This window comes from Eptatretus burgeri, chromosome 18 (assembly GCF_056783735.1).
Source record: "Eptatretus burgeri isolate ZD-2024b chromosome 18, Ebu_testis_v1, whole genome shotgun sequence".
In the NCBI taxonomy this organism is placed as follows: Eukaryota; Metazoa; Chordata; class Myxini; order Myxiniformes; family Myxinidae; genus Eptatretus; species Eptatretus burgeri.
This window is the reverse complement of record NC_140978.1, coordinates 31,769,704-31,841,792: the sequence shown is the minus strand read 5'-3', so window position 1 is coordinate 31,841,792 and position 72,089 is coordinate 31,769,704. Positions and strand designations below refer to the sequence as shown.

The 72,089-nt window shown below is 43.4% G+C and overlaps 2 protein-coding genes across 4 annotated transcripts in view; one reads left to right on the top strand and one right to left on the bottom strand.

Moving 5' to 3' along the window:
* LOC147008827 (uncharacterized) overlaps positions 1-9,197 on the bottom strand; it is a 24,730-nt gene extending 15,533 nt beyond the window's left edge. The window contains exon 1 of the mRNA XM_085863812.1: positions 9,043-9,197. The gene's annotated coding sequence lies outside the window, so the exon portion shown is untranslated. The remainder of the gene's footprint in view (positions 1-9,042) is intronic.
* Positions 9,198-39,124: 29,927 nt separating this feature from the next.
* LOC147008826 (uncharacterized) lies at positions 39,125-69,091 on the top strand. 3 transcript variants are annotated; one of them, XM_085863874.1, is made up of 5 exons: positions 39,125-39,365; positions 39,841-39,901; positions 45,311-45,441; positions 53,363-53,860; positions 68,298-69,091. In XM_085863874.1, the coding sequence occupies exons 2-5, from the start codon at positions 39,891-39,893 to the stop codon at positions 68,330-68,332; spliced, it is 675 nt and encodes a 224-aa protein (XP_085720000.1). In that variant the 5' UTR covers positions 39,125-39,365; positions 39,841-39,890; the 3' UTR covers positions 68,333-69,091. The 3 variants fall into 3 exon arrangements, with proteins under 3 accessions (XP_085720000.1, XP_085719999.1, XP_085719998.1); XM_085863873.1 differs by having other exon boundaries at positions 39,321-39,473; XM_085863872.1 differs by having other exon boundaries at positions 39,321-39,478.
* Positions 69,092-72,089: the final 2,998 nt, after the last annotated feature.

Below are 72,089 nucleotides of genomic sequence, written 5' to 3'. Positions count from 1 at the left end.
TGACAGGTGGAGTCAACCCCACTAGGTGTTAATTCAGTGGAAAACTGGGCTCAAACTCAGGACCCTAAAATCCTAAGCCAGCCATCCTAACCACTTAGCCAACACCAAGCTTAATACAAAGCATTCAAACCCGAAGATGGAATCAGATCTCAGTCAACGTGCTAAGTATAGTACATTATGAGATGGATGATGAGCTGCGAGTCAAGCAAGGTGGAGGAAAACTGCGGCAAGATCTCAATACTTTTTGTCCAATTATCTTGAACATTTTCTGTTTGAAATGATAAAATGTTTGCTCACAAACTACATACTCATACCAAAATGGTGAGAGCATATGCTCTGAACCCAGGAGGTCAGCAGTTCGAACCACGACTGAGTCGTACCAGACTTTGGAAATGGAACGTCGAGCTTCCTTGTTTGCCACTCACTATTTATGAATAATTTCACACTGACCATGCTTTGGTGGACCGAATGGCGTCCTCCTGCATTGAAGTTCCTTGTAAGGGACTCGCAATAATCTATCTATAATTCCAGCAGTGTGTGTGTGTGTGTGTGTGTGTGTGTGTGTGTGTGTGTGTGTGTGTGTGTGTGTGTGTGTGTGTGTGTGTGTGTGTGTGTGTGTGTGTGTGTGTGTGTGTGTGTGTGTGACCGCCATTTCTCAACAACCACTGGTCCAATCTAATTGAAACTTGCCAGGTATATTGCTGGGGACCTGAGGATGTGCCTTTTCAAGGTTTGATATTAATCGGACAAGTGCTTCCCAAGTTATGGCCATTTATTTACCAACCAATGATAAGACACATTGCTGCGTAGGCATGGCCGATGGGGAAAGGGTGCCATTTATTTATCGTGGCGTAGGAGTGGCAATGGTCAATGGCAGCGAAAGTCATGGCAAGCAAAGACAGGGAGGTAAACTTGATTTTAATTTGGATTTTAATTAACTCTGTGTGTAAGTATCACGGCAGTTGTTATTTAATGCAAATCGATAATTCATGGAGATGCATGTGAACATTCCGTACGGGCACGCACCACTTCCAGATAGTGATGACTTACTGTATTCTAATAATTTCTCGATTTCTTATGCGCATTTATAGATAAACACAATGCCCCAATCCAGTCGTCGTTTACGAGAGCGAAGGAACGGCCTGTGTGGTTGTTTGAAAGTTTTTTTTTGTATTTTTTTTTACTTTGCACGTACGGGCACGCACGTATGGGCACGCGAGAGCAAAGTAATGGCCTATGTGGTTGTTTGAAAGTTTTTTTTGTATTTTTTTTTTTGCTTTGCACGTATGGGCACGCAAGAGCGAAGTAACGGCCTATGTGGTTGTTTGAAAGTTTTTTGTATTTTTTTTTTGCTTTGCACGTATGGGCACGCGAGAGCGAAGTAACGGCCTTTGTGGTTGTTTGAAAGTTTTTTGTATTTTTTTTTGCTTTGCACGTATGGGCACGCAAGAGCGAAGTAACGGCCGATGTGGTTGTTTCTGGCATGCGGTATGAAAGTTTTTTTTTTTTTTGCTCGTATGGCCACGCACGTATGGCCACGCATGTACGGGCATGCACGTACGGGCATGTACTAGTATTATTAAATCAGTGTGGCATAACATGGAAATGAAAATAAAATAATGTGATCCAGGTTTGGTCTAAAAAGTCAAAACATCAAAATTTGTTAATTCGACTTGTAGCTTAGGCCAGAGACAATGCAGGACTGGAATAGCTTCAAACCCACTCATTAGCCTAACCAATTGCAAACCAATATGGCATGCATCACCATGTTTGTTCATTGGACCTCGATTCGTTCAGAGCAACACAGAATACAGGATCCCACTAAAGCAAGTTGAAAATACAAAACGATTGTTGAGGATTTTTGTTACAATGTTACAATGAATACACAGGTCTGAGTCATACTAAGTCATGTGATGAAAAATGTGCATATTTACACCTTTGGGCATACCTTTCGTGACTTAGACTTATGTACAGTTGAACTTGAAGTGGTTTTATTGATATTTCAAAAAAAAAAAAATGACAAGATATTTTGAGTTGAAGTGGTAACAGGTCTGAGTCCAGGCATTGCTTGGTCGGATAATTCGAGAGCGGTTTTAATAGCATGCACATGGGCTGGCACTCACATCTGATCTGTCTAGCCTGGATTTGATTCCTGATCCAGTTATAAACTGCCATCCTGGTGTCTCGCAGTCAGGGCGAGACATCAATGAGTGTGCCCGTCCCTCTGAAAGACGTTAACGCATACAGAGCTGCGGCGTGGGTGTCAAGCTATCACCAGGAGTGATTTCTTTGGATGTTACAAAGACTGATGCTTTTTTTGTTTTGTTTTGATGCATCATATCCCTTGGCTTTTATCGGTTGAAGTTCCTGTGATACACGTCAGAGCCATGCAGAGGAAAGTGAGTGGAGATGTCCGCAAATGGAATACAAGATGCTGGTCGACAGAACAACATATGAAAGGAGGGTGTAAAGATGGGGAGGTAGTAGAATAAGAAGGGTTCATGGGAATGATCGATAATGGTTTGGGGTGTGTGCATGTGTGTGCATGTGTGTGCGTGCGCGTGTGTTAGTGTTTTGCAGGTGGGTCGTAGTGGGAGTGAGGTTCGTCATTCGTTATAATTGCAGATTTAATGAAATAGATTCTGTCTTAGCGGAACACATGCTACACGTGGATGTTATTGATGGGAAAGGCAGTTGTAATTGGTCTGTGTTCCACAGTGAATGAGTGTACGGGTGTGTTCGGACACGTGCAGATCTACATGAAAAATAGGTTATTCGTTCTCAGATCTAAGAAATGGCATGATCTCCATTTTCAAACGCTGTCTTGTTACCTCCGCCACCAAAGGTGAAGGAGGTTAGGTTTTCACCCCTTCCTGTCTGTTTGTTTGTTTGTTTGTTTGTCCATCTGTTTGTTTTTTTTTTGTCTGTGTACAGGATATCTTAAAAAGTTGTGGATTGATTCTGATAAAACTTGGTGAGCAGGATGGGTGTGTGACAAGGACGAAATGATTCGATTTTGTTGAAGATCTGAATCCGGATCTGGATCCTATGATTATTTAATTTTTGATCTGATTCTTCACCATTGAGAGATCGGGCCAAAACCGATATATATCACGATATCTAAAAAAGTTGTGAACGGATTCAGATGAAACTCGGTGGACAGGTTGGGTGTATGACAAGGACAAATCGATTCGATTTCGGTGAAGATCTGAATCTGGATACGAGAATTATTTAATCTTAAAAGTGATTCTACACCATTGAGAGATCGGGCCAAAAACGATATAACACTGTGTAGCATGATATTTAAAAAATGTAATGTGCCCGATATGTTCTCGTGGATCAGGCATTACGTTGTGGAGGTTTGCGCTCTACCGAGTGCCCTTCTAGTTTTATTACCTTCGCAAACTTCGTTTGACGAAGGTATTGTATTGACCCCTGTGTATTTATTTATTGGTAAATATGTGTGCGGACAACATTGCGCAAAAACTGCTGGACCGATTTGCATGAAATTTTCAGAGATGATGTGCAGTTACTCAAGGACGCCAGGCGAAGTTTTTGGGAGCGATCGGATCAAAGGTCAAGGTCAAGGTCACAAAAAGGTCAAAATCGTTTTTTTGCGATTAAAGTGTCAATTTTGTGCTGATTTACATCAAATTAAGTCCAAAATGTTCAGTATTCAAATCCCGATCCACTGATATAGCGTATGGTATAGTTTTTGCAACCCTAGTTAGTCTGTGGAAGTCAAAGGTCAAGGGGGTCACCAAAATGGAGTTTTTGATTGGGAAGCGTTGTGGACAACATTACACAAAAACCACTTCGCAGATTGTCATGAAATTTTGTGGATGTGTTTGACATCACGAGAGGACAAATCGATTAGATTTTGGGAGCGATCGGATCAAAGGTTAAGGTCAAGGTCACAAAAAGGTCAAAATCGTTTTTTTGCGATTAAATTGTCAATTTTGTTTTGATTTACAGCAAATTAACTCCAAAATGTTCAAAATTAAATTCCCCATCCTCTAATATGACATATGGTATAGTATTTTTGTCACCCAAGGCAGCGGTTTGGGGTCAAAGGTCAAGGGGGTCACACAAATTCACATTTATATCGGAAAGCTTTGTGGACAACTTAACGCAAAAAAACAAAACGCAGAGAGGCTTTAATTGTTTTAGATTTGTTTGGCATCATGAAAGGACAAATCCATTAGATTTTGGGAGTGATCGGATCAAAGGTCAAGGTCACAAAAAGGTCAACATCGTTTTTCATGATGAAAACGGTTAATATGTTTCCGATTTGCATCAAATTAACTCCAAATTGTTCAGTGTTCAATCCCCCATCTTCTGAAATGACACAAGGTATAGTACTATTGTCACCCTAGGTAGCAGTTGTGGGTCAAAGGTCATGGGGATCACGAAATGCATATTTGTATTGAGATGCGTTGTGGACAACTTAATACAAAGGTAACTAGTGGCTGCGGCGAAGGTATGCGCTCTACGAGTGCCCGTTCTAGTTTTTACTGTTATGCAAACATTTATGCCCAGGCAAGTCGATGCAACATAGAAAATGTATTCAACAGATGGTTGAACATGTGCCGAGCAGGTGTGGGTCGTGATAACACATTCGTAGTTTAGAAGGAGTACAGAATGAGGTTTGCTAAAACTTGTATCAACCCTTTCCCTTATTGATGAGGACATCAAGCCCAAAACATGTCGTGCAGAATTGATTGCTAATGTGAGCTTTTAGACTTTCATGTGACCATTAAAGTACATTGGGAAAATGTACCATCCCGAGACAGTGTTACTCAATGGATTTTGATCTGTTGTTTGTCAATGCATGATGGTCGGTTTGAGGTTTGATTTGGACTGAGGAGTTATTAAACGCCCGTTCGATGCTGAACCTTATGACGTCCATCAAGGAACTCAAACTGTCTTTATACCTAGCATGACTCATCTCCCATTCTTTATTTCTTGATTACCATTAACATTACAAGAAACCTTTTTAAATGGTTTCAACAAAGCTGTGCACCAAGAATGGCTGACAATAACAATGTATGGTCTTTCCTTGTGTCCGTTCTCAGGAGAGCCAGAACACAACATCTGCTCCACATCAAGATTGAAATTTCAAACTCGTCTCCATCCTTTAAAACCTGGTGGTGCCTTGTTGAGTCTTCTCTGGAGTATGCTACCACCTCATCCCTTCCCTCACTTCAAATGACACCACAGGGAACACTAACATCACAGGCGACTAGCACCACAGGTGAATTGCACCACAGGTGAATGCCTCAATTCTATGTTTGCTTTCAAATCTTGTGTCATCAACCCCTCGGACCTCGATACCCACCCTACTCAATCAACCCAACTGCTCCTGGACTCCACGTCATTTGCACCTGAGAATGTTGAGAAGTTTATGGCAACCCTAAACTCTGATTTGGGAACTGGACCGAACGACATCACCTCATGAGTCCTTAAGACCCACTCTGCTGCCTTGCAAATCTTATTTCTGCCCCTGTTCACCCTATCATTTGCCCCAGGTCTTCTTCCATCGACTTGTAAATCAGAAAACATCACTGAATTATATATTTTTTTAAGGTGCATAAACCGATCCTCTTCACTACAGACATATCAGCTTACTTCCAATCATTAGCAAGGTCAAGGAATCCATCATCGCAGTTGACATCAAATCATTCCTTTTTTCCAACAGCCTGATATCAGATCATCAAGTTAGATTCAGACCTGGTCACTCTACCTTGGACATGCTGCTTCTACTCTCCAAACAATGGATGGAGGACCTCAATGTTAGACATGAGATCAGAGCCGTCTCTCGAGACATCAATCGAGCATTTGGTACAGTCTGGCATCCTGCCTGACTCTCCAAGCTCACTGCCTTTGGCATCCAAGGCCAACTCCACACATGGATTCCTGACATCCTCCACTCTCATAGCCAATGTGTGACACTCAACAGAATCCTGAAGTCTCCTCTCCCTGCCAATGCTGGAGCGCCCCAAGGCTGTATTCTGGGTCCAGTCCTATTCCTGCTTTTCGTCAATGATCTCTGATGCTCTGGAAAATTCTCTTTATCTCTTGACTGATTACTCCACCCTCTGCCATATCATCCCCCATCCTTCAGATACGTAGGCTGCAGCTCTCCCCTCTTTGCAGACTTTCATAGAATCATGAGCTAGTAAAACATTTGGAATATGTTTTTTAATCCTTACAAATCTCACACTGTCACCATCTTTCCGAAAGAACCATCAAGCAAACCCTCTTATCTACTTTCTTAACAATCATCTTGAAGAAGTTCAATTCCTCAAACTTTTGGGTCTCACTCTCAGCCATGATCTTTCTTTGGCAAACCACATTTCAAAGTTGGCTTTCAAAGCCAGTCCCCAACTAGGCATCCTGCATCACACAAAGTCCTTCCTTGACACACCTGAACTCTTATCTACCGAGACAGACTTCATCTTCAGCTTGATGGAGTACTGCTCTCCCCTCTGGGCTGGTGCCCCTGCCTCAACGTGGTCTGCCATCAATCCCCTTCCGGTGAAACGCCCAACCTCCAGAAGCACTGCTCACCTCCACTCATTCATTCCTCTCTTTCCCCACCTGTGGAACAAACTTCCACATTCTCATCAATCTCAATCTGCCCTCCAGGTCTTCAAGAAAGCTGGTCACCACCATCTCAGATCTACCAAGTTTTGTCATAACCCATCCATCAAAAACTATGATTTTTCTGCCCCATAGATCCCCGCGTGTCCAAGTTTCCAGTTTTTCCTTTCTGAGAATTTGTGGCTGTATCCATCTTGTTCACCCCCCCCCCCCATGTCCTCCGCAAGCACTCATTCTTCCCCACATCCCTTATTTATCCAAATCTCCCTTTATTTTGTCCCTCATCCCTGTTGTTGTTGTTGTGTTTCCCACTCTCTTTTTACTGTTCCTTTTGATCTGTTACGTCCTGATCTATTCAATGTTTGAGCTCCTCCATGAGCTGCAACTTTGTATACAAAAGAGGAGATGAAAAAGATAATTTCCCATTCAGAAAAATCTCACTCTCATAACACTTTCCAACTTCCATCAACCTGAGACATCTTCCTCAAACTCTCAGAATGAAACAGTTTGATTTGCAAACTTTGACAACAGTGCACATTTGTATATTATCATTATTATTAACAGCATCATTATTATACTACGGATAGGATTTTGTTGACATTGTTGTTGCGTCGTATACAGCCTGTGGCTACTGGTTGCATCCTTTCTGGAAGCATGGCTTTGCCACTGATGCAGTGCCCCTGTTAGTCCTTTTTTAATTTTTTTTTAAAGTTGGGACTCATTTTGCCGACCTCAGGACGACAGGCTAAGTTAACCCACCTGGACTTATTCCACTAACATGACAGGGACTCGATCTCAAGACCCTAAGATCTTGAGGCAGCCATCTTAACCGTTAAGCCAACATCAGGCTTATATTTACCTCCACCACTGAAGGTGAAGGAGGTTATGTTTTTGCCCCTTTCTGTTTGTTTGTCTGTTTGTTTGTTTGTTTGTTTGTTTGTGTGCAGGATATCTCAAAAAAGTTGTGGACGGAACCGGATGAAATTTTGTGGACAGGTTCGGTGTGTGACCACGACGAATCTGGATCTGACTATTAGAATTTTTAAAGTGATTCTTCACCATTGAGATATAGGGCTCAAAAACGACATATAGCATGATATTTCAATATTGTGTTGGGCCAGATACGTTCTAGCAGAACAGGAATTACAGGGTGGAGGTATGTGCTCTACCCAATGCCCTTCTAGTTTGTTGATGTTGTGTCTGCAGTGGTGTGATGGTGCTGATGGTGAAAGTAGTGATGTTGTTGTTGTTGTTGTTGTCAACTAGCCTGGGTCAGTTCTGCTCGAACAGGCTGGTGGCACGGTGATGGCCGATCCATCTCCCGGGAGCGACCCAAAGATCCATCACATCTAAGATGTTGTGCTCTTGTTTTCATGAGCCAGGATCTTCCATAATGTGTTTTATCGTGTGTGAGCTGGCCTGGCAGAGTTTACAGGTGTTGTCAGTGGGTGGTGTCATGGAGTCTAAGTTTGTAAGATGTGAGTGTTGTTTCTCGCGGGCGAGTTTCTGTTGTCGTTGCTGTTGTTGTTGCTATTGTATAGCCCTGGACAGTTCTGTCGAACAAGCCCACAGCACGGAGACAGCCGATCAATCTCCCAAGAGCGACCCAGTGATCCCCCACATCCAGGATGGTGCACCCCAGCCTTCACAAGTGCAGGCCATGATAGAGTTAGAGAGTGATAGTGAGAGTGAAAGTGACAAGAGGGAAAGGGCCGGGCCATGGGGACGGATTGGCACTCTGACCGTGACCACGCTGCACTGACAAATCCGGGCAGCAGGGAAGAATGGGATGATTTGGCCCCCAACTTGCATTGGGGGGCCCAACCTCTGTGAATAGGCATTTGTGAGAGTTGGCATTGATGGTATTGCTGCTACTGATCATGTACTGTAAATACCGGCAGCAGTGTTGGTACTGATGGTGGAGTGTTGGTATTGATGGCAAAGTTACTGACAATTGTGTTGGTGCTGGCGGTAGCGCTGGTACTGATTGAGAAAAGATTGCTGGTAGTGTCCATAACTAACAGTAGGGTATTGGTATTGAAGGAGTGGTAAAGGTACTGACAGTATAGTACGTGAGTACTGGAGATTGGTGCTGATGGTCATATTGGTAATCACGGTGGACTGGAGGTCCTGATGACGGAAGTACTGACGGCAATGTTGGTATTGGCGTTCGTGTTGGTACTCATGATGAAAATACTGGCGGTAGAGTTTGTACTGACGGGTGGAGTGTTGGTACTGATGACAGAGTTGGTACCAATGGTGGAGGTACTGAAGGTAGTGCGTTTGAACTGGCAGCAGGGTGCATGATTGACGACACCAACAATTATGGTACATGCTGAAGACACGAGCGCAAAACTTATCCGCCTCGAACAAGGAAAAGAAACAAAGAAAGGGACACAAAGAGTGTAACAAAAGGTGAGTACGCACGGACGGACTCACCCCGATTTGTCCGAAGTTATTTCCTTGAGATCTGCGCGTACCTGCCCGAGCACCAACCGCAAGTCACACCTGGGCAAGGTGCTGCTCTCGGACGTACCGGCTGCGCCTCGACTCGAACCGAGCTCTGTCGTTGTGGGCTGGACTAACATCAGGGGAGGAGGGATGACAAGGGGACGATTGGTGTCGTTTGGTTGGCGCACGAGACCAATCATGTAAGAACCCACTTGACTTGTTGAACAGTGGGCGGGGCCATGGAGGGTTAATTCTCTTACCTGCGTTGTAAAACGATTCGAGTTATTCTACCCACGTCACCGAGAGGAAATTCCTGAACACCTGCATTCTGGGATATTTTCATAAACCTTCGATGAAAAAAAATTTTGAATCCACGTGACCATCGCACACTGACCCTTTTGGGTAGTGGTTCGTGGGAATGCCTCGTGGCCATTTCTCCATATGCTAACCCATCAGTACTCCATCAGAAATTATTGCGAATCGAGAAATGATCATAAACAGGGGGGTGCAGCTAAGGAGTCACATATGATCATAAACAGGGGGGTGCAGCTAAGGAGTCAAATAATCAGTTTTACAAAACTATATTTTTTTATCATTCAGTCTGTTAGATTTCTTTCCGAACATCATTGCAGACCATCCGTGTGGACCCAAGAATGGAAAAGCCCCAAATTAATTACTGATTACACGTTTTACTCTTAATTGCCGATTGTTACATCCATAGATGTCGTTGGTCTTTCTGACCATTTTGGAAAAATCCCGAGGAGGATGTACTGTGGTGGACCTCTTTTTGAGTCGCGATCCCAATATGGTGGAGGAGGTGGAGGTGGGCCAATGCACCTGGGGACAATTAGTGATCACAAGGTAGAAAGCGCTACTCTATTATTGAGATGTGAAATTCGGGGTAGTTGTGTAACAGTGTATGGTTGTGACATTTTAAAAGGGCAAACTTTGAGGGCATGAGAAGTGAATTGGGAGCTTCAGATTGGGTATAGTTAACGAGAGGGTGATCTACATTGGAGAAATGGTCATCATTTAAGGAACAAATGTGTCTGGTGGCGAGTAAATATATATACTACAGCGAAACATAGTCGAGGCTCATGGAAGAGCGAGTACACTGAATGGATCAGGACTGAACAGACAAAAACAGGACACAAACACACACATGCATGGGGTGGACAAGATGGACACAGAGGGAAACTCCAAGGAGGGAAAACTGGAAATTTGGAAGGAGGAGGGATTTGGGTGGGGTTAATGGGGTCAGAAAAGATCATGGTTTTGATTGGCAACGATCTGAGATGGTGGTGAACATCTGTCTTTAAGACTTGGAGGGAAGAATGAGATTGAAGAAAATGCAGAAATTGGTTCTATCCATCCATCCATCATCCATCCATTGGGACCATACTCTGCGCAGAGCATTGGTGCTGCCTAAACAGTCTCCTGAGCTATTGGGCATAATCCTGGCCAGGTCACCACTCCAACACAGGATACCAGCAAGTTGGTACTCATTTTGCCGACCTCAGAAGGATGACAGGCCGAGTCAACCCCACCTGGTATAAATTCAACAGCCAAGGGGGATTTGAGCTCAGGGCCCTGGGATCCCAAGCCCACCACTCTCGCCATTTAGCCAACACCAGGCATAAGTTGGTTCCACAGTTGGGGAAAAAAGAGGAACAAATGGGTGGATGTGAGCAGTGATCCTGGATTTCGGTAGTTTCACCAGAAGGTGGTTGATGGTGGACCAACGCATTGTCGTGTTTCGTGTGTTTACAGGTCAGTGATTTGTAAAGATAATTTCAAAGAAATATTCTATTAGTACCATATTTAAGCCAATGGCATTTTATCAACACATTGAGGTGATATCTATACCACAAGACATGCTGAGCACACCTTTTCAATTGCACACCACCAGCCACAAAGGGTTCTGATGATGGTTGAAACGATTTGTAGTTTTGCTCAAAACCAGGAAACTAAAGCAGTGAAGACATTTAATACTACACACAAGCCGGTCCCCACTACCTCTGATGTTGTGTTGAAATCAAATATATATATATATATATTTTTTTTTTTGCAGAGAGAATGCTTCAGCATGGTGTTTTCGCAGTACTCTGTGAACCTTTCAATGAATAATAAATAGCACAGGTTATTAAGATAGATCTATAAGAAGGTGGTACATTACAGACAGGTGGTCAAGTAGTCAGCGGTGGTCGAGCAGTAGGACTTGCACCAGGGTTTTCTGGGAGGAGAAGGCCTCGGCCATTTCTTGTTGACCAGATGACATTGGCGACCTGAGAATAGAAGAAAGAGTGTGACAGCTTACCTTTACTAAAACGTGATCAGAATCCTTGGTTGATGAGGCATTGTATCTTGCACCAGAGAATATGTCAATGCAGAAAGATGTTCCTCAATCCCGCATCGTGGGAAATCTCTGCAGGCCAATGAGTTTCAAATGAGAGGGTGTGTAGAGTGTTGGTGGTGCAAGATGGATTGAGGACTTGAGGTGTGGAGTTGACATCCAAGGTCCTTAGCTCCAGCTATGCCCACAAAGACGTCATGCATGAGGACAGAGATGGGAGGAAAACATTCAAATAACTCAGTTTCATTTCAGGCAGTCCCCTTGTAAAGCCTTTTCAAGCTGGTAATTTGGGACATATTTCAAATTTCTACCTCTGGGCGACTCTGGAGAAAACAAGAGGACTGTGACTAATGAACAAACTCGAAAAATAAATAGAGTATACAAAACATGATATCCCACACATGATACCCCACACAATGTGAGGTTAGAGGAAGGGAAGGCAGACGTGCAGTGGAGCATTATTTTAAAATGCCTGTTTTTGACCAGATTTGTTTTGATTTACTCCAGGGCACATCGTGAAACCTCTGGAAATATAGACACAGATCTGGCAGATGCTATAGATTGGCAGGGACTCGGGGGACAGAGCGCGAGGTCCAGCAGTGAATGCATCAAATCACGTCGCTCAATGAAGCTCGTTAATTTTGGCACATTAAATTTTTTGTTCACTCTATATAATTCTCCAAACAGTAAAAAAAGATAAGTTTAATGATTTGGAAATCTCACATTTTCTTGTGTATGTATGGAGAAGGAGGGAACATAGCCTTGCTTGTTTAAAGTAAATAGGTGATCGCATTTCCTTGGAATTTTTGCACTTTTGCACTTCCTTAGAATTGTTGCACTTTTGCACTTCCTTGGAATTCCGTCAGTATGCATGCTAAGTTTCACACTGCTAGGTTTTATGGTTTTGGAGTTATTGAGGATGCACACACACGCACACACATACACACACACACACACACACACACACACACACACACACACACACACACACACACACACACACACACACACACTAGATTTGTGTTTGTTGTTTGTGTCCTTTATGATGTCCTTATCGGCTTAGTTATCTGACTCAATCTTTTTTGAATTATCAGATGTCGCTCCAGATTTTGACACTTATTTAGTCCGGACGATATCCGATCCTCAAAACTGAAATAATATTTTGATGATATCGAAAATTAGTCCGTGAGAGTAAATCATGGAAAATTGCATCATATAATGCATGAAATTGCTCCAAGCTCCGAATGTGAAAACTACATCACTTACAAAAGTGGTGTACACAATGATTTATAGCAATTAAGAACAGGCATTTGATAATATAAGTGAGGAAAGGGGAAAACAAACTTTATCATTCAGAAATTGTTGCGGCCTGTTCCATGTCAAGTCAAGGTTGAGCAGGCCACAAAACCTGGCGGCATCAGATCCCATTGAGGTAACCCAGGAGATGCCTTCAGACCCAAAAGAGAGAAGTGGCCGAGGATGCGCCTGAAAAAGGATATAATTAAATAATGCCGTTATTATCATCAAAAGGGGTGTTTTAATTAAACCAAACCCCTAATTTTCACTTTTGCACTTCCTTGGAAATTCCGTTAGTATTCATGCTAAGTTTCACATTACTAGGTTTTATGGTTTTGGACTTATTGAGGATGTGCGCGTGCGCACACACACACACACACACACACACACACACACACACACACACATACACACACACACACACACACACACTCTCACACACACACACACACACACACACACACACACACACACACACACACACACACACACACACACACACACACACACACACAAACATAGAAGACAGATTTGTGTTTGTTGTTTGTGTCCTTTATGACGTCCTTAAAAACTGTATGTTTTCTGTTTCAAATTGTTTTCAATTTTGTTTGAATGCCACACAGGCAGACAGAGTAAAAATATTATCTTACTACTCTCTGCGCACGCACGATTGGGACAAATTCAGAGCCAAACTACTGTAAAACAGGAAAATTTTCTTCCTATTCATGTTCAAAATATAACATTCAATCGAATTAAGTTGTTCCTCGATTATATACTGACCATCATAAACTGATAAGAAAGATGGATGGACGATGAACGGACCTGACCCAATTTGCTTAAAGCCATATTTTGCTTTGCATTCGCGGGGTAATAAATATATACTCGTCATGGTCACAATAGCATCATGTGATGTTGGTATTCAGAGCCTTGAGGTCTGGCAGGACGACCTAGATGTACGTGCACTCATCTCTGAGCTGTCTAGCCTGGGTTTGAATCTCCACCAAGCTATATTTTGCCACCCTGGTGTTTCACATGCAGAGTGATGGGTCAATTTGTGCACCGTTCATTGGAAGGATGTTAATCTCAAGGACCTCTCTGTCATCACCGGTGGTTGGTGGATGTTAAAGATCCCACGGTGTCTTTCCCATAAAGGAGGTGAGTTATCACGAAGCACCCTGAATAAGTTACTCATTTATAGTGTCCTCACCGTATAATAATGATTGTAAGTAAGCTATTATTGACAGCGATATTATGATATTATTACGGTATGATATTACGATATTATTATCTCATGATGTGATACAATATTATGTACGATATGATTATATTATTATAGCACGATATGATACAATATTATGTATGATATTACGACATTATTATGGAGCCTGGTGTTGGCGCAGTGGTTAGGGCAGCGGCTTGGGATCCAAGAGGTCCTGAGTTCAAGCCCCGTTGGGCCACTGAATTAATACACCAGGGGGTTGACTCAGCCTGTCATCCTTCCGAGGTCGGCGAAATGAGTACCAGTATACTGGGCCGGTGTATACCCCGGTTAAAATAGGTGTACTATATCCCTGTGTCGTAAGAAGCGACCAGGGTTGCGTCAGGAAGGGCATCCGGCGTAAAACATGTGCCAAATCACAATGCGGATCATACGGATGATCCGCTGTGGCGACCCCGAACGGGAGCAGCCGAAAGAAGAAGAAGAAGATTACGACATTATTATACCTCGATATGATACAATATTATGTATGATATTACGATATTATTATATCACAATGCGATGCAATATTATGTTTGGTATTACGATATTATGTCCGATATTATGATGTTATTATATCACGATACGAAACAATATTATGTACGATATTATTATACCATGATATGATAAAATATTTTGTATGATATTATGATATTATTATATTATGATACAATATTATGTATGATATTACGATATTATTATATCATGATATGATACAATATTACGATATTATTATATGATATTATACAATATTATGTATGATATTACGATTTTATTATACCACGATATGATACAATATTATGTATGATATTACGACATTATTATACCTCGATATGATACAATATTATGTATGATATTACGATATTATTATATCATGATATGATACGATATTATGTATGATATTACGATATTATTATATCATGATATGATATTATTATATCATGATATGACACAATATTATGTATGATATTATGATATTATTATACCACGATATGATACAATATTATGTATGATATTACGATATTATTATATCATGATATGATACAATATTATGTATGATATTACGATATTATTATACCACGATATGATACAATATTATGTATGATATTACGACATTATTATACCTCGATATGATACAATATTATGTATGATATTACGATATTATTATACCTCGATATGATACAATATTATGTATGATATTACGATATTATTATATCATGATATGATACAATATTATGTATGATATTACGACATTATTATACCTCGATATGATACAATATTATGTATGATATTATGATATTATTATACCTCGATATGATACAATATTAAGTATGATGTTACGATATTATTATACCACGATATGATACAATATTATGTATGATATTACGACATTATTATACCTCGATATGATACAATATTATGTATGATATTACGATATTATTATATCATGATATGATACAATATTATGTTTGGTATTACGATATTATGTCCGATATTATGATGTTATTATATTATGTACGATATTATGATATTTTTATATCAGTATATGAAAAAATATTAGATATTATATTACGATATTATTATATCATGATATGATACAATATTATGTATGATATTATGATATTATTATACCACGATATGATACAATATTATGTATGATATTACGACATTATTATACCTCGATATGATACAATATTACGTATGATATTACGATATTATTATACCTCGATATGATACAATATTAAGTATGATATTAAGATATTATTATATCATGATATGATACAATATTATGTATGATATTACGACATTATTATACCTCGATATGATACAATATTATGTATGATATTATGATATTATTATACCTCGATATGATACAATATTAAGTATGATGTTACGATATTATTATACCACGATATGATACAATATTATGTATGATATTACGACATTATTATACCTCGATATGATACAATATTATGTATGATATTACAATATTATTATATCATGATATGATACAATATTATGTTTGGTATTATGATATTATGTCCGATATTATGATGTTATTATATTATGTACGATATTATGATATTTTTATACCAGTATATGAAAAAATATTAGATATTATATTACGATATTATTATATCATGATATGATACAATATTATGTATGATATTATGATATTATTATATCATGATATGATACAATATTATGTACAATATTACGATATTATTATATGATATTATACAATATTATGTATGATATTACGATATTATTATACCACGATATGATACAATATTATGTATGATATTACAATATTATTATATCATGATATGATACAATATTATGTATGATATTACGATATTATTATATCATGATATGATATTATTATATCATGATATGATACAATATTATGTACGATATTACGATATTATTATATGATATTATACAATATTATGTATGATATTACGATATTATTATACCACGATATGATACAATATTATGTATGATATTACAATATTATTATATCATGATATGATACAATATTATGTATGATATTACGATATTATTATATCATGATATGATATTATTATATCATGATATGATACAATATTATGTATGATATTATGATATTATTATACCAAGATATGATACAATATTATGTATGGTATTATGACATTATTATACCTCGATATGATACAATATTATGTATGATATTACGATATTATTATGTCATGATACAATATGATATTATGAACGATATTACGATATTGTTATCACGGTGTGATGCAATATTATGTATGATATTACGATATTATTACATCATGATATGATACAATATTATGTACGATATGATTATATTATTATATCACAATACGATGCAATATTATGTTTGGTATTACGATATTATGTCCGATATTATGATGTTATTATATCATGATACAAAACAATATTATGTACGATATTATTATACCATGATATGATAAAATATTTTGTATGATATTACGATATTATTATATTATGATACAATATTATGTATGATATTACGATATTATTATCTCATTATATGATACAATATTACGTATGATATTATGATATTATTATATGATATTATACAATATTATGTATGATATTACGATTTTATTATACCACGATATGATACAATATTATGTATGATATTACGACATTATTATACCTCGATATGATACAATATTATGTTTGATATTACGATATTATTATATCATGATACAATATGATATTATGAACGATATTACGATATTGTTATTATCACGATGTGATACAATATTACGTATGATATTACGATATTATTATATAATGATATGATACAATATTATGTACGATATGATTATATTATTATATCGCAATACGATGCAATATTATGTTTGGTATTACGATATTATGTCCGATATTATGATGTTATTATATCACGATATGAAACAATATTATGTACAATATTACGATATTATAAAATATTATGAATGATATTACGATATTATTACATTGTGATATGATACAATATTCTGTACGATATGATTATATTATTCATCACAATATGATGCAATATTATGTTTGGTGTTACGATATTATGTCCGATATTTGACGTTATTATATCACGATACAAAACAATATTATGTACGATATTACAATATTATTATACCACCATATGATAAAATATTATATACAATATTGCGATATTATTATATTATGGATGATATTATGATATTATTATACCACGATATGATACAATATTATGTATGATATTACGACATTATTATACCTCTATGATACAATATTATGTATGATATTACGATATTGTAATACCATGATATGATACAATATTACGTACGATATTATTATACCAAGATATTATACAATATTACGATATTATTACACCACGATATGATATAATTATGTGTATGATATTATTATACCACAATATGATACAATATTATTTACGATATTACGATATTATTATGCCACGATATGAAACAATATTATGTATGACATTACGATATTATTATACCACGATCTTCTTCTTCTTCTTCTTTCAGCTGCTCCCCTTAGGGGTCGCCACAGCGGATCATCCGTATGATCCGCATAATGATTTGGCACATGTTTTACGCCGGATGCCCTTCCTGACGCAACCCTGGTCGCCTCTTACGACACAGGGATATGGTACACCTATTTTAACCAGGGTATACACCGGCCCAGTATACTGGTACTCATTTCGCCGACCTCGGAAGGATGACAGGCTGAGTCAACCCCCTGGTGTATTAATTCAGTGGCCCAACGGGGCTTGAACTCAGGACCTTTTGGATCCCAAGCCGCTGCCCTAACCACTGCGCCAACACCAGGCTCACTATTATACCACGATATGATACAATATTATGTTTGAAATTACGATATTATTATACCACAATATGAAACAATATTAAGTACGATATTATTCTACCATGATATGATACAATATTATGTTTGAAATTACAAAATTATTATACCACAATATGATACAATATTAAGTACGATATTATGATATTATTCTACCACGATATGATACAATATTATGGAAGATATTCCGATATTATTATATCACGATATGATACGATACGATATGATGCACGATATCGTGACATTATTATATCACAATACGATGCAATATTATGTTCGATATTATGATGCTATTATATTATGATACGATACAATATTATGTACGATATCATGACATTTTTATATCAAAATACGTTACGATATTATTTCAATATTATTATGAGGGAGTTAATTGTTATGAGCGATATTAAATACAGGTACGGATTTATTCTCAGGACATCGTGTTTGGCGAAACAGCGCCCTCTGCTAACAAAGAGCCAGAACAACAGATTCGTTTGGTTTTAGGCTCCACAAGCACTTGGATGCAAAGCATTCGATCTGATTGAGATCTAGCATTGAAGCAGACATATTTATTCAAGCGAACATTGGACCAAGTGGCCTTTGACACCACCCCAAATGTAATGTGACTTAAAACCCCATTAACAGTATCACCCTGTCGTTGTATCACCGTACCAACCATACCAGATTAACAGTATCACAACATCCCTGTCCCAAACGAGCCCACCTAATTATTTTAATGCCAGCCACTGAAAGAGGTTCAGCCTCTTTCGTGAGGTGGCCAGAGTGGGGAAATGACGTTCCCGTGAACATTTCTCCCTGAATATCTACACTATGTTTTAATATGTCCAGGACAACTGTGCCCACATTTTGTGACTGGTTGTCACATCTCAGGTGTGTGCGTTGGATTTTTTATGACAAGAAATGTACAAAGTCCAGCAGAAAATGCACAATTTCAGAAAAATATTTTGAAACTTCATTTAATTCTTACTGAAAATTCACAAACCACACACCAAAGTATGCCTATTTATCATAGACAACTCCCCAGTGCAGAATTGCGCAATTTCCATCAAGACTGTTCGAGTACGCACTGATAACACATTGAAAACCCTGAAAAAAAAATGCACTTTTCATTATTTGTGTCAAAACGTTATTGGTGAACCTGCCAAGACTATTAAACTCAGATACATGAAACAGATGTTAAAATTTGCCCAAATTATTAGCTTTTACAATGGGGGTATTTTTCATTAACGTAGCATGTCTAACGCCTGAGCAATTGGGCAAAACTTTACCCCAGCCCCCAACATTCGATTCATACACCAAATTTAGTACAATTACTATTACAGCAGACAGTCTCTTCGCATGAACCATTTTCTCAGGAAATTTAAATTATTAACACTTATGGGCTTGTCTTTACACAAGTACGTTTGATAATTGCAGTCAATGTTTACTTGGCATCACAACCAAATGTTTACCCATCCTTGGGATACATCTGCAGTTCAAATGTCTGAGCTATTATTCATTATCTCAGTCGTTGTCATCCGCTGCTGTGGGAGGATTGTTTGGGTTAAGAAGACTTGGAACAGATGCATCCCAATGAGCACTGCATCTGCTTCTTGACACAGCTGTGCCTAGAAGAAGGGCATTTGCTTGTGGTGCATTTACATGTGACTAGTTTCAGAAAGGAAGTCGGTATCAGATCTTGAGTCATCAGCACGGGCGTCATTCTCTGCTGATGATATCTCCACCCATATCCTTCTGCCGGCGGTAGGTTAGGAACTGCAATGTGGGCAGAACACCATATCAGACACTGATACTGGCATCGGAGAAGGTGTTGTGTGAGTGCATCCTGTGTTGCTGGGAGTTTCTTCAAATCCCCTTCTTCATGGAACATTTCTACCTGGAGGGAGTTCACATCTGTGGACCTTGTTAATGGGTTGCAAAGCTTCATAATAAACTTCTCTGCCTGGCCCATGTCAAATTTTCCCATTGCATCCAAAGGTTTCATTAGAGTAGGCATTTCGGTGAATGCTTTCCAGGTAGTCTTCTTTCCCTGTCCACTAAACTGGCTAGTTGTGTCGCAAGCTATGATGGCGTGGTATATCGGAAGGGCAGCAACTGTATCAGGTGAAAGCGATTCTTGTACCAGTGGCAATATGTTTAGAAGTGTTCTTTCTTCTGCCAACAAAGGTGGAGACTATATCCTTTCGTATAATTCAGTATCTTCTGCTGAATATCAGAGTCTTCTGCTAAAGTATCATCATCTTCATGTTTGCAACCTGACAATATCCACTCAAAAAGTGTGTACAAACTGTCTGGTATGCACACCCTTGCATCATGTTGAGTTAAGTTGTAGCCTTTCAGACGACAGGAATCCGACAGATCACACTTCAGCTTTGACGAAACTTGATTCAGTGACGGGAAATTCCTCTTCCTGTGCAAGGGGGCCTTCACTTCGACAATGCTCAGTGTCAAGTACCTCTGTGGAGTCTTTGAGCACTTCCACTGAATGATCTTCTGTCCAGGCAGGACAACTGAGCATCAGTTAGTTCTGGTTACGCTGGGCCTGAAATGATATTTTCTCTCCATAGTGGTCCTGTAGTTTCTGTTTCAGCACATCCGTTCTAGCTGGGTGTTTCCAGTCCACAAGAAGACAGTATTTGGCTGTACTTTTTCAAGATAGAATCCACAGGAAGAATGTGTCCATGCTCAAAGCCAAAATCAAGAACTTCGATGAGTCTGCTCCAGATCGTTTCATGTGGTGTCTCACTCAAAGCTTCAGACTCCATCGTTTCATTGCCTGCTGGCCCCACATTTTCTGCCTCAAATTTGCAGGATTTATGGGAGCGGGTTTCATAAGCAATCAGATCATTTTCACCAATTCGACATTTTAACCAAATATTTTTTTGGCAACTTTATAAATTGCCATTTCAACATCCAAGGCTTGTATTATCTTGTATTATCTTGTACTTGTATTATCTTCTCATTATGATGTGATTGACAAAAGACGCATTTGTCCCATTCTACCTTCCCTACTTCTGCCCTGGTTGGCGGAGCCCTTTTTAACATTTCGTCGCAACTGGTTGATGAAGTGGTTGGTTGAGGATTCTGTTCCAGGGCGTGTTGCATTTCTAAGGCCAACAAATTGTGCCTGCTCGTAAACGAAGCATAACCTCCTTTGTGCCAGACCGGTCCCTTGATGCGAGGTCTTCAATATGAGATCCCAGCGAATGTGAGGTTCGTAAGTGGTATTTCAGCCACAATTGGTTGAATTGAAATCCTTGTGCAAAAATGTTTTTCATTCCAACCGCTTGTCCAATCGATGCAAAACTTTAAACATCAGAGGGACTCCCCATGGAGAATCTTATATTGCTAACTCTGACGTCATAGGTCACATAGTGTGGTAGCCCTATTGAATAAAGGGGGAAAAAAATTGGACATAATTTTCTCTGAAACTACTACTACTACTACTACAACTACGTCGACTCAGGCCAAAAGGGCCAGCATCGGGCAAAACCACTCAACGAAAAAAATTGAAACTCGGCATATGCCATGAACTACCCGTGGGGTATATAGGGTGATAACAATGATGTCATCGGTGAAATGGTATTCCAGCCATAATTGATTGAATTGAAACCTTTACCCCAAAAATCTGAAACTTCATATATCTGATCAACGACCTGATTGAGCGAAGAATTAAATTTATGACCTCATAGGTCACATCGTGTGGCAGCCGTATTGGATTAAAGGAAAAATTTCGACATCATTTTCTCCGAAACCGCTCAACGAAAAAGATTGAAACTTGGCATATGTCATCAACTCTCCATGTATATAGGTATATAGGGTGATAATGAGGATGTCATTGGTATTCCAGTAATAATTGGTTGAATTGAAATATTTATACAAATAATATTAAACTTCTTATATCTGACCGGGTTTGAGTGAAGAATTTAATTTGTGATGTTCATAACCCATGCCAAGAAACTTTGTAACATAATAGGGTGCATGGATAATCCGGGTATATGGTCCATAATAGCAGTGGGCCATCATGGTGCCATGTTCAGTTAACGATGGCATTTATGTCCAGAATGAATGTGTGAGGTGAGACTATGCACTCCATGAGTGCCATTCTAGTTAGCAATTATGGCAAAATTGTGCGACAAGGCGGAGTTTTATGGTGTGATAACTGTGATTATGTTTTAAGGCGTGGTTACGTTTGTGCTGTCGTTACCTACGGAGACGTGGTTATGCCAGATATCACAATTCATACAGACTACAGAGAAGAGAAAATCACCTGGTGAAGACAATGCTGACGTTTTCAACACGAGAGGCAGATTTCCTTCTCCAACTTGAAACTTTGGCCAAGATCAGTCCATGTTCTTTTTGCCTTGGATCACACCAATTATTCTAGGCGGATTCGTGTCCATCGACATGACATGGCCACACTGGAAGTCAAGCATCCTGACATTTTTGCCGAGTTTCTCCAAGGACATTTTACATTGAGGAAGACGACATAAGCATTCTTGCAGCTTTAGTCCAGACCCACGAACAGAACAATACCACGGTGAAAGGTAATGGTTGGTATGTGGATCTAACTGAGAATTCTGCACCTCTGCACCACTGAGTGGTATCTGGTCCTGAGATAGATCTAGTAATTGGAGAGTTTGAAGTCTCAATCGATAAGAAAAAGAATCAGATCTCCAGCATCATGAGCAGACACAACATGCACTGGTGGTATTTGTGCGAGATGTGAAATCGCTAACAGTTGTCAGAGAAGAGATGGGAAATCCATTTAGTGATGACAGTGGTGACCTCCTTGTATTGGACAGCAAAGAACTTGCTGATCCTGCTGTCTTAGACATTGTTGGCGGGATTGAGAAGCTTGGACTAGAGCATTATGACACCTATGTCAAAGAGCATCTTGTCAACGAAACAAAGCCCATCACTGATTCTATCAAGAAGAACAACCTCCTGCTCTTCAGTCAGCCTCCAGCCCGAGAGAGATCATGAGGACAGCTGCACCTGTCTTCCTTGATGAGTGACTTCTCTTTGTCAAGGCTGTATATTGAATCACAGATTATAAATTGAGACCTTGATGAGTTCTTTAAGTGTGAAAACAAAGTATTTCCACCAGCAACATCACAAAATGGCAAGCTGGGAACGGGAAGGAAATCTCAACTGGTATGTTGCTTGGAAGATATGGTAACTGAGGAAGAGAGTGACACTACTCTCACTGCAGAGGTCATCATTATTGATGGGGCTTCCATCATTAATATGCTGCAACTTGGTCCTGCCAAAACATCGATTATTTTGCAACCCAAGTGTTCCTGCCGTACGTTGATTTTTAACTGCAACAAGCAAGCTGAGTAAATGCCGTGTGGGATGAGTACCTGCCAGTCTGAAAGCAGGTACACCAACCAAGAAGGGAAAAGGAGCTCGGAGACGTGTGGAGCCAAGCGGTTCAGTTCCTCAAAACTGGAGTCGGTTCCTTTGAAATGATGACAGGGTCGACCTTTTCTCATTCCTTGCAACCTGAGAAGCAGCCATGGACACCATCAAACAAATTGTCAGAATACATCACTCGGATGCACGATGTGTGTAGCCCCCGAGATATAGCTAAGATCTTGCTCCATGCAGTCACAAGGAGGCTGATACACAAATCGTGGTCCATGTGGAAGATGTGATGTGATGCAAGGGCATACCAATGTGTCAATGCATATTGTCAACACAGATGTGGATTTTCTGGTAGTGACGTCAGACCAGCTGTTGTGTTTCTTACTTCGCCAGTGATCCAGACCACGGTGCTTGCTCAACCCCTTCATGAGTGCCTTTGTGTGTCCAAAATCACACGAGCAGTTACACCATTCATGTAATAAAAGGACACAACATTTCCCCTTTTCCTGAAACATTTAGGGACAGCAGAATTTAGGTTTTGAAATGTCAAAGAAACCAACTAGCAGAAGAAAATTGCACAACACCATAAAATTACATCACTTGATACTTTCACATGCGTACTCCATCAATGTATTGGTTAATTATCTTGATGTTGAAGAACATGTCATGCATTAACGCATTGTAATTTCAATGAAAGCAAAGGAATTGTAATTCTTCACGAATACTAGCACATCAACATTGAATATTTACTTATTAGCTTGTTCTCAACTTGTGCCAAGTACCATAACTGTAAATGCTTCATTCTATCTCTCAAGGTCTTTCAGCCAGGCACATGGTTTTCTAACCCTTTTGTTTCACACTGGGCTTGCAACTGTTTCATTCCTTTCAATTCCCTCTTCGGTCGGCACTAGTGGAGACTCCGGATAGAGGTCCAGGTGTGATGGGCTCCATTTTTAGATCCTCGTGGAGGGTCTCTAAGTCCTACTCACGTTGTTGTGTCTTCATCTTCTTCTTGTGGACTTTTTTTGTTTCACAGCCTACAGTTTTCATCGAAACTTCCTGAAACTTGGTATATATATGTAAAAATACCCTGCGCAGACAGTAACCATCTCCGATTTTGAAAATTCCTCCTAGAAAAAAAAAGTTATGACGTCAAAATATCTCCGCTAATGGAAATCGCCTAAAAAATTATCTCCGAAACTAGGCAAGCTTTTTAAATTGTTTGCGGGAATCGAACAGGGCATTAGCAAAGATGAATTACCACACATATTATACATCACTATGACGTCATATCAATTTTTATGACGTCATTCCTATTTTTTGACATTTTTGTTTCACAACCCAGAGTTTTTATCAGATATTCGTGAAACTTGCCATGTATATGCAGAAAGCCCACGCGCAGGCAGTAACCATCTCCGATTTTGGAAATTCTTCCGAGAAAAGAAGTTGACGTCATAATATCGCCGCTAATGGAAATCGCCTATACCATTATCTCTGAAACTAGGCAAGCTGTTTGCATTTTGTTTGAGGGAATCAAGCCGGGCATTAGCACAGATAATTTATCGCAAACCTGATACATCACAATGACGTCATATTCGTTTTTATGACGTCATCATTAAGAGGACGAGGATCTTAGCTCATTTGAGCTTGTTTTCCCCCATCACGAAGCACGACTGTGCTCACTCCAATTTTCTCCTGAATCAACTGGGGGTCAATGTATTTTGAAGTGCCTGTACTCACAAGCATTCTTTGGTCACACATGATCCCCTGGTTTGAATGTCAGAATCTACGCTCCCCTTCTTTCGGTCAGTATACTCTTTGCTTTTTGTCTGTCTTTTGATGAAAGTTCCTCATGTTCAGATACAGTTTGGAATCATCGACCACCGGAAAGACGTTCAGCTTGGTGTGCATTTTCCTTTTTTGAATCGACTCGAAAAGCGATACATTGGTAGTGGGGTGTGGTGTTGTCCGATAATTCTGGAGGCAATCAGTTTCCGCAGGTTTCCAAGGTTTCCGTTCTCATTCCATATTCTATATGCACTCCTTCAGCACCTTGTTAAACCTTTCCATAGCTCTGTTAGCTTGATCCGTAGTAAATGCTGGAATGAGTTTGCTGTATCTTTCTCTTCCAAGAACTGAGAAAAGGCGGTGGATGGGAATTGCGGGCGATTGTCGGTGACAACCCGGTGGAGATTCCATTCTCGACTGAAAACTGCCTCAAGAAAAGTAGTAATGACTTCTGAAGTGACACTTGAAGTGAATCCCACTTCAGGTCGCTTCCTGTAATAGTCCACCAAGGTGATACCATATGCCTGGTGTTGGCTTAAGGGTGAGGGTGGTGGGTTTGGAATCCTAGGATCCTGAATTCAAATCCCAATCGGTTGTTGAATTAATACCCGGTGGGGCTGACACTGCCTGTCATCTTTCTGAAGTCGGCAAAATGAGTGCCAGCTTGCTGGTATCCTGTCTTGGAGTGGTGACCCGTCCAGGATTGTGCCTTATAGCCAAGGAGACTGCTTAGGCAGCACCAGTGCTCTGAACAAAGTATGGTCCCCATGGATTGATGGATGGTGATGCCATGGTGGAAGTCCTGAGTCCAACAATGTCCATTTACACCTTATGCCAGGATCCCTCAAGCAGTTTGACTGGCTGAAGCAAAGCAGGGTAAGTCTTCGTGGTTTTGTTGCTCAGTTGACATGACATTCAAGACAATATAATGGATTTCTCAGACTATCTATCCATCTACACCCAGCAGTATAGGTTGTGGGGGTACTGTATGGTGTGCACAATACTTTTCTATGTGCTCGGTTGACCAGTTTGGTATGCACGGACAGCGGTACAATCAAGTGAGTCCCTCACATCACGTACGCATTGTCCATGGCCAGTTCATGATGGAAAGCAAAGTACGAAGCAAGCTAAGGTGGAATTGCTTTCCTAGAGTTTGGCCATCCTTGCTCTATTTGGGCACACTGCAAACACAGTTCAGGACAAGCTTCACATGCAGCAGACAACTCGGTGATGCACAGAGCAGTCAGGGCAGGCGAAAAATCGGCAATCAGCTCAGGTTCCTCGTCTATCGTATCACAATTGGTCGGTGGAGGCAGTGTGTATCGGCAGTGTCGTTCTGTTTTCAGGACAATACGTTCCATTATAAGGGAAGCAAAGCACTCGAGCCGACCATCTGACGATTCCCATTCCAGCATGACTAATGTTTTTTGTAGCCAGCAGTGTGATTAGTGCTTGGTGGTCAATTTGAAGAGTGAACTGGAGTCCCCAGGTGTATGTCCTCCACTTTTACACACTCAGATGCAGGCTCAAGCTTCCTTTTCAATTGTTGAGTATTTTCTTTCATCACAACACAGTGTGTGAGATGCAAAAGCCACCGTGCGCTCAGTATCCTCAGGGTGCCAGCCGGTAGTCAGACACATCTGTCAAAACAAATGTGCGCAGTGTTGGATCCAAGAGAGCAAAAGCAGGCTTTCCACAAACAGTGTCTTTAAAGCAGTAAAACTGCTTCTTCAGTCCAGGTTCAACAACAGACTGAAGCAGTGTGCGCAGTGGTTCAATTGGTCGGAATTTGCTATACGAAGAGGTAAGTCCCAAGAAGGATCAAAAGGAAGCAATGCCGAGAGGTGCAGGTGCATCAGTAATGGCTGTGATGTCAGGAGGTAGGCTGCCCTTTGAAATGACATGTCATAGAAAATGTAGGCTGGTTTGATTGAACGAACACTTCTGAGTGTTGTTTTAGTCCAACATCATGCAAGTGGTGTAGGATAGCACTGAGGTTTGTGGTGTTCTCAGTTTTTATCCATGAATAATTGTTGCCATCATCTTTTGAAATGTAGTAGGGGCTGAAGCCAAGCCGAGTGGAACTCTGCAGTATTGGAAAAGTCCCTCGTGTGTAATAAAAGCCGTCAATTACCGGTTGTCATCATGCAAGAGTAACTGGCGGTAAATGAGGACAAGGTCATTCTTGAAAACACTGTAGTGTCTAAATGCGAGACAATGGATGACAGTCGACGATTATTGATTTGTTGGGCTCTCACAGATCAAAACACATCTGAATCCCCTCTGATTTATTCTGAATGACAACTACTGGAGAAACCCAGAGAGATGCATCAACTTTCTCAATAATGTCCATCTCGAGCAGTTATTTCAGTTCGTCTGAGACAGTTTGTCTCACAGAGAGTGCAAGCCATTGCAATGTTTGTTGCACAGGAGCCATATCGTTTCGGACTTTAACCTTATGCACGAACCCCTTTGCACACCCCACGGGTGTCAGAGAATCCACATGCATTTCTTGCACAGGAGCGGTTCGCTCTGAAGTCAGTCGAGAATCGCCTGCAATGTTCCATTGCAAAGCTTTGATTAAGTCCATTCCCAGCAGTGGTGAGTCAGACTTAGCGATGTGGAATGTGTCCGGAGCTGTAACACTGTCATGAAAAACAGTGGCATGTCAGCATCCCAGTCCTGGTAAGTCATCTTTCGAGTAAGTGACTAATTTAACACAAGACTTAATTAATGGACAGTCGGCAAAACATCTCTTGTGGAGCTCTTCCGGCAGAATGGAGGTTGAGGAACCAGCGTCAACGACAAGCTCCACATTGCAGTTATGCCCGGCAGGTCCTTCAATTGGTACCTTGCAGATTATTTTGTCTTTTATCGGGACATCATCGTTCAGGTAAATCACTGTCAGTTCAGGGGCTAAAACCTGACATCGTCTTTGTGGACAGAGCGGCAGACTTTTGGGAGGTGTCCCACTTTCCCACATGCCAATTACATTTTACCTTCAAAGTAGGACAATAAGGCACATTTGCAACATGGTTTGCAGACTCACACCTGCAGCAGGTGTGGTGATTTTTTTTGTTGGATGAAGAGTCTGCAGCATTAGTTGAAGGTGAAGGAATTGAATGTTTGGCGTTGATTGATCGGACCGATGCTGAAGCAGATAGGAGATTCACATTCAATACTGCTGATTCGGTTTGACAGGCCATATTGACTGCTCATTAAATTAAGGTCTGGCTCGAACAGCAGTCTTTCACAAATCCTGGTATTCGAAACATGTTCCATCAGTTGATCATGTAGCATCTCCTTCATTTCTCCAAACTAGCAAGCGGCGGACGGTTCACGCAAGGCCGCAACGTATTGATTGATGTTTGGGCCAAAATGCTTTTCTAAAGCAGTGACAGCCGAATCAAAGGTAGGAGCTGTGTCTGGTAAAGCATAGAAAAGCCATTGTCCCTCTGTCCCCAAACAGTGTAATAGAACAGCACGCTTTCGTCTCTCAGGCCCGGCCTCACCAGTGGTGTTGACAGATAACAAGTAAGCGGTTCTCAAGCATTTACTTCCATGTAGAGAACGGAATAGTCATTCCCTAACACAGGGAAGAAACACAACAGGAAACAGAATGGAAGCCGCCATCCTCGTGGACAATTTTGTTGTGTTGCTTACTTAGCCAATGATCCGGACCACAAGAATGAGGTAACGGCCTTTATTCAATCCACCATTTCCATATCCTTCTGCTGCTTTCTCCGCCCCTTCCCAAGCGCCCTCTCGTGTCCAAAACTTCATGAGCACTTACATCAGCAATGTAATAACAGGAGTCAACACCACCGCTTAAACATCTCGGAACTGTGGATTGCCTTTGGAACTGGGAAGAACTTTAGGTTTGAAGCAGCTCACACAATGGCAGGAGAATTGGGCCCGGATCGGAGAGTCGCTTTGCCAATGTTCCATGCATTCACTGCGTGCAATAGTCATTCTTTGGAGGTATGGGGAAGAAGACTGCTTGGGATATTTGGAAAGACTATAACGAGGTCACACCAGCTTTCTGGTTTTCAGTGCTACACCAGAGTCTATAGAGGACTGGTTAAAATCACTGGAGCGCTATGTGTTCTTGCTATATGACCGTGCTCACATGGAGGAGTGCGTCAACCAAGTTCGCAAACAGCTCTTTATTTAGAAGGTAGACCACTGGATTTATTTAAAAGGTCCACCAACAAAGGCAGAACTCATCCAGCACATGAAGAGGGCAACATACCAAACTGGCCACTGCTGGGTCCAAATGATGACTGCTACTGCCAAGCTTCCACCAACAAGTGAGTGGGGGTGGAAGAAGAAACAAGACAAATGTGGATGGAACATGTGCTGAATAACTCTTCCGGAAGCTACGAAAGCTTGTCAAGAACTCCTGACATACAGCTGCAAGAAGGGTTTCATGGGGACAGGGCAAATGCTTCAAGGCAGCTCTCCAACGCAATGTACAGTGTGCTTGTGGTGGAGACTATGTTACAACCTTGTGCAATGAAAACGAAAACAATATGTTTAATGGGAAATGTTGCGTGGTTAACACATACAGCAATTTCGTTTACATTGTTGATTAGCTTGCCCATTCATGGACACAATCTTCCAATGCAAAAGGACATTGACTCCTTCAAAACGAGAGTCCATTGAACACCGTACCCCACTCAGTTTTGAGGAAAAGGACATGGGAGGTGTCTGCAAGCAGCACATTTGATTGGTTGAGGTGGCGTAAAATGGAGAATTATTTTGTCCAATTGCTAGTAAACAGAAGGTTTTTGAAAGTGTCAACAAGGCGATTTGTGTTCTACACTGCTCAAGTATATAATTCAATTGAAATGAAATAAAGATTTTTAAGGTTGTAGAAAAAAAGAAACGTTTTTCAGAAGTTTACCACTGTTGATGCAGTGTCTTTTACACCGTCTTATTTAACTTATTACATGAGTTCTTTGTGCTTGTTGTTTGTGTCCTTTATGATGTCCCTAAAAACAGTACGTTCCGCGTTTGGTATGAACAGACTGTTTGCATTATTACCTCCACCATCAAAGGAGGATGGGGATTATGTTTTCACCCCTGTCTGTCGGTTTGTTTGTTTGTCTGTTGTCGATACAGTTACACAATTTCAGTACAATTTAGAACATTTATTCACATACAAGACACATTTAATATGCACGCATCGGAGGTTCTGAACAGACAAACGCATTCCAGAAATCTCACACAAATGGAGAATCTTAGTCTTTATATAGTTTTCAGTGAGACAGTTTTTTATCATCTCCGGCACTGGTACCAACTTGTCTGATCTTGACATCTTCCAGGTAAGCTTATCTTTGGGTCTCCATACAGCCCCAGCTTGACCTGGTTGAATGGTTGTGACATATATATTTCAAATTCATACATGTTAATCCTCTCCTAATACGAAAAACGCACACAATGCTAGAATGATGTCAAACGCCAACTCTAATGGTCATTAAAACAGTTTCCATCCCAAAACTGGGAAGATATCTTATCTTGAAGCGACTATAGCTCAGCGAATACACCTGGACACTTTCTTAAATCCACATTCCAACTTGTTTGTGTCTTATATAAGAAATTCCTTAAGATAATATGAAATGATAGGCAATTCTTCTTATATTCAACTTACTGGCAAAGTTCAACCTGTTTACACTTTTAATATACAGGTGATCTTTCCATACAAAGGAGAAATATAATTACGTTAATCCCAAATGGATACATACTTAAAAAAGAAACGTATCATATTTGAGTACATTTTATTTCAGGTTCAATATTTCATTTCAATACTAAGTTTTAACTATCATCAATTTATTTATTTCATCACCTTCAAATCCATTATGATAAAAATGTATCTTCACTGTGAACAGGATATATCAAAAAGTTGTTGACGGATTTGGATGAAACTTGGTGGAGAGGTTGAGTGTATGACAAGGACGAATTGATTTGATTTTGGTGAAGATCCGGATCCGGATACGAGAATATTTTAAGTGATTTTTCACCATTGAGTGAAAGGGCTAAATACTATATGTTGTTGTTGTTGTTGTTGTTGTTCGTCTTTCCGCTGCTCCCGTTAGTGGTCGCCACAGCAGATCATCCTTTATGATCCGCATACTGATTTGGCATAGGTTTTACGCCGGATGCCCTTGCTGACGCAACCCTGGTCGTCTCTTACGACACAGGGATAAGGATTGGGTTTCACCATGAAAATTCTGGGATGTTCTACACCCTCTCATAGCGCGGCCCAGCACAGAGCGCCCGTCCTCAAGCGATCCTTCAACCCAAGCCTCCGAGTAGCCGGATTACAGGCGCATGCCACTATGCCCGGTTTGGCTAAATACTATATATAGTATATCTCAAAAAATTATGAACGGGCTCGGATGAAACATGGTGGACAGGTTGTGTGTGTGACAAGGACAAATTGATTAGATTTTTGTGAATATCCGGATTCAGATCTGAATAGAATTTTTTTAAACTTTTAACTCATTCTTCACCATTGAGACATGGGGGGGGGGCGGTGATTCCAACTGATTCCCAAATGGGGGGGGGATGATATATATATATATATATATATATATATATATATATATATATATATATATATATATATATATATATATATATATATATATATAGTCCCAGTATGTGATCTCAACCATTGTGGATTGATTCTTTCAAAACTTGGTGAATGACATTGTTTGGTGACAAGAACAAACCGATTAGATTTTGGTTAAGGTCCCGATCCAGATCAGGCCTATCAGTGGGAACAAAATGTAAACTGTTCAGCCTGGTGGAGGTATGTTCTCTTCCAAGTGCCATTCTATTCTTATATATGTTATCTCTGTTCAGAAGTATGAATGTTAATGAAGTGAAAATCGATATGCAATGCAGCAAGTGGATATGTTTCTGTATGTATGTATGTATGTATGTATGTATGTATGTATGTATGTATGTATTGATTATATTTGTACCATATCCTCATGTATTTGTATACATCAGGATATATATTTGTACCAAATAGATTGCTTGTGTCTGTCTATTCGTTGTGGGTTCGAGTGTAAACCCGTATGCCTCCGTCTGCGATGCGTCCTTGCCGCCCTCCATCAGGCGCACGCCACAATCTCCGAGGATCATGAGTTTGCCTCCAAGGTAGAACCGTTCAGCTCTCCGTCCAAGTCGGTCTTAACCGGCGTGGACACGACACTATGTATGTTTGTTTGTAAGTATGTATGTATGTATGTATGTATATATGTATGTATGTATGTATGGATATTTGTATGTATGTATGTATGTATGTATGGATATATGTATGTATGGATATTTGTATGTATGTATGTATGTATGGATATTTGTATGTATGTATGTATGTATGTATGGATATTTGTATGTATGTGTGGATATATGTATGTATGTATGTATGTATGTATGTATGTATGGATATATGTATGTATGTATGTATGTATGTATGTATGTATGGATATATGTATGTATGTATATATTGATTATTTATATTTGTACCATATTCTGATGCTATGTGGAATGTGCTTCCCCACTGAAGGACCTCTGGTAGCTTGTACATGTTGCTGCGTTTGAGCCTGGGGAATAACTGCTGAAACCTATCTGTCTTGGTTCTTACCCACATTTTTGTTCTTTGTTCCTTTTACACTTCTTTCTCATTTTTTCACAATTCTCTTTACTAGTACATGGCCGTACGTGCAAAAAAAAAAAACTTTCAAACCGCGAGCCAGAAACAACAACCACACAGGCAGTTCCTTCGCTCTCGCGTGCCCGTACATGCGTGGCCATACATGCGTGCCCGTACGTGCGTGGCCGTACATGCAAACGAGAAAAAAAAAACTTTCAAACAACCACACAGGCCGTTCCTTCGCTCTAGTAAACGATGAGTGGATTGGGGCATTGTGTTTATCTATAAATGTGCATAAGAAATCGAGAAAGTATTAGAATACAGTCAGTCATCACTATCCGGAAGTGGTGCGTGTCCGTACGGAATCTTCACATGCATTCCACGAATTACACTGAACAACAAAATTTTTTTACTGGAGATGTGTAAAGTGATTTAGACTAATTTGGGTACGCTGATTTCAAAAATCATAACCGTTTTGCTGTATCACGTCAGGATTTTCAGTAACAGAAATATTCCCATTGCCTAGAAGTCAGGATTTCAATGAAATTTACAAAAATTCATTTATTCATTTATTTCATCATGAATGCTTCAAAATTATAGAAATTACAGAAAAACTCCACTAGAATGTAATTAAAAATGCTTTAGGCATTTGGCTTTGCGTTTGTGCTGCTCTGTGTCAGTTTCACGATGCAGGAACCAGCAGAAATCGCCCATCATGTTCGGGTTGTGCCGCCCTTGGTAACGCGTCTCCATGAGTGAAATCTCTTGGTGGAATCGCTCGCCGTGCTCGTCCGAGACTGCTCCCAAGTTGTCAGGGAAGAAGTTCAGGTGCTGGTGTAGGAAATGGATTTTCAGGGACATCCTGGAGCCAAGTTTCCTGAAGGACTCCAGCAGCTGCTGCACTATTTCTTCATAGTTGTCCGCGCGCTCGTTCCCCAAGAAGTTGTCCGTCACAGCTTTGAAGCTCCTCCACGCTGCCAGCTCTTTGGGGTTTAGAGTTGTCGGAAAAGTTTCGTCCTTCATAATCTGTCGGATTTGCGGTCCAACAAAGACACCAGCCTTGATCTTGGCCTCCGACAAGGTGTTGCCAAACTTTTCCTTGAGGTATAAAAACCCACGCCCATTCAGATCCATTGCCCGTACAAAACTTTTCATCAAGCCGAGCTTTATGTGGAGTGGTGGAAGGAAAACCTTGGCTGGGTCGACAAGGGCGACATGCTTCACGTTGTGTCGACCAGGTACATGCTCTTTTCGCTCTTCCCAATCTTTCTTCGTCCAGTGATTCTTGTCGTCTCTGCTATCCCAGAGACAAAGGAAGCACATGTATTTCGTGTAGCCTGACTGCAGCCCTAACAACAGCGCCACCACTTTCAAGTCTCCGCAGATGTGCCAGTTGAAGTCATTGTACTTGATGGAATCAAGCAGCTGCCGCATAGTCTCATAGGTCTCTGTCATGCCGAACGCGTGAGCCAGTGGGACTGATGGTTTCTCGTTGCCATTGTGGAGCAAAACAGCCTTCAAGCTGTTCTTCCCCGAGTCGATGAAGAGGCGCCAGTCTGCAGGATCGTGATCACACCCAAGTTCTTTCAACAGACCGTTGATGTCACTGCAGAATGTCATCGTGTCTTCCATCTCAAAGAACTCAGCCATGTCTCTGTGTCGTGCTCTGAACAAGGATATCTTGGTGTTAGGTTCAAGTAGATTCCACTGCTGCAGCCTTGATCCAAGCAGCTCTGCCTTCGCCTTTGACAGCGAGAGATCTGTTACAAGATCATTTAAGTCTCCCTGGTTCAGAAGGTGTGATTCTTGAGTGTCGGGTTCAAAAGGTTCATCATCACCATCCTCTTCACCACTGCTTACAGCTATGTTCTGATCAGCTGGAGGTGTTGGAACGGGGTTCTCGTCATCATGAGGCACAGGTTTACGAGCAGAGACGCAGTCAGCGTACTTGATGTGACCTTTATTCTTCTTGTTGAAGCCGGCGATGCTTGTGCAGCAGAAATAACAATCATCATGATGATTCTGCGGCTCACGCCATATCATGGGCACCGCAAATGGCATGCTCGCGCGCTTGCCCACCAACCACTGAGTCAAGGTTGTGTGACAGCTTGTGCAGCAGATGTGTGGTGCCCAGCTCTGTTCTTGGTCCCCCACCTTACACCCGAAGTAGTGAAAGTAGGCGGCCTTCATTTTCACTGCTGTAGATATACTTCGCTGTTGATCGTTTTTGGTATACCGACCACAGACATAACAGAAGTTGTCAGGATGATTGGTACAGGAACGCCTACTCATCTTTATCTGAAAGAAAGAAATATAACACAAGTTAACAACAATTGTACGAAATAGACATGTTAAAGACATATGTAAATTTCATTGAAATCCTGACTTCTTGGCAATGGGAATATTTCTGTTCCTGAAAATCCTGACGTGATACAGCAAAACGGTTATGATTTTTGAAATCAGCGTACCCAAATTAGTCTTAATCACTTTACACATCTCCAGTAAAAAAAAATTTTTGAAATTTGTTGTTCAGTGTTATCGCTTGCATTGAAGGCACAACTGCTGTGATATTTACACACGCAGAGTTAATTAAAATTAAGTTTACCTCCCTCAACAATCACACAGGACGTTCTTTCACTCTCGCGTGGCCGTACTGGAAAAATACTTTCAACGACGTAAAAGTAAACGACGATTGGATTGGAGCATTGTGTTTATCTATAAATGTGCATAAGAAATCGAGAAATTATTAGAATACTCAAAGTCATCACTATCCGGAAGTCTGTACGTTGTAACCCAAAATGGGGACGCGGCTGAGGATCTATTCCCCAACGGCCACGCCTACGCAGCAACGTGTCCTGTCATTGGTTGGTAAATAAATGGCCATAACTTGGGAAGCACTTGTCCGATTAATATCAAACCTTGAAAAGGCACATCCTCAGGTCCCCAGCAATATAGCTGGCAAGTTTCAATTAGATCGGACCAGTGGTTGTCAAGAAACAGCGGTCACACACACACACACACACACACACACACACACACACACACACACACACACACACACACACACACACACACACACACACACACACACTGCTGGAATTATAGACAGATTCATTTTCATTCTTGGCCTTTTTTTCTCATCTCTTTTACCCTATGTCTCTCTTTCATGATCTATCTCTCAGAGTCAAAGTGAATTCTTGCAGAAAATTTTCTGTAAAGCCCACTTGGCTGTACCTGGATGGGTTTGAGGGTGGTGGAGTAGCGGCTGAAACCCAAATCCTATCCCGGTTCCTCCTGATGACTCCATCTTTGCTCTTTGCTTTTCTGGGTTCCTTCTTGATCTTCCCTTTGATTAGATTATGCATGTATGTATATTCACTCTTCACCCATTGGTTGCAAAAGACCCCAAAGACCCAAAAGACACTGAAGACCCAAAATACCCAAAAGACCCCAAAGACCCTTAAATACCATGAATACCCCCAAAGATCCAAAAGACACTGAAGACCCTGAAGAACCAAAACACCCAAAAGACCCAGAGGACCCTGAAGACCTAATATCCCCAAAGGACCCATCGAATCCAAAAGACCCAAAGGACCCAAAAGACTCAGAGGATGCAAAAGACTCTGACGACTTCAAACACCCAAAATATCTTGAAGCCCCAAAAGACCATGAGGACCCAAAATACCTCAAGAATGCAAAATACCAAGACGACTCAAAAGATCCAACAGATCCAGAAGATCCAACGAGACTATCTGGGACCCATGGAAATTCTGCATAATGTAAAATGTGACTTCAGGTCCTGAACCCCCTGCCCCCCCCCAACACACACAATCACACACACACACACACACACACATGCACACAACCCCAATTCCTGAACCCCCTCCCAACTTTATCCTCTCTCTGCTCCCCTCCCCCTTCCACCACACCCAAACTGTGTGCTCCCCTCCCCTTCCTTCTTCAAGTTCTCAACTGCCCCAACCCCAAAGTACTCAACCCCCCTTCCACCCCAAAGTTTTAAATCCCCCCCCCCCCGTTCCCAACATCTCAACCTCCCTCTTCCAACTCCATGCACCCTCACCCTTAACTCTCTGTCCTCCCCTCCCAATTTCTTCCCGTTCTTCACAACGTCACACAAACATACCCGGGAACTTTGGCACATGAGAAGGCCATTCAGCTTATCATGCCTGTGTTGTTCCTGTTCCCGTTGATTTAGAACAATGTTAAAAGTAAATAAAGATGGAACATTAAATTCACAATCACTTCCCCCTTTCTTCCCTTATCCTTACCATATAATTAATGGATCGGTGTTTGTGTTGTTTGTTAATTGAAGGAATCCTTCTGATTTCGGGAATTATGTTGGTCGGTTGTGTGTGTCATTCTGTGTCTGTCTGTTTGTTTGTTTGTGTGTTTGTGTGTTTGTGTGTTTGTTTACCCTGTAGCAGTCACACCGTTTCAGCGATCATGACCAAACTGGGTACAGACGTCGGCCATGGTCCAACTTAGACACTTGTCGTTTTTGGTGAATCTAGGTCAAAGGTCAAGGTCAAGGTCACCGAAAAACCGAAATTCTTATTTTCGCAATAACGTCCGCTAAAATGGTCGTATCAACTTCAAACTAAATCCAAAATGTGCATCTTCCAATTCTGCATCGAACCATATGTCTCATTGGGGTGTCACATCAACACCCTTCTTAGGGGTCGGGGGTCGAATGTCAGGGGGGTCGGGTCAAAACTTTCAAATTGCGATAAAAACGCCATTTCAAGTCCGATTGACTTCCAAGTTATGATCATGACCAAACTAAGTGCAATAACTTATTAAACAGGAGCACTATCGACTTGTAAGAACAAAATTGATTTCCAGGTATTTGTTTTTTCCGAGATCATGGAGATATGACAAAGTTATTCCGGAAATTCTTTGCTCAACGAGCAATTTCATTTGTTTGTCTGTTTGTCATGCTCCTCCTCCAGTTGTGGGCCGATTCCATCCAGACTTGTTATTTAGGATCAGCATGACCCCCAATTAATGTTTCGGGGTATTTAAAGAAAATCTTTACCAGTAGTCTTGGGGGGAGGGGGAGGAGACACAAGGGGGAAGGCCTCCAGGTGGGGGAAGGTATAAGTCTCCACCATTTACAGGACAGTATTCCTGTCCCCAAGTTCTCCAGTGCAGTGAGGTGTTTTGAATTACAAGCAGTCGGTATGTTTTTGCTTCATGCACGTAACTTCATGAGTTAATTTTTTTGTTGGCTCTATGGAGCTGTCAGTTGCCTATACACCGCCCAAATAAAGGTATGCGTCAGAAGAACGTGTTGCAAGCTTGGACCAAGATCGCCCATCGGGCGGGTACTCTGCTCGTGCAACTAAATCAAGTTTTAATGCCTTCACTCTTTGTCATGGACTAAATGACGGTAAAAAGCTAAGACTGGAATGTGGCCATTTTGAAAAATGGCGGCCATTCTTTCACATGGAAATCCGTGATGGTTTCATCGCTGAGAATCTTCCTTTCGGACATGCTCGAGTGTGTGTGCCACGTTTAATGCTTGTATCCCAAAACTCCCAAACTCATCATGTGCCTTCATGTCTGAGTCACGTGTTGTGTCTTTGATTTGCAGTGTCACGTGACTCACGTGAGGCGATTTTTCGTTTCCGGCAAACGACAGCCCGTTGTGTCACGTGACTCACGTGAGGCGATTTTCGTTTCCGGCAAACGACAGCCCGTTGTGTCACGTGACTCACGTGAGGCGATTTTCAGCTCATATCTTTTTAAAATAAATAAATAAATCATATTACCATCGTTTATACTTGATGTATTAAACCACAAGTTTACGTTTTTGAACCCATTTTGTTTTGCTCAATTGATCGTGAAGCGGTTGGACATTTTGGACGCTGCGTATGTTTAACGACAGTTCCGTGATCACCGCGGTGCAGTTATATTAATGGACCGTCGATCGTACAGTAATCCGTACGGGCCATGAACGCACGAGTTCGTCTTCAAGGCCGCGAGTCAAAAAAAAAAAAAAAAAAAAAAAAAAAAAAAAAAAAAAAAAAAAAACTCAGCATCGAGCACGTGCCCCGCGCAAATAGGCCCCGCCTTCGTGACGTCACAGCGGAAACGCCCATTTCCTGGAATTTGTCGGTGTTCTCTTGTTGAAGGTGGGACGCGTGAACGGCGGCGACTCCGATCAAAGTGTCGAGCGAGTCTCAGACTTCGCTGATTGAGTCGGAGTTGCTGTGGCCGTGGAAGTTGAACTCCACGAACGTGTAGGGTGTGTGTGTGTGTGTGTGTGTGTGTGTGTGTGTGTGTGTGTGTGTGTGTGTGTGTGTGTGTGTGTGTGTGTGTGTGTGTGTGTGTGTGTGTGTGTGTGTGAATCGGTTGTGTTGTTTAAGTCGTGCAAGCTGTGGCTCGAAGCAGGAAGTTTACCGTTCATGTGTCTATTAACACTCATCATTACTCTCGTCGCCGTCGAAAGAATGTCTCCTTTGATCACTCCTTTTAAAACCTTCTGTTGATCCCCCTCGTGTGTGTGTGTGTGTGTGTGTGTGTGTGTGTGTGTGTGTGTGTGTGTGTGTGTGTGTGTGTGTGTGTGTGTGTGTGTGTGTGTGTGTGTGTGTGGTGTGTTTTTTGCAGAGCTGATCGTGCTGGTGCATGCTCTTCGACGTGCTGATTTATTTACTGCAATGTACGAAAAGTGAGTATATATAAAATATATCTCTTTAATATCTTGATCGTTTGTTCGCAAGGGCGCTGGAAGTGGTGGGACGAGAAATCGGGGGGGGGGGTTTAAGGGGGAGCGGGCCCCCAAAATTTAAGCCCCCTCTCAAAAATTTAAGCCCCCCTCCTCCCAGCAAGAGGACAAAAAAATGGGTGGGGATAGAGAGAATAAATAAATAAATAAATAAAAAGAAAAATGTAAAGATTCTCAAAGAAGTAGGTGGAGTGGGAAGAAGGCATTGTTCATGTGGCCCAGGACACTGGGATTTTAACGATGACAGAAGGATGACTTCTTTCTTTCTTTCTTTCTTTCTTTCTGGAGAGGGTGGCACCATATTCACAGGGGAAAGGGAACCGTTCTTGTCTTGGAAAAAAAGTGTTCCTTTTCATGGTATTTATTTTTTTTTCAAAAATAATTAATTATTCGGCTTCTGGCTTGCATGTTTGTTCGTTTGGTGTTGCACAGGAAGTCCATTCCAGGTTCAGCTCACAGGTGTGGAACAATCTCGTAAAGGCTGCGGTTTCAGCCCGCCAACGCAGCGCTTCCTGTAAGTTAAAGAAGGAATTGGTCATTTGTTCGGGGTGCCGGCGATGATTCGCCTTCGCTTCGTGGAAGATTTCATCAACATCCGCAAACTAATGCAAGCAGACGGGGACAGCCGGCTTGACGTCCATCCGAGGAATGGTGTACTTTTGTGATACAACGCTGCTTACGAAGCACCTACCCTAATTTATCGTTTGGTTGGGAATCGAACCTAAAATTCACGTTTTGGGTGTCGGGTTGAGCTGGGAATCTGTACCAGACTAAAGAGCTTAGGTCTTCGCGCACTCCCTTGGCAATCTACTGCCAGACACCCTGACGGGAATGGGAGTGATTGTGGTTAGGTGCAAAGTATGTGACCGTGTTCTGTTCCACTTTGTCACGTCATGATCGTGTCCCATGATGTGCATTTCCCCAAAAAAGGAATGGATAACGTGATGCTTAAGGAATGCGACATTCGGGCAGCACACACCCCGCACAAAGAACCGCTCGAGGGAGGCTTGCTTGATGCACAAAAATTATGAAACTATTCCAATTGTGGTGACATATTTGCACAAATAGTGCAAAAAACTGTTGCCATTAGATTCAAAGCACCACACACATGAATGCAACAGAACCAAAGAAACTGGAACAGGAAATAAATGAAGTGGACATGTGCAAAGGTTGGCCTGGAAGGATTGCCTGGAGGTACGCACACTCGCCTCAAAGCTATGTAGCCTGGGTTCGAATCCTGACCCAGCAAAAACTGTCATCAGGGTAATTCATCAATGTGAATTGATCTCCAAGGCCATCAATGTGAATTCAATGGTATCCAAGGCCATCTCCACTCATGGCTCGCAGACTTCCTCTCCTGTCACAGTAAATGTGTGGCCCTAAATGGAGTTCGTTCATCCCCTCTTCCTGTCCAGGCTGGAGTTCCTCAAGGTAGTGTTCTGGGCCCTGTTCTTTTTCTGGTTTTCATCAATGATGTCTCCGACTCTCTGGAAAGTCCCCTTTATCTCTTTGCTGATGACTCCACCCTCTGCCGTACCATCGGTCATCCCTCAGACCGGCAAGCAGCAGCTTCTTCGCTCACTGCAGATCTGGATAAAATCACAAACTGGTCCAACACGTGGAACATGTCTTTCAATCCGGACAAATCTCACACTCTCACTATGTCTCTCCGAAAGGACCGTTTAGAACCCCCCCCCCCCATGCACTTTCTCAACAATCCTCTGGAAGAAGACCTTTCTTTCAAGCTTCTGGGTCTCACTATCTGTCATGACCTTTCCTGGGAAAGCCACATTTCAAACCTCGCCTCCAAAGCCAGTCACCAACTGGGAATCCTCCGTCGTGCAAAGTCCTTCCTCGGCCCACCTGAGCTCCTGACCACTTACAAAGCTTTTCTCCGCAGCCTGATGGAGTACTGCTCTCCCCTCTGGGCTGGTGCTCCTGCCTCCCACCTTTCTCAGCTTCACGCTGTGGAAACTAAGGCATTTTGGATCATTGGCATCTCCCGCAATGAGGCTAAGTCTTTGGTCTCTCACCGCAGGTTCATCGGTGCTCTTTCTGTCTTCTACCCTCTCCTCTCCAGCCTCTCCCCCCTGCTCTCTCTGCGATTTGTCCCCACCACATTTCCGCAGGGCGCTCAAGGTCCACCAACAACCCCCTTTTGGTGAAAACTACCAAAATCACGAATCACTGCTCACCTTCACTCTTTCATCCCTCTTTTTCCCACCTTTGGAATAAACTCCCTCACTCTATTCAATCCCATTTTTCCCTCCAGGCCTTCAAAACAGCCGTTCACCACCACCTCTTATCTTCCCCCATCCAATTCCTCGATCTTTTCTACCCCCGATAATCCACCCAAGCCCACCTCCTTCAAATTCCCTGCTTTCCTTCCTGAAAGTCCCTGTAATGTCCATCTTGTATTCCCCATGTTCCCTGCCCCATCCCTCTCCCTTCCACAGATCTCCCCATGTCTCTGTTCCCCAATGTTTTGGCCTTCCCACTCCCACCCCTCTTGTCTCATGCCCCCTTGCTGTGCGTTGTGTGTTTGCTCTCACACGAGCCTCGACAAGGTATACAAAAAAAAATGTGTGTGATATACCTCAGACGGAAATTAAACTGGGAGTTCCATCTGCCGGCATTAATTGGTGGATGGTAAAGATCCCACGGTGTCCTTCACAAATAGTAGGTGAGCTATCACCACCATCATGAACACATGACAAATTCCTACTCTAACTTTAGTTGAACATCAGTCCTGGCCACCGGTTCGTGAAAGACTTGGGCCAAACCTTTCCCCGGCCAACCCCACAAGAATTGTGGCCGTTAACGAAGAAGAAGAAGAAGAATTCAGGGTGTAAAGGGTGTGCGAACCTTTTTCTCATAGGCTCTGCACACGTGGCACATCGCTTCAGGATAGCCAAACGGTGAATGACCAAATTTCAAACGGTGCGTGGGAAAATGGTAACGCCACACTTTTATAATTGCTTGTATACTCTCGAACAGGTTGACGGGAAGAGAAAGCATCCCGGTGCTATCAATTTGAAGAACGGGGATGTTTCAGAAATTATAATAGTAGGAACGTCAACCAATAGATTGCTCAGCAGATTCAAATGGCACAAAGAAGCCACAAACTGACAGGAGCCGGGTTTGGTTTGGGTTGGTCGACGCGTGCAAGGTATCACATGTTTGAGCTGGGGCAGAGAAAATATGAAGGAGACAATGACTAAAACTGGTGTCTCGACACGGCTGGCGAGCTGCCACCGGTACAATGGATGGTGAACGGAATCCAACGGAGGCATGGTCGTCAGCAAACTGCACGGACGTAACCAAGCTGGGTGATGATGACAACCTCCACTTTCCCTTATTCCTAAAATTGGCGAATGGAGAGACCATGTGGAGCGATTAAGACTGAGCATAAAGAACAATAGTGGGGCAACTTAGCTAAATATAGCATAACAATTGTGCATTTTGTGAGGAAAGCTCCAAATTTGGCACACGAGTAGCCTATCATGTTATGAACAGATTTGGATATTGGGCCATCTCAAAATTTTTGATGGCAGTGGAAAATGGCTGCCACAGCCATCAATGGCTGGATTTGAGATGGCCCAATATCCAAATCTGTTCATAACATGATAGGCTACTCGTGTGCCAAATTTGGTGCCTTCCTCACAAAATGCACAATTGTTATGCTAAGTTGCCCCACTACAAATGTAACTTATTGGTGGAAGTCTTCCTTGTTGTCCCACCCCTCACTAGATGAATTAATTTTTCGACTACGGCGGAGATTTCCACAAAGGTGTGGATCCAAAATCGTTCAGCATCACCATCAAGGACTGTTCTCTTAAGTATATATGATTGTACAGGAGGAGCAAGAATAAGTAGAGATCAACATTCGTAGAGGGGGTTCAAACTTGGGATCACAACATCTTGAAACAAGTGTTCATAAAATAACATCACACTTCCTGATTGGATGATTTGAATCAGTACCCTCTCTCCCCACCAACCCCGATTTAATATCCTCTGAAAAACAAACAACAAAATAATAATGGTGATCCACAAGTGCTTTTATTTAATTTATACACAATTTATACCATTTGCTGCTGTTCCACTTTACATTGTGGTACATGGTGCGTACAATATCCCTACGTGTGTGTAGTATACTGTACTGTGCAGTGTGTGCATGTATGGTGTATTATACAATGGGTATGCGTGTGGTGTGTCGTACAATGTGTGCGCTTGCCCACGTGGTGTGTTCGTTGTGTGTGCATGCCTGGTGTGTAATACAGTGTGATTGATGTGAGTATGTTTGCATGGTTTGGAGTAAAATGTGTATGCTTCTGTGTGCGATGTGTCCTACATGTGTTTATGTGCATGTGGTGTGTTGCATTATGTGTGTGCATGCATACTTGGTGTACGTGCAAACACAATGTGCAGTGTGCATGTGCATGCCACTTGTTTCGTGCGTGTGTGTGTGTGTGTGTGTGTGTGTGTGTGTGTGTGTGTGTGTGTGTGTGTGTGTGTGTGTGTGTGTGTGTGTGTGTGTGTGTGTGTGTGTGTGTGTGTGTGTGTGCGCGGACACGTGGTGTGTGTGTGCGTACACGTGGCGTGTGTGTGTGTGTGTGTGTGTGTGTGTGTGTGTGTGTGTGTGTGTGTGTAGACATGTCGTGATGGTGGTGTGTGTGTGTGTGTGTGTGTGTGTGTAGGTGAGGACACGTGGTGTGTGTGTGTGTCCCGTGGTGTGTGTGTGTTTACACGTGTGTGTGTGTGTGTGTGTGTGTGTGTGTGTGTGCGCGCGGACACGTGGTGTGTGTGTGGTCATGTGGTGTGTGTGTGCGGACACGTGGTGTGTGTGCGCGGACACGTGGTGTGTGTGTGTGTGTGTGTGTGTGTGTGTGTGTGTGTGTGTGTGTGTGTGTGTGTGTGTGTGTGTGTGTGTGTGTAGACATGTCGTGATGGTGTGTGTGTGTGTGTGTGTGTGTGTGTGTGTGTGTGTGTGTGTGTGTGTAGACATGTCGTGATGGTGGTGTGTGTGTGTGTGTGTGTGTGTGTGCGCACGCACCACTTGTCGGCATGTGTGTACCCAACTAACGTTCCAAGTTGATGCAATGACATTTCATCCTGAGAGGTTTCCACAGCGTTCAAACCTCACATTTGCTTCCCTTCCTTTTCACACGATTCTCCTTTTGGTGGCTGCACATGTGATTGTTACGTTAGAGTCTGGATGTTTGGATTTCCTTTCTACAGTACTTCCTTCATGCGATTATGATCCGTTCTACACTCGTCTGCTTGAAAGTAGATGGTATGATGGTCCAAATGTCCTTTTCGTGTGGTGTGTTAACTGGTGTTTTGTGATTCCAGCTCTCATATGGACATTGCCCCGGTCATCGCTCCAATAATCAGTTTGGTTGTGATTATTGGCCTTTTCACTCTATGCTGCTACTGTTGCCGTTGTTGCTGCTTCAGGCAACAGGACTCCCATTACCATACAGGTAAGCATCTCCATCCTAAGTTGAATTGTCCTTTTACTTCTGTTTGTTTTCCTATGTATGAAGATCTATGTTTATTTCAGCAAGAAGGTCTATGCAAAGTACTGTATATAAACAAGATATTCTGTGGCAACATCAGTGACGATTTCATTTGAGACGATAATTGAACCTTTGCTACCGGTGGCTGCTCTGACATGATGGTGCAGAGGAAGCACACCTGCGTCTGGTTCTTTATGGTCTATGTTTGATTATCGACCCAACTACTGTGTATGAACTGTCGGATTGGTGCTTCGCAGGCAGGGCATTGTGCAAATGATTGCGCCATCCCTCAAGGCCCTGTCACACCTTGACGTTTTAGCCAGCGTATGGCAAGGTATCAAAATGTATGTAAAACGTTGGCATACACTGAACTATTGATGTTTTTAAAAATAATTTTTGGCGTATTCATAACGAGTTGGACGTATGCATAACGTATTTGTAACGTACACAGAACATTTCGATAACTTATACCAACGAATGCTTAGCGTGTTGTCGGCGTTCACAACGTATGCCCAACGATAGTCTAACGTATGCATAGCGCGCGGCAGCGTATCGCCGACGATCACGTGGGGTAGCCTATTAAAAGGCTGCCGCTCGACAATTCAAGCCGCTGTCACACCTTGACGTTTTAGCCAGCGTATGCCGACGTATGAAAAATTTGTCTAAAACGCTGGCACACGTCGAATACGTTATGGGTAAGTTTTGTATACGTTAAGAGCACGCTGGTATACGTCGTAGTACGCCGAGCACGTCGACAAATTTTCAGCATGTTGAAAATTTTTCGACGTATGCCAGCGTATGACTCGCACGTTGCGCATACGCTGGCCACAAGTTGTAGGCACGTTATGCGATCATTGACACACGTCGACACACGTTACTCATAAGTCGAAACACGTCGAGCTAATGTTTAGCCCAGTGGTTCTCAACCTTTTGGAGCCGCGACCCCCCTCCCCCCCCCAAAAAAAGTGTCAACATGTGTCAATGATCGCATAACGTGCCTACAACTTATGGCCAGCGTATGTGGAACGTGTGAGTCATACGCTGGCATACGTCGAAAAATTTTGAGCATGTTAAAATTTGTCGACGAGGTCGGCGTACTACGACGTATACCAGCGTGCTTCAGCGTGCTCTTAACATATACAAAACTTACCCATAACATATTCGACATGTGCCAGCGTTTTAGACAAATTTTTCATACGTCGGCATATGCTGGCTAAATCGTCAAGGTGTGACAGGGCCTTCAGCTGGATGTTGAGCTACAGACAGGTGTGCTAGCATTAATTGCTGTTGGTAGACCGTAAAAGATCTCACCATGCTTTTCGACGCAGATAATGTGAGTTGTCATTAGCACTCAGGTCATAGTCCAAAATTCTTATCTTAATTATCGCCAAACCATACTTGGAAAGCCTTGTGAGTACGCCAAACAGCTTTCCTGCAGTAGACTGAAAAAGGCCAGTTTGATGATGATGACTAGTGACAACTGACGACATACCACTGTGTATCACAGAAGGAGATTGCGAAGTGAGTGGTTCAAAGCATCAGGAATTAGAATTTATATATTGTTACCCTTGCCAGAGGAGAGGGTATTGCTTTTGGGTCTGTTTGTTTGTTAGTTGCAAAACAGAAGATCCACAAGTACTGTATGTTGGTTGATCTGGTCTGTTATTCTGTCTGTCTGTCTGTCTGTCTGTCTTTGTTTGGCTGTATGTCAATCACCTCCAGGTGACAATTTTGCTCTGATCTTCACGAAACTTAACCACCTTGTAGAGGTAGTCACAAGCTTGAAGCCTATTGTTTTTGAGGTTAATATTGTTGCGAACTCGCGCCCGCCGGCGTGTGATCGGCCACGTAACTCGACTCGCGACACATCGCCCACTGGACGGACAATTCAGGCGTGACCCTCCGGGAACTATCGCCCGGAGCCAGTCACGGGTGGGGGTTTAACCTCACCACGATCGTGCCAATTGCCCACCCGCGCAGGATAGGTTGCTCGCCAAATTCGACCGACCTAAGTACCTGCACGAGTGGTCGACCGGGCGATCGTACCACGCCACAGGCCGACTCCGGACACGAACCGCTTAAGCGGTTCGTTCCGTATTGCAGGGATAACCGAGCGGAGTTATCGTCGGCCTTGATGGTTCCGATTAATTACCCGGCGTTTTAAACCCACAATCAATCCCTTACGTGATGCAAGATGGAACTTTCAAACAAAGGAAAGGACGCAACGAAACGGGGAACAGTTTGACAAGCACATTTTTTGCACACTCAGACACAAAGCAAGCACGTATATACAGCCATACAGTCAAAATGCAACAAAAGCAAGGAAAGAGTTAAAACCGAATAAAAGGGAATTATTTACACATGGCAACACTTACACAGTTTCTACTTACAAGACTGGCGCCACCCACAGACATTTACACAAAACCCCAAAAGAAAAGGAAGTCACGACTTCCCTGGGCTCGTCGTCCAGCCTTGGGGGACCGCAGCCTCGAGTCCCTCCTTTGTCTCCTCCTAGCGTGGCGCACCGAGCTCGTCCCGCGCATAGCTCACGTCGTCCGCCCGACAGCTCGGACGGGGTTTTGGGGGAATCGGACGGGGCTCGTTCGGCGCTACTTCCCGCGCTCGCGCACGGGATCCCAGGGCTCGTGCGAGGATCGCAGAACAAGGCAGGGATAACGAGCTCGCGAAGAACCAGAAGGCTCACTCCGAACTCAAACCAACTGAAGACCTACCAAAACTGAACTTCGAACCAACCCAAAAACTTGAAGACCAACTCGTTCGTCCCTTTTGTAGGGGCCGGCTCCACCCTTCACCCCGCCCCGTTCTCGGCTCCACCTTCCTTCGAGAAGGTTCCCGAAAAGGGGTGTTCCCTCACCCCGACCGCCTCACGCTGTTCATCCACCAATCGGCGGCGAGCTGCCCTCCCCCCTTCCTTCACACCAAGCGCGGGGAAGAATGGCAGGAAAAACCCACCAGCATCGTTGGCGTTTTTTGTTTGTTTGATATAAAAGATAGAGAAAGAAAAACGACTAACTGGAGGATCGCAACCCGAATGGATAACATAAATTCCCTCTATAACAACGGGTTTGGGATAACTGCACAAGTACTTACAGAGATATCTCACCTGAGGGCCCTTTATGGTGTAATGCGAATTTCCACAGCCGTAACAATGTATATATATATATATATATATATATATATATATATATATATATATATATATATATATATATATATATATATATATATATATATATATATATATATATATATATATATATAGTCGTTACGTCACGCAGAAGGCAGTTTTACCATCATATTAACGAGGGTAGATCCATATACAGTATACAATGCCTGCCGCACAACACGTGCTGCCATCTCCAACCCCCCACATTCCAACTTGTAAACCTCGAACAACCACCTCACATTAAGGTGAGTTTTTTTTGACCTTTCTGTTTTGAGCTCTCAATGTTAATCACAACAAAACTTTATCCGATCAGATTTTTCACCACGTTGCACCTGAATCGGGGGTTTAATCGGTCATGAAGAGGTCATTTGGTCCTTTATCACTCCTTTGCACCCTTCAACCCCCATTATGCTGTTGAGACCCCTTAGACCTTTACACCCTTTCGACCCCTGATCACTGATTTATACCCTTTTGTGACATATACACATTCTACAGACCTATAGACTTTTTAAGACCCTTTGAAAACTTTAGACCCCTTTTTCACTTCACCTTTCCATCCCTTTAGACTGTGAGGCCCTTTTAAGACCCTTTTCAACCCATTAAACCCTTATAAGACCCTTTAAGCACTTTAGATCCCTTCTTGACCCATGAGACACTTAAAACACTTCAGACGCTCTGGGTGTGCTCTGGCTTTCAAAAGGAATTAGCCACTGTGGCTCATCCAGGTTTAGAATGATGAGCCACAGGAGAAAGGAAATAGCCACATATTTTATTCAAAAGTTTATTTATTTATTTTATTAATATGAAATAATAAGTTAATTTTAAGGCGGATGGGTGAGGTTGGTTGGATGAGTGAGTTGGATTGTTCAGATTGGTTGGATGAGTGAGTTTCACGTGTGAGATTGGTTGAATGAACGACCATCAGGGGAGGTGGTGATTGTGAGGGATGGTGGTTGTGGTGGTGGTGGTGATGGTGTGTGTGTGTGTGTGTTTGTTGGGGGGGGGGTATGGTCGTTGTGCCTTTAGTAGGTGGTAGTGGGGGATGGGGTGGTTGTGGACCAGGATTGGACCAACCTCATGCCAGTCAAACTCACTCATCCAACCAATCTCACACATCAAACTCACACTTCCAACCAATGTCGCACATCAAACTCACTCATACAACCAATCTCACCCATCAAACTCGCTCATCCAAACAAACTCGTACTACTACTGATTGTGTCAAAACTTACCTGGCAACCACTGACCCAACGAAGCATGTAGCGCCAAATCATTCCGGGGGAAAAAAATTTTTTTTCAAAAAAATTAAAATAAAATTGAGACGACAATCATGGGAATCATGCGTAATTTCAGTCGATTTTTTTTTTTATACTAGAAACTAGCTTAAAACTACTAAAGTTAGTATATATAAGCTTGTACGAAATCACGTGATTCCCGTAAACAAAACATACAAAATGGCGGCCGTCTCGGCCGTCTCAACGAAGGTTAAATTCTGTGCTTAAAATCACCCAAAATTCGTCTAAAACTGGTAAAAAAAAAGAAAACATTAAAACATGGATTAGCCACAGTGGCTAATGGGTGGTTTAAAATATTAGCCACAGGTAAGGGGGATTCGCCCTGTGGTGACGTGGCGAGCGGCAGCGCACACCCAGGACGCTTGAGACCCTTTTTTCCGCTTCAGTCTCTTTGACCCGTCAGACCTTTAGACCTCTTTTGACCTTAAAGACCCTAAAGTCACTTTAGACCCCTTAGGAAGTGTTAAAAAATTTCCCCAAAGATAGTTTTTGACAACCTTTTTTGTGTACCATTCACGTCGGATCACAAGTTGCAATAACAAATCAAAACTGATGTTGAAAAGTGAAACTGAAACTACTGATGTGTGGATCATCGGATGGGAAACCAGAATGAAATACTGAATGGAGAATGCCGAAAGCAAAGCCATGGGGAGTATTGAGAGAGTGGGCTGGTTGGGGGACTGAAGAAGCGATGTGGAGAGAGATCGGTGCATGTAGGTGGTCGGTTGGCATGGAAATAACTTTGGTGATCTTCTGTCAGGCGGTAGGTCCAAAACATGCCTAAATCTGTTTCTCAGCCGAGCTTCCGTCATATCACCCTCACTCCCAAGCAGTACATTGGAGATACAACAAGCATGGATTTGAAATCTTCGCTGGTGGAATGGAACGAGGTTACCAGGTCCACCCATGCGATATCTGCATACTCAATATTTACACTGAATTCCCGTTTCCACCGATAGACAATCATTTGAGGTGAGACATTGCTCATTTGAGGTGAGATTTTGTTCTTTTTAGACTGAAGCCTCCTGGTCTGCCCTCAGTCTTCTTCCTCCTGGCCTTCCAAAAACACAGTGATCCCAGCTTTTGTCGATTCCACAGAGACAATGCCACAATCAATGTCTCCTCATAAAACTCCGTGAACCATTTATTTGTCATTTCACATGAGGCTTCCTCCTCCAAGCGAGGTCTCCTTCCTCCTTTCACCCGAGCCTTTCCTGATTGTCTCCTGGTGGCTGAGTTTTCTTCTTCCTCCTCAAAGTGCTTGTTTGCAACTCCGTGCATGTGGAGCTCTCCTGTCTGAGGTCTTTCTTCTTCTCTCGAAAGGCAGGATGACACCTGCTTGGGTCTATCCCAAAACTTCCACAGAGCGAGTTGCAACAATCTCTGCTTCTGAAGTTCCTTTGTGAACCTCTTGCTCATCCTCCTTTCACAAGAGGCCTCTCTGTCTACTTCTGGTCAGTGGAGTTCTCTTCTTTCTCCTGGGTGAAGTCCTTCTCTGGGGTGCCACCCACGGGGATGGCCCCAATAAGAATAAATGTGCCACTTCTGGCTCCATGTTAAACTGTGCCGCCATGGCTGGCATGCAGTAGTCAGAAAGATTGTAATCGGCCTAGTTTCACACATGTGACACGTGTGCCCCTGCGTTGGGATGTCCACACCTTGCCCCACCCACAAAGAAGAGGTATTTACACATACAAAATTAATCTGTATACCCTGTCTATAAATTACATTTGCTGCCTTTTCAGTGTCACGTGTAACAAACGGCTTAGTCTGACTGGACCCCGTCACGTGGCAATCTAACCTACTCGAAACACATGGACAATAGTACACTTACCACAGTCTAGCTTTGGATTCCCACTCCCCCCATCCCCCTTTCCATCTAACTATACATTTATCCTACAAAATTAAACAAGGCAATTCTCTGGTGTGTGTGTGTGTGTGTGTGTGTGTGTGTGTGTGTGTGTGTGTGTGTGTGTGTGTGTGTGTGTGTGTGTGTGTGTGTGTGTGTGTGTGTGTGTGTGTGTGTGTGTGTGTGTGTGTGTGTGTGTGTACATATGTATGTCTGAACAGCATTGCAAAAAACAGGGCTGGGCCAATCGACACCAAATTTTGCGTATGTGTTGATATTAGCCAGGGCAGGTCATAGATTGCAAACCCGCCCCCCTGTGAGGGGGGGGGGTGGCTTCAGAAATTTTTGCCTGTACACATGCCACAGTGCAAGTAGTTTCCTAACCCCGACTGCAAACGGGGATTATTTGCCATGGCAAAAAAAAATTTTCCCCACTATCCCCTCACCCTACCTCCAGGCTGCTTCCGAAGGGAGTGGGTGTTTCTTGTTCGTGAAACATTCGATGGAATGTGGAATAACAGCAAATAAACAAGGTTTCATTCTTATTCTTGTGGTTTATTCCAATGGCAATTGTTACATAAAACATTTGTATTAAAGGTCCTGGAAAACAACTTTTTGTCCTGTAGAACTCCTGAAAACTGGAAATTTGGTCTTTCGTGACTCTGCGAACCCTGAATTGGTGGTTTTCTTAAGTCCCATCGAGGGTGATTAGCTCTGGTCTCCGTACCGCTGGATAAGATCGCGTTGCATGACTCGGGCTTCCTCAGCCAAGATCACATCAGTCACATGATTGCCTATTGGCCTAGCACTTGGGTGGCTCGGCGTTCCCACAGGCATGGTATCAGGAGTGGAAAGGCCGTGATCTGGCGTGGGACCATGTACTCGCCTGACTGCTGTGGTCACTTTGATGTGACCCGCCAGATTCAAACTGGGTGACTTGGAAGAGTCCCACGACCATAACAGTATTAATTACGTAACTCAGCAGTACCCAAACACCACAAAAACATGACACAAAACAAGTCCTGGTGAGGGTCTGCAATTTCTGATTGTTCTTTCTAGTTTATGTATGAAATGAATAGTATTGTATGTTGTTACTAACTAGCTTGCAAGGTGTGTGATATGAGTCAGAACACCCAGAATATGAACAGTATCATCGAATGCAGAAAAAGAACAGATGAATATAAATGAAAGTGTGTCATCTGGCACAAACTTGGAGGTAGCATGGGATACTACGTGATTACAACTGGGACTACCCGATTTGAACAGGTGTAAACCAAGGAAAATGTCCAGAAAGACCTTTCTGAGACTCAGAGCATTAAAGTATTATTGAGTGAGCAAGTATCAAAGGCAAATGGGATTTCAATGTCCAGGAAATTTGAGAAAAGCAGCTCCTTGAGGTCATTTTTGATTACTCGTAGGATTTGATCATAACACCGCAGTAAATCATTGTTATGACTGCAATTGGGCTGTTAGTTATTTAATCAACATAAATTTATTTGAGTAAATGGTGGTATCTATTTAAAGATTTAATAATGACTTGCTTTTAATTTCCAGTTCAACAGGTACAAGTGTCAAACCAAGTTGCAGCGTCCTCAGGTCCGGGTCCGGGCCCTTATCCAGGATATCCGGGCCCTTATCCAGGAGGTCCAGGCCCTTATCCAGGAGGTCCAGGCCCTTATCCAGGAGGTCCAGGCCCTTATCCAGGAGGTCCAGGCCCTTATCCAGGAGGTCCGGGCCCTTATCCAGGAGGTCCGGCCGGTTATCCAGGAGGTCCGGCCGGTTATCCAGGAGGTCCGGCCGGTTATCCAGGAGGTCCGACCAGTTATCCAGGCGGTCCGGTCCCGTATCCAGGGGTTCCAGCCCCGTATCCAGGAGCCCCGGCCCCGTATCCAGGAGCTCCGGTCCCGTACCCAGGAGCTCCGGCCCCATATCAAAATGCCCCAGCAGCTTACCCAACAGCTCCTGCTTCACAACCATCTGCTACTGGGACTTTGACAGGGCCACATCCTGAAGGTTTTTCTTCTCAACCTCCACCATATGATATTGCTGCAGGTTTGCATATTTTTTTGCTCAACATTCCTCTTGCATTATTTTCAACATTTCCCCATTAATAAATGGATGCTTTGACTTTCTGATCGTCTTCAGGTGAGTTTTGAAAGTAGAGAAGGAATTCAAGTAGTAAATAGACACAGAGAAGGGAATTCAGAGTCCAGGACAACAACCTTAAAGTTTTTGATCACCAATGGATACGTCCATCTGTTTTTTAGGAGCGAAGTGAAGTGCATGAGTTGGTACGTATGTGAGTAGGTATTATATGAACGAAGTGCATAGCAACGACAGCATACAATGCCTTCACAAAGTATTCACACCCCTCAACTTTTTCACATTTTGTTGTTACAGCCAGAATTTAAGATGGATTAAATTTTTTTTGTCATCAAACAACACAAAATACCCGATAATGACAAAGTTAAAACATGTTTTTGAAAATTTTTTCAAAGCAATTAAAAATGAAAAGCTGAAATGTCTTGCATCAGTCAGTGTTCAACCCCTTATCTATGACAGTCAAATTTGAGCTCAGGTGCATCCAATTTCCTTTGATCACCCTTGAGATGTCTCCAAAACCTGAATGGAGTCCAACTGAAGCCAATTAAATTGATTGGACATGATTTAGAAAGAAACACACCTTTCAATATAAGGTCCCACAGTTGACAGTGCACGTCAAAGCAAAAACTCCACCATGAAGTCCAAGGAATTGACTGTAGAACTCCGAGATAGAATTGTGAGTAGGCATAGATCTGGGGAAGGGTATAAAACAATTTCTAGAGTTGAAAGTTCCCAATATCACAGCGAGCTCCATCATTAGGAAATGGAAAGAATATGGAAGTACCCCGACTCTTCATAGAGCTGGCCATCTGATCAAACTGAGCAACTGGGCAAGAAGGACCTTGGTCAGGGAGGTGACCAAGCACCCACTGACCACACAAACAGAACTACAGAGATCCTTGGCTGAGAGGGGAGAACCTGCCGGAAAGACAACAGTCTCTGCAGCACTTTACAAATCTCGGCTTTACGGGAGAGTGGCCAGATGGAAGCCACTCCTGAGAAAAAGGCACATGACAGCATGCCTGGAGTTTGCAAAAAGGCACGTGAAAGACTCTGAGAGCATGAGGCAAAAGATTATGTGGTATGATGAGACGAGATTTGAAAACGCTGGCCGGAATGCAAAGTACCACATATGGCAGAAACTGAGCATAGCTCATCAACCATCAAACACCATCCCTACCGTGAAGCATGGCGGTGGCAGCATTATTATGCCATAATCTATTGGTTCTGGAAATGACTAAGTCGTTTTTGCACTACCAATTGGAACTACATGGAAATGTTTCTTTCCCATAGATTTTGATGCACTGATTTCCAAAAATATCTTCCACAAGCGATATTTCCTCGTGCAGAGCAGTTATTCGACTTTGAATGTATGGGGGTGGGGGCTAACTAACGAGTCAAGTGAATGCGCTTTTGGCCAAGAAGAAACGTATCTTTGCATTGACAGAGACATTTATTGCTGTCTGATATAAAGTAATAACTGAAACAGAAGTATCACATTCAGTACTGAGAACATACAAGTGCAATGAATAGCATCATCTCATGAGAAAATTTCATACTAATTAACTTCCTCACTGTCCGACAGAGTACCGGCTCCATCAGGGTTGTACCGTTCAGCCAAGTTTTCACAACGATGCTCCAACTCCAAACTCCACAAACAAAGTTCAGAACATTCAAATCCTGCTGCTCGACACAAACAACGTTTTGTGTTACGTCGGCTCTTTGTACAATGACAGTGGATTAACTTGAGTACTTCTGGCAGTGCAGTGTTTTTCTGCATCCATACAATGGCAAGTTTGCCACCTGTCAAGACCCAGCCATGGCCGTCAGGTGAGGGTGCATTCATCTCCTACTGCAGCGCCTTTCGATGGATGGCCGACTGGTAATTTGCACAGAGGGAATTTTGTAAGAGTGCATCTTTCGTAGGAGGTACACTGTGATCATCATTATTCGGACCAACACAAAAACTTCTGAATCTAGCAGTGTCTATGTCCGAAACATTCTGGTTATATATATATATATGTATATATATATATATATATATATATATATATATATATATATATATATATATATATATATATATATGTGTGTATATATATATATGTGTGTGTGTATATATATATATATATATATATATATATATATATATATATATATATATATATATATATGTATATATATATATATATATATATATATATATATATATATATATATATATATATATATATATGTGTGTATATATATATATGTGTGTTGGTAGTCTGATGATTTGGCGACGAGATCAAAATTTTTTTTTTTTTTTTTAGACTTTCCCCGAAATGCGCCAACTGTGTCACAGCCAGTATAAACGTGGAGCCCGATTCGAGCATCACACAGTTTCGCACTGAGGGCCGATCAGATTGTTTTATTGTCCAGAATGCATTTTGACTTCTTCATGCCACTGTGCAGGTGCAAAGCCTCCACACTAATCGTGCCACCAAGGGAGAGCAGCTGGATAGCTACATCGGTGTCAGAGCTAATAAACAGCACCTTAGAATTTGGTTTAGTCTTACTTATGTGATGAGTATACAACAGAAGTCTTCTGTCTGCTTCTTCATGGTCACAGGTGCTCAACTCTGGGACCAAATTCACCTGTGCATTTGAGATCTTATGGCACATTGCCCCGTGCGTCACAAATAAGTCAATCCCATTGAAAAGATCATCACCCAGGCACCACTGTTCAAAGAAGAATTCATTCAACTGTTCATTGTTCCTTCCATTCATGAAGAATTTGGCGAGTTTCTCCGGTATTTTTCGGTCCGAGCTGAAAATCTTCCTTATTTGAGACGTCGAAGATTGGCATTCGTGCTCATCTGCCTTTTATACTCTTCTCTGGATAGCGATCAAACACACAGTCCATTCATCCACACTTGTGCCGTTTTGCCAGGCCAACCAACTCTGATCCAACGACATTGGCCAATCCACCCATGGTGTGGGGGAAGCAAGTCACCAGTTTATGAATGAGTGCCATGCCATCAACCAGTACTGTCATAAGGAACCACTTCGTGCACCAATGTAGAAGTACATTTGGCCTCAATGTGATGCATCAGTGCACTCTTGTCTGTTTTAGCCAAGGTGCCATCATAGTATGCGAGGGCATAGGGAATAGGTCCGAGGGAATATAACAGTATCTCTTTCATGTTCAAGTTTCGTTGTTGACTAACAATCAGCATCATCAGGTGCAATTTCCAATCAGCCTTCACTACAAATTTCTGACCTGCTTTCCGACTGTTAACTGCTTTAGATTGATTTGAGAATGTCTTTAATTTACTTCGTGTAATCTGGCGATGAAAATCCACCTCAGTTGAGTTTATCCTGTCTTCCATGAAACTGTGAAACAAGTTTCTACCAATACCACCACCTCCAAGTAGATCATTTTGAATGTTGCAATTCGCCACAATGCCTGATGTGTTATTATACAGATCAGGTTGATTTCCTTCAAATGGATTGATCATCTCTTTGAGGCAACAAATGATGCTATTTACATCACGCTCGTCCCATACTTTTCGTGGGAGTCAAGATCTTTCCTGGCTCTGTGATGAGCGGTCAAACCTGACAGCACCTCACATGCTCGCAGCACTGCTGATCCAACACTCTCAGACAATGTCCATCTATTGACAGCATTAGGATCGAGGTTTATGCCGGTAAGTCCACCACTCGTCTTGGCGTCACGATTGCAAGTTTGCTCCATCACTTTATCACATTGTGTTGAAGAAAAGCCGAAGCAGTCTTGCTGCTTAACTGTCCAGTGACCAGCTTCTACTTGCTGAAATATTTCTGGATGGTTCTCCTCCAGGTTGATCATCTCGGCGAGATATGCTGATCCATATCGAGCATAGTTTATCTGATCAAAAACCAAGGCAACATCTATCCCCAGGACGCAATGTGGGCTTTCCAATCAGATTCTTGCGTGGCTCGAATGAATCGATTCACGATGTTCACCATTTCAATACATGATGACCAGAGCTGAAAGGTTGGAATTTCTTGAAACGGCGAGACACATAATCGTCATATAGTTTCACAATGTCTTGAAAGTCATCATCACCAATTGCCATATTCTTGAAGATATTGGAAGGGAATGTATCTATCATGCTGGTCGTTTACCAAATTCTTCAGGGTCTGCAGGTGAAGCTGAAAAATAGGACCACGGGTCCTGAAGCTCACATGAATGAGGAGTAACAGTCACTCAAACCCCCCACAGAACCCCTTACACCCTGACATTTTTAATACCGTGAACAAACTTCAGTCCATCATGGGTGATGAAGGTTGTGGTCAAGTTTCGTCAAAATTGTGTGTGGTTTCGGAGAAGAGAATAAATACCTATTGTGGGGGCTCAAACCACCCCGCAGACCTCCCGAGACCCTGATTTTTTTTTTTGATTTTTTTTTTTTTTTAATGCCATAAACAAACTTTGGTACATCATGAGTGATGAAGGTTGTGGTCAAGTTTCATTAAAATCACGTATAGTTTTAGAGAAGAGAACAAATACCTATTTTGGGAGGTCAATTTGAAGCTTTTGGCAAAGTTTCATCAAAAGCCAACGCTTGTTTTAAGTGATAATGACTAAGGTGCTTACAAACTCACTCACTCATTGACTGATTTACCTACTGACACTGCTCGATTGCATTGGCTCACCAGACTAAAGTCCAGGTGAGCTAAAATGATGCACACTTCTCAGGAATCCATCTTTCATTTGATAGATCAAAGTGATGTCAAGTTCATGGTGGAACCGAAGCTCACTCAGAACTCACATTCCAAAGTTCATTGTCAAAGCCGTCAACAAATTTGACAACTTTACACATGGAAGGGCAACAAGAAAACAAGGTACACAGGTCATTCACCTGAAAAATGTTCGGTGACCTATCTTGTAATTTAATTGATAATCCAACCGACCTTCTTTCAAGAGTGCTTGGCACTGATGCGACTTTATCGCTTCATATTCTCGTTGGCCCTTGTCAACAATTTTTATCTTTTTCTACAATATTCCGCACTCTATCCCAACTCTTTTGATTAAATTCCTTTAGCTTGTCATCTCCCTGGTCCTCCACATGAATAATACACCACATTTCACGAATTTTCAGTCACCTTTATGATGAAAAACAGTTTTAAAAAATTGTCAAATGACGATATCGAAAGCGAAACCGTAACCGCACGCCCGGACGGCGATCCACGATGCTGATTGGCTGAGAGTGACGTGACGTGGTGGCGGCATCATTCCGAATGTAGTACATGATCGGTGCACACGCCAAATTCAAACAGATCCAGAAATAAGGCTTGTGGAAAAGTTCCTGAGATGGAAACGTTCGTGTGGAAGTTGTGCTTTGCGGTGCGAATGACCAATTTAATGTTCCACATAAATTATATTTTAGTTTTCAAGTGGGTAGCGCGTGATGAACGATTTTGAAGGGATAGATTATGGCCTACATGCTGTGGGGATGCGTTTCAGTGGCAGGGACTGTGAACTTGTAAGGATAAAGGGAACAATGAATGGAGTCGAATACAAACAAATTATTGAGGAGAACCTGCTTCAGAGTGCAAAAGACATTAAACTGTGGCAAAGATTTACATTCCATCAGGACAATGACCCCAAGCATAGTCAAAGCAACACTGGAATGGCTTGAGAACAAGAACATGAAAGTCGTTGAGTGGCCCAGCCAAAGCCCAGTCTTGGATCCCATTGAGAATCTGTGGAAAGACGTGAAGATTGCTGTTCACCGACACTCCCCATCCAAAATGACAGAGCTTGAGAAAATACGCAAGGAAGAATGGGGGAAAAAATCCCCAAATCCAGATGTGCAAAGCTTATACAAACATACCCAGGAAGACTTGAAGCTGTGTTTCTGTATACTCAATCGCTGCCAAAGGCACTTCCACAAAGTATTGACTCAGGGGGTTGAATACCTATTGACACAAAACATTTCAGCTTTTCATTTTCAATAAATTTGTAAAAATTTCTAAAAACATGTTTTCACTTTGTCACTATAGGGTATTTTGTGTAGCTTGGTAACAAAAAGTTTAATCCATTTTATATTCAGACTGTAACATAACAAAATGTAAAACGTCGAGGGGTGTGAATACTCTCTGAAGGCACTACATATGCAAGACACCACACACACACACACACACACACACACACACACACACACACACACACACACACACACACACACACACACACACACACACACACACACACACACACACACACACACACACACACACACACACACACACACACACACACACCTTCATTGAATTCATCCTGAAAAACATAAAAATGAATGGGCACATGGAGTTGAATTGAGTTAAGACAGGAGAGATATTATCTTTTGTAAATGAGTCTCAAAGTCAGCACCCCATTCATAGCTGTCAGGCCAGGCCAGATTGGATCTGTGACTTGCTTCAGGTACCATGTAAACCTGTTTCATGATCGGGTTGTCGGCGATTACACCATCTCTCTCACCAGGTTTACTGGTGAGGAGAGTGTATGATATGGACACCCAGCAGGAATAAGAATAAAACCTGTCAAATGGTGGAGAAGCTCCTTGTGAGTCAACGGCCATCCATATCTCGTACTCAACTGTGTCTGCTGTTGGGTTACTTCTTCTTAGGAGGTTGGTGGCAGGATTTGCACTCCGGCCACCGTAAAACACTCCATCCCGCAAAAAGAAATCTGAAAACCCACTCCATGGGAGTACCTCCTGTGCAGCTCACCAGATGATGGAATTGGGGCAAAGCCTTAAGGACCCCCACTTTTTGATGATGGGAGGAAAACCACGGGGTAACCTTCCCGGGTCAGATTGCGGTCATGTGTGTCGAGGTGGTGCTGAGGTGTCAACCACCGGACGGCAGGCTTGTTGGGTTAACCTGAGGCAGTCCCTTCAGGTGGGTGCCTGGAATGTCCTATCCCTACGAGAGGATGATCACCTGTCTCTGTTATCTGAGTTCAAGCGTTTCAACATCAGTATTGCAGCACTCTCTGAGGTTCGGAGACCGGAGAGTGGCGAGATCATGGCGGGTGGTTACACCTACGATTGGTCTTGTCACTGATGGTTACCATGTCCAAAGCAGTTGCTGTAGCTCTGTCCAATAAGCTGATTCCAATGGTAATTGAAGTAACACTGGTCAACGAGTGTATTACAAGACTAAGGATTCATCACTCCTTGGGTGTCGTTTCCCTGGTCTCTGCATATGCACCGACTGAGGCGAGAGACTCGAGCGTGGCATAGATTGTATCCTTCACTATGAGACCAGTGGTTGACCAGAGACCAGAGATACTCTTCTCGTCATGGGGGACTTCAATGCATCAACTGGAACTGATGGGGATAGTTAAGAGACATGTGTTGTCCACATGTGTCTGGACCTGTCAACCAGAATAGCACTAAGTTCCTTGACTTTGTAAGATGTCATGGACTTAAGGTGGCTGGTTCATGGTTTCAGCACCCACAGGCTCATCGCTGAACTTGGTATTCCAACGCTGGTAGTATGGCAAAGGAGATTGAACATGTGCTCGTTGATGGTTGCTGCAGGATGATTCAGAACTGCATAGTCTACTGGACTGCTCAGTTCCTCAATACCAACCACAGGCTTGTTGTAACAACTCTGAAGTTTCAGCTTAAATCCAGGAGAATGGTACCATCCCAGCCTAGGCTGGATATTGGCAAGCTCAAGGATGAGAGGGCAGCTGAGTAGTTTGTGAACAGGCTGAGTGGGGATTTGGGGGTGGGGGGAGGTCTCGTTACTTTGGGGAAATCCAGAAGAGTTGTGGAGTGCCTTCAAGACCACCATCCTTGATGTTGCCAGTGGATGTCTTGGAAATCACCATTGGGTGAAGAAGAATTTTGTCTCAAGGAACAATGGATAACATTAACCAGAGTCGCAGGGCCAGGCTTGATGGTAGAGCTGAGCTGTTCAGGGAGCTGAGGCGTAAAACTGTACGTGCACTGAGCGTGGCCAAGGAGGCCAATGTGTGAGAAATCTGTGAGGGGGTAGAGCATCACCTGTGGTCAGGTGGTTCTCGTTCTGCTTACAGGGGAAAACGCACATTGCGTTCCTCCAGGCCCGTTCCTCGATGTACTGCAGTTAGAGCGGAGGGTGGTGGGCTCTTGACAGAGGAGTCTGAAGTGAAGGCCCGCTGGGTCGGTTACTTTGAGCGGCTGTTCCAGGCTGATCCACCAGCTGTTGAGTTGGATGTTAGGGGTGTTACTATCCCTATTGCTGACCCTCCAATCAACTGTGATCCACCTTCATTTGTAGAAACGCAGGCTGCGGTGAACCAGTTGAAATGGGGTAAAGCTCCTGGGATCTGTGGCATCCATGCTGAACTTCTCAAGGCTGGTGGAAATGCTGTACTCATGTTGTTGCATGCAGTTCTGTGCTCTGCCTGGAACACAGGCATCTTCCCAACTGACTGGAAGAGGGGCCTTGTTGTCCCTCTCTGGAAAGGGAAGGGTGATCGCCAAGACTGCAACAACTACCGAGGGGGGTGATGCTCTCAGTGCCGGGCAAGCTCTTTTCTCTGTTAATTCTTGATAGGACTCGCGATCATTTGCTTGAGCACCAGCACCCAGAGCAGTCAGGCATTACACCAAAGAGGTCAAAGATTGACCGTATCCTTGCCCTTCGGGTGCTCACCGAATGCAGACGAGAATTTCAGCCTGGCCTGCTTGCAGCCTATGTTGATCTCGACAAAGCGTTTGATTCACTGAATCGGGATGCCCTCTGGTGGATTTTTGGTCTTTTGTGGGGTGCCACCAAAACGGATCAATCTGATGTCTGAATTATACTCTGGTACTGAGAGTGCTGTGAGATATGGTGATGCCATCTCTGGCTTATTTCCAGTTACTGGAGTTTGTCAGGGGTGTGTACTCACCCACACACTTTTCAGAACGTGAATGGACGGGATTCTGGGGAGAATTTCAGAGAAATCAAGCTGCTGTCCATCGTTTGGGAATGTCAAGATCTCTGACCTTGATTTTGCAGATGATGGCGTCATCTTTGTGGAGACTCTGGATGTCCTTTTGGGGGTCCTCGAGGTGCTGAATGAGGAGTTGGAGCCACTGGGATGATGGGTTTCCTGGGTCAAAACTAAGATCCAAACTTTCAAAGACATCTTGGATGCTGCTATCTTGTTTGGTGAGGATGTTGAGGTCACAGAGAGATTCACTTACCTTAGCAGTGATATTCATGTCTCTGCTGGCTGTGAGCCAAAGGTCAATTGATGTCTGATTTGGGCCTGGGGAGTCATGGATTCACTGGATCATGGGGTGTGGCGCTGTCAGTACCTGTGCAGGAGGACGAAAGTCTGAGTCTTCTGGTCCTTGGTGCTTCCAATCTTGCTCTACGGATGTGAGACTTGGACTCTGACCAGGGATCTGAGATGGAGACTTAATTTCTTTGGTACCATGTCTCTTTGGAGAATCCTTGGCTATTACAGGTCAGACTTTGTGTCCAAGGAGTGGTTGCTGAGAGAGCCTCAAATGAGATTTGTTACCTGTGTGGTGTCGTGATAAAGGTGCTCCAAGGCAGACACGAGCGGGGGAACAGCACAACCCTGCTTTATTGCCACGAGCGAGAGCGTGAGCGTACGTTGCCCGTAACTCCACTTTATTACGTACTCGATGCACTCTACAAGCCACACGACCTACAGGCTCCGCAGGCCACAACGGCTACAGCAACTACAACCACGCCTCAGGCGGCGCGCACTCCTATATCCCATGCAAGCACGTGACCACTCCAAAACCACTCCTCCACCACGCTCCCCACATCACGTCCTGCCCCCGCAGGCCCACTACACCACACTCCTCCCTCCTAAAACTATGATTATAAAATGACCATCATCATAATAAGCATAACCAGCACAGAATACCATGATATAAAAGCAGAGAGGTACAAAAACGATAATAACCAAAAAGCATAGGCACATCACACCATATAACGTGTCGCTGTGAGCGAGTTGAACTGTAATGGTCAGGTTCCGAAGACCGAGTTGCACGACGAACCCACAAAAGCCCTGACCGCGTTACAGATATCAAGAAGCAAGGTGGGAAGCACAGCATAACTACGCAGCAGAAGCGCCCCCAGGCAGCTCATGCTTACACGCCCTCCGGCGAGGTCGCGACGACCTTCCGAGCAAACCTCCCCCGGCACCATCAAACGCCTCCGGTCGACAAGGCGGCACATCTCCCCCAGACAGACCCGAATCAGATAAACATTCCGAGCCCGGAAGCCCGTTGTCTGGAAGCCCCGAGGTGCCAGCGTAGCCGACCTTGTCGAGAACAGGGGTTGGTGCCGCCCGGTGCCAAGCCTGTCCGGCCTTGGGCGATGATGCTGAACAGCGCCGTCGGCTGGGCGCACCATCAGTCCCATAACAAACCCACGCATTACAATCAGCCAAGATTCCAACGTACGTCCAAACGGCATTGGCGAGAACAGAGAGTTGCGCCCCAGGTGCCAGGCACGTCTGACCTTGCTGAAGCCAGGGGTGGGGGTAACGCTGAACAGCGAACCAGCCCCGGCTCTGAGACCCACACGCGAGTCGAACCGGCAATCAGTCGGCAGCAATCCTAGCAATCCCATACAAAACCACACATCAAATCCAGTCATGTCATTAAGCAATAAGAACATCGTTTGCGCAGATGCAAACTCCCCTTTCCGTACAGCGCGTTCTCCCAATATAATCCCCACACGTGACAGGGTAACGAACTGTGGGCTGCCCTCGCAGCTGGAGGCCAGTAAAACCTCTTTATCTGCCACGAACGCCCCCAAAGCCTTCATATCACATCGGTCATATCGAACATCCCATCGATTAATCCCAGCCAAACATATTCTCACACACGAACTGTCGGCATTTATTTCAACAACGTTAAACTGCATCACTCGAGCAATGAAAATCAAATACGCAACGAACAGCAACCCACGAATCACATCACGTGTCCGTCTCTCGATTGTCGTCGCGACGTAGCGATGACCTGCTTGTCGTCGACGGTCGCGATCCGTGAACTTCTTGAACGCGACTGGCTCGCTCCGATTCCCCGCTGAAATCGCCTGAACGACACGGGCGCACACTGTATCATGAGCGCAGCCGAAGCGTGAGAGCTCATCGCGGCTGGCATGGCTCCCGTTGCTCCAGAACCGTCCATCATCGTCGCAGGAAGCAATGAACGGCCGCTCCCGTTGCATCGTTGCGGCTCTTGCCGCCAGAACCTCGCCCTCGGGTCTCGAAGGAGGCACCGGAGCACCTGGAGGTACGAACTGGAGATCCAGCCCGAGGTGCGCCAACCAGTCCCGGCCCAAAAGGGCGGGCCCCTCCCCTCGTATCACAAACACCGAGAGTAGGGTGCTTCGACCCCAGTAGACCACCGAGACGTCCGCCACCGCAAGCGGTGCAATCGCTTCGCCGGTGTACGTGCACAGCGACAAGGTCGTCTTGACCAGGCGAACACCGCGAAGACCACGAGCCACCCGCTCGCCCATGACCGACACTGCAGCCCCGGTGTCAACGTGAAATACGATCGGCTCGCCATTCACCTCGACCTCCACCGTGATTGGTCTTGTCACCTCCGGACCAATCGAAAACAGACAACATTGGTTGCATCTCCCGCTCCGGGCCGCCGAAATCACTATGCCCTGGCTGCAGGCCGCTCCCCAGGTCGCTGGGGTCGTCCCGCACCTCGCCATCCAAGACCTTAATGGCGGTCCCCGCCATCCGACACACGCTTCAAATGTCCCACCTTGTGACAATGCAAACACTTGGTGTTCTTATACGGGCACACCCGTCGCAGGTGCGGACCACCACACCCCCAGCACCCCTGGAAGTCCATTTCGCTCCCGGTGCGGCCGCGTTGCGGCGCGCGCCCCCGGCTCGCACCGCCAGACGCGCGCGCGACCTGGGGCACCTGGGTCATCGCATGGACCCCGGGGTCAGCCGACATGCCCCAGCTGGAGCTACCCATCATGTCCTGGCCGGCGATGGCGCGGACATCCTTGAGTGTCTGCTCGACAGCTGAAGCAGTCCGGACCGCTGAGTCGAATGTAACGTCGACACTGCGCATCCGCAGAATGGCTGCCACCATCTTCGCATCTTGCAGCCCCGAAATAAAAAATAAAATAATCTCTGAGTCGCGCTGGACGCTCCTCCGCCGTAAACTTGCAAGCCACGGCCGAATGCTTCACCCGTGCCACGAAATCTGCAACGCGCTCCTCCGCACCCTTCGCGAGGTGATCGAACTGGTACCGAGCGAGCTGCAATGACTTCTCCGGCGACACGTGGGCCTTCATCTTCTCCACAATATCCTGAAACGACAGCCCGTCATCACTGGGTTTATCTGGCGCGACCAAATCACTCAGCAGCCGGTAATGCTCCGTTGAAAGCGAGGCGAGCAAGATCGACTTGCGTTTGCTTTCATCGTCCATATCATTCGCGTGGAAATAGCAGCCCAACTGTTCAGAAAACAATTGGAAGTCGTCTCCGATGAAGACGGGCACGCGTCCGTGCGCCGTGCAACGACCTTCTGCCATGCTTGAGCCCTCCGTGACGGCGAGACGCCTGGCCCCGAAGCCTGTGCGTGCGGCGCGCGAAACCCGCGATGTGCTCCTCGCGATGCGCTCCTCCCAGGACCCTCCCCGGTGTAGACCTCGAACAGCGCGGGATACGCTGAGTTACTCGCTGCCGCGATCCAATAACCCAACCACTCTGCACACGCCGATCTGAAAAGACTCGTAGCCAAATGTGGTGTCGTGATAAAGGTGTTCCAAGGCAGACATGAGCGGGGGAACAGCACAACCCTGCTTTATTGCCACGAGCGAGAGCATGAGCGTACGTTGCCCGTAACTCCACTTTATTACGTACTCGATGCACTCTACAAGCCACACGACCTACAGGCTCCGCAGGCCACAACGGCTACAGCAACTACAACCACGCCTCAGGCGGCGCGCACTCCTATATCCCGTGCAAGCACGTGACCACTCCAAAACCACTCCTCCACCACGCTCCCCACATCATGCCCTGCCCCCGCAGGCCCACTACACCACAACCTGCATAGTCCGTGAGTGTCAGCTGTGGTTGTATTGACATGTGGTTCGTTTTCCTGATGCTGATCCTGCTCACCATATTCTCTCAGTGAGGGAGCCTCATGAGTGGAGGAGGCCAATGGGCCGACCACGTGCCTTGTGGTTGCAGCAGGTTGATTGGCATCTCAAGGAGATGGAGATGGGCCAGGCATCTGCCTGGGAGATGGCCAGACAGAGGTCCCTGGAGTACCGGCAGAAAGTGGACGCACTGATGCGCTGCTCTGGCGCAAGCTCCCACACCTGACCTGACCTTACATCCTCCGTTGTTCCAACTCGTTTGTTCTGATTTTTAAAGAAAAAAGGCATTTATCCATCACTCAATTGAGTTTTGCTCTCCACTATGGTCTGGCACTCCAGCATCACCTCTGACTCTCAAGAAATCTGTGGAATCCAAACCGCTCAACATTATTGGAATCACCCATGATGAGGCCGAAGCACAATGTCAGTTGCTTTTACATTGTCGGCAGTTGTGGCCCATTTATATCATTTTTTTTTGACCATCCCTCCCTTAGTATTGCTGCTTCTGCTCTCCTAGGCCTCCATTTCTCCCCAGTAACTCCAGGATGCATGCATTCCTCCAGCAACCCCCTGCTGTTTAGACTTCCAAAATCCAGGCTGTTGAACTTTATTAAATTTGTTCTTTTTTTTTTTTTCTTTTTTTCTTCTTCCCCCCCCCCATACTACTCATTTGCATACTACAACTCCTTTGTTCCTCTTCTTTTCGCATAGCACACCTCCTTTGTTCCTCTTTTTTTCTCATCTAGGGAACCGCCACCCTGAAGCTGTTCTATTCCACTCATCCCTCAGAGTTTGAAGTACACGATGCACCACCATGTCATGTATTACCCATTCTTACGCATAGTCTTTCCTTTACCCCCTAACCCATGCCATTTATTTACAGGTGACTGTTTTGTCCCCTCTTCTTTCTCCTCTTTTCCTATTCGTTCATTCCATTACTTATTGGTTCCCACTGTTGCCCCACTGCCATAATATCAGTTAACCTTTTTCACCCCACTCTTCCATGAGCCTCAATCTTTTAAAGATCTTTTTGACAGGTTTGAAACTTGTACCAACAGGAAGAGGAGTGTGGAACCCGATACGGATGGATTTTTTTCCCCCCATTTCCTCTTCATCCGTTTATCTCCAATTTTATTTTATTTTTTGACTCTGTGGTGCAATTAAACCAGAGGACCACCATTGTCCATTGTGTCATGACTAATTATTGTCCGGTTCATGTACCACCTCCTGATGGTTCTTTTGTCATTCGCAGGAAAACAACCGGCAACCAATCCTACCTTCCAGTGATCCGACGGCTGACTCTTCCTTGGAGCCCGTTTGCAAGATATGAACTTTGTAACATCGAGCTGGAGAACCGGACTTCCTTGTGCTTGTGATACTACTTCGACAAATGCCAAGGATGTTACTGTTATTGAGGAATAACTATCTATTTGTAGTCCTCTCACAAAGTAGTTTCTTGTTTTCAAGTCCCTGCAGATATCCCGGTGCGACCCGTTTCCGAAGGCAGACAAGTTGATGCTACGTGTACGCATTGTGTGTAAGATTGTAACACAACACAAGGTTGCTGTTATGGAGCATTCCTCAATGCTTCTGCTATTCTATTTCAACCCTCTCTTGTATGTAAAGCTTTTTGAGGGTCTTTACAGTTTCTAATTTAAAGCTCGATTGATTTTCGTTTCTGAAGTTGCATTATCTACTTATGGTTTCATTGTTATACATGGAATATTTTAATAACTTTTTTGAAGCTTTGTTTAGTTTAACTACTATGGGACGTTTGTTGCTCATGCTTTTTAATTCGTACTCAAAGTTGCTGTGAGCACCAGTTGTGCACAAATTGTTGGACTTCTTTTTTTTATTATTATTATTACCTTTGTTTTCATATCCCTTTGTTGCTGTTAATCCACATTGTTCGCTGCGTGCTTTTTCACGAATGTCTCTTACTCTAATGAGCTGCGAGCAAGAATGTTTAAACACAACTATGTTTGCACAAGTGGACTGAAGTGTCAAAATGAGAAATGACTGAAGTAAACGATGCTTACTTTCAAATGTTTCACCTATTTTTGTGTGTGTGTGTGTGTGTGTGTGTGTGTGTGTGTGTGTGTGTGTGTGTGTGTGTGTGTGTGTGTGTGTGTGTGTGTGTGTGTGTGTGTGTGTGTGTGTGTGTGTGTGTGCGCGTGTGTACATATGCAGGGAAAACTGGGTATAAATCACAAATAACGTGCGACAGCATCGTATCTCATGTGTAACTAGAACGGCACTCAACAGAGTGCATACGCATACCAAGCTGAACAGTTTACCTTTTGTATCCCAATGATAGTCTGGATCTGGATCCGTACCTGAACCAAAATCTCATCGGCATGTTCTTGTTAGCTCCTCAACTCATCCACCAAGTTTTGTCACAACCCATCCACAACCTTTTTGAAATATGCTACATGTCGTTTTTGGCCCCCTCTCAATGGTTTTATTACTTTGTATGCAGGCAATGACTGCTGGTTACATCATTGCTGGGAGCGTGGCTGTGCCACTGTTGTGCTTCCCCCTGTTGCCTGGTACTCACTGTGGTACTCATGCAAGCTGGTACTCATTTTGCCAACCTCGGAAGGATGACAGGGTCAGTGAACTCACCTGGTGTTATTTAATGGAACGACGGTATGTTCTCCATGTGGTTGCGAATGACCCAGCTGACATATAGGTGATAACCTTTCTTTAAGAACAATAACATACACTTGAGCACAAAATGGCCTCACTGGATGTGTAGCATCCTGAAAATCCTTGTTCAGAGGTAAAGTCAGCAAACAAATTTGGACAGTTGAACCCCATAGAGCTTCCATTTGTCTGAAAGATGACACCGACGATTCAGTCGACCTGTGTTCGACTCTCGACAACTTGCTGGGAGTTGCTTCCAAGGTCATATTTTTGAAGTTTCAGATGATCTTGCAGAACGTTTACCATTTCCACCCCCCCATGCTTCATGCGTGGAATGTGCTTTACAATATCGGATGGTCTCCTCTTCCTCGACACATCAGCACACTTTCTTTGTCTCTTTTGTTTGTCTGGAACCTTGTGTTGTTGTTGGGGTAGGTGGCAGCTCTTCAGCTTTTTGCTTTGCTGCGGAGTTCTCTCGTCGTGAGCGTGAGATCTTCCTCACCGGAGAAGGTGCTGTCTTTATTTATTTTATCATGCATCGCAGATGTTCTGGCTGCATAAACTAATTAAATCTCAGCACTGGAGGAGTCTCTGTCCCTTTATTGTCTTTTTGTAATGGTTTACAGTCATTGTTGGACATTTATGGTTAACCGAGCTAGCTATATGTAGGGCTTTTTCCCAATGGCCCAAGAGCCCCGGATGCTTGTCATGGCTCACCGGCATGACGCTCTGAGGAGTTAGGATCGATGTTTTCCTCCCGTGCTTATGGATGGGGTCCTCTGTGATCTTTCACCCTGGCTGGGATTTCTATTAGTGCTCCTGGTGTTGCCAGTGCATCTGTGCTCTCTCGAAGTGTCCTGATGTTCTCTCGCGTTTCACTGCCACCCCTCTACATGTCTTCACTGTGCATGGGCTGTGCCGAGATGGAAAGACTTGAAGATTGCTGTTCACCGACGCCAACAGTCCATTAAAAATAAAAGTGAAATATAATTATGTCGAGTACTGTTTGGGCTAGCCAGATGGCCTGATGCTGATATGCATACTCGCTTCTGAGCCATCCAGCCTGGGTTAGAATCTCAGTCCAGCTACAAAGTGTCAACCTGGTGGCTCGTAGGCAGGGTAAGGCATCAATGTGTGTGCCAGGCTGTCCCTCGGATGGACGTTGAACTGGGCGTCCCATCTGCAAGCATTAGTCGGTGAATGTTAAACAATAGATCCCATAGTGTCCTTTGCGAAGACTTGGTGAGTTATCGCCAGTACCCTAAACAGATTACGAATTCCTGCCTGGACCTTCAGAGGGTGTTACATCAGCAGTAACTGTTTCACCCTCAGCCAATGATACGACTTTCAGCCATGTTCTGATATGAAAGAAGAGTACTGTTCCAAATGTTCTCTGAACGAGATCGGATTATCGTCTAAAAACAATGTTTGATGCAACAATATACCGGAGTACATGATAATTGTTGCTTCTGGGGCGACCATTCAAATGAATAGGAAAAAGGGAAAAAACTATATGACCCAAGCCCCAAAAGCTCAAAATGGGAGACACACTTCCTCCCCACTTATCCCCTTCCCTCCCAGACAAGCAAATGAAAAATTGAGACTTACTGATTAAAGCACTTCTTCCTCCCAACATAATCACAATCCTTTTATATTTTCATTATACTTAAAGAGCGAACCAATTATTTTTTTTTTGTATACCTTGTCGAGGCGCGTGTGAGAGCTAACACACAACGCACAGCAGGGGAGGGGGGGCATGAGACAAGAGGGACGGAAGTGGGAAGGACAAAACAGTGGGGAAGAAAGACATGAGGAGATCTGTGGAAGGGAGAGGGATGGGGCGGGGAACATGGGGAACACAAGATGGACATTACAGGGACTTTCAGGAAGGAAAGCAGGGAATTTCAAGGAGGTGGGTTTGGGTGGATTATCGGTGGTTGAAAAGATTGAGGATTTGGATGGGGAATGATAAGAGATGGTGGTGAACAGCTGTTTTGAAGGCCTGGAGGGAAGAATGGGATTGAATAGAGTGAGGGAGTTTATTCTAAAGGTGGGGAAAAAAGAGGAATGAAAAAGTGAAGGTGAGCAGTGATTCGTGATTTTGGTAGTTTTACCAGAAGGGGGTTGTTGGCGGACCTTGAGCGCCCTGCGGAAATATGGTTGGGCCAAATCGCAGAGAGAGCAAGGGGGGGGGGGAGGCTGGAGACGAGACTGTAGAAGACAAAAAGACCACCGACCAACCTGCAGTGATTGAGTGAGAGGTCCAAAGACTCAGCCTCATCGTGGGAGATACCAATGATCCGAAATGCCTTGGTTTCTACAGAGTGAAGCCGAGAAAGGTGGGAGGCAGGAGCACCAGCCCAGAGGGGAGAGCAGTACTCCATTAGGCTGTGGAGGA

Bases quoted from the DNA above. Each gene is read 5' to 3' on its own strand.
- LOC147008826 (XM_085863874.1), top strand. The intron at 45,442-53,362 runs GTAAGCATCTCC...TTTAATTTCCAG, and splicing joins GGACTCCCATTACCATACAG to TTCAACAGGTACAAGTGTCA. The intron at 53,861-68,297 runs GTTTGCATATTT...TGTCATTCGCAG, and splicing joins ACCATATGATATTGCTGCAG to GAAAACAACCGGCAACCAAT.